General features: G+C 36.1%; 3 protein-coding genes across 6 annotated transcripts in view; all 3 read left to right on the forward strand.

Annotated features, from left to right (window-relative positions):
• The first annotated feature begins 7,362 nt into the window (after nt 1-7,362).
• Nucleotides 7,363-47,784, forward strand: LOC113229992 (transcription factor Ken). 2 transcript variants are annotated; one of them, XM_026463697.1, is made up of 5 exons: nt 7,363-7,634; nt 44,594-44,776; nt 44,950-45,070; nt 45,324-45,788; nt 46,033-47,784. In XM_026463697.1, the coding sequence occupies exons 2-5, from the start codon at nt 44,601-44,603 to the stop codon at nt 46,963-46,965; spliced, it is 1,695 nt and encodes a 564-aa protein (XP_026319482.1). In that variant the 5' UTR covers nt 7,363-7,634; nt 44,594-44,600; the 3' UTR covers nt 46,966-47,784. The 2 variants fall into 2 exon arrangements, with proteins under 2 accessions (XP_026319482.1, XP_026319481.1); XM_026463696.1 differs by lacking the exon at nt 7,363-7,634 and adding an exon at nt 10,613-11,545.
• A 17,045-nt stretch (nt 47,785-64,829) lies between these two features.
• On the forward strand, nt 64,830-69,222 carry LOC113230217 (apolipoprotein D-like). Of its 3 annotated transcripts, none has more exons than XM_026464036.1 (5): nt 64,830-64,990; nt 66,888-67,045; nt 67,724-67,908; nt 68,164-68,417; nt 68,699-69,222. In XM_026464036.1, the coding sequence occupies exons 1-5, from the start codon at nt 64,910-64,912 to the stop codon at nt 68,978-68,980; spliced, it is 960 nt and encodes a 319-aa protein (XP_026319821.1). In that variant the 5' UTR covers nt 64,830-64,909; the 3' UTR covers nt 68,981-69,222. The 3 variants fall into 3 exon arrangements, with proteins under 3 accessions (XP_026319821.1, XP_026319822.1, XP_026319823.1); XM_026464037.1 differs by having other exon boundaries at nt 68,714-69,222; XM_026464038.1 differs by having other exon boundaries at nt 68,717-69,222.
• A 1,925-nt stretch (nt 69,223-71,147) lies between these two features.
• LOC113230028 (apolipoprotein D-like) overlaps nt 71,148-72,089 on the forward strand; it is a 30,218-nt gene continuing 29,276 nt past the window's right edge. Inside the window, exon 1 of the mRNA XM_026463757.1 lies at nt 71,148-71,284. The gene's annotated coding sequence lies outside the window, so the exon portion shown is untranslated. The remainder of the gene's footprint in view (nt 71,285-72,089) is intronic.

Raw genomic sequence — 72,089 nt, forward strand, 5'->3', positions numbered from 1 at the left:
AATATTCAAAATAAACTAAAAATTCACCCTCTGGCAATTTTCTTTTTATCTATTAAGACGAGTCAACGGAGGAGGAGGAGGAAAAACTGTTTTGCTAGATCAAAAGGTTTAGGTGTTCACAATTAAAGTACGATCTTGCAAAAATATACGATACACATAAGGATATTGTCTAAAGAATGTGCTAATTCGTTACACGATAGGATGTACTTCACCCGATCGTATAAAATCCCAAAAACAGGCCAAAATAAATGTCTATTATTATAACTAATTATTTAAGAATAAAATCTAATGGGAAATGAAACTATTTTTCCGAATTTAAATCGCGTATATTTGTTTTTTCAAACAAACCGACGTTTCGGGCCGTTTGTAGGTCCGATGGTCGCGGTTGACTGAGGTGGTACAGTCTTCAACCAGTTATATCTAATATTAATGCAAACCATCCTATTTTTTGAAACGTCGGTTTATTTGAAAAAACAAACATTCGCGATTTAAATCCGAAAAATAGTTTCATTTCCTATGTGTAAACAATCGCGAAAACCTAAGAAGTCAATAAAATCTAACTTTGCATATAATGTTTATATATACTTATATATTTTTCTTTAAGTACTACAGAGAACCTGCAAAATTTTTCTTTTCAACTGAAGCCCTATACTTATTAAATCACATTTATCCCAAAATTTGAAAATTGCCCAGCGAATTAACGGCACGCCGTGTCGCCTGCTGCCGTCTGTCGCTTGTTGATGAACTGGCGCCTTACCATAAACTCTTATTGCTATTCAGTTTAGGATCTAAAATGAATCGTCGTGAGACAGCGCTACAGGAAGTGTATATCACTATACCGCTTTTTTGTCGTTACGAACCTATGCTTAACTACAATAAGATTACATAGTAAGGCCTCTGCATCAAATTTTCTCCACCTGTTCTTATTTTATGCATATTAATTATAAGCGCGCGGGTTGCGAGACGCGAGGGCGGTCCTCCACACCTCACCTCGTAAAATACCTCGCCTTAAGGCGAAGGCACTTTTATCATGTGTACTTTTTGTTCAGTGTCACTGGCACTGTTTAATTTAATCATACACTAGTTCAAATGGTTTTGTTCTCTTTAAGCGTGCTCTATTAGCAGTCGAAAGTTGCGACATTGTAGCAATGTAAATACTTAAGGTGCAGTAATGCCAACTGCACATTTATTTTGCAGTTATAATGCTGTCGTAGTGCAGGTCGTGCGACAGCTCCCGAAATATTGGTATGCAGAGGTACTCTATTATGTATATATTTACTATTAGTGTATTTTAGAGATTCTTTCCAATGTAGGAAGTTCTGAATTTGACTTCCACGGGACCTTGGACCAATGACGTGTTAAAAATAGTGCAGGAAAAGAGAATCTTGTTAAACGTAATAGAATACAGAAGAGGAAAGAAGTTTAGGCATCTAATACATCATAAAAGGAAAAATCGAAAGAAAGAGACGCAGAGAACATCGAGACTAATCGAGAAGAAGACTTATAGATCAGATAAGTAAAAAGTTAGAAAGAAAAGATTAAAAGCCACAGTAGCCTAACGGTTTTACCTACCGCCACTCAATAGAAAAGTATTGGTTCGAATTCTGGCTCACACCCGAGTTTCTCGGAATTTTTGTTGAAATTTACCAGGAGCTTTTCGGTGAAGAAAACCATGTGATGAAAACTGTACGTTGAAGAAGGTTTCTCAAACTTCGGAAATGTGTGAAGTCCTTTACCCGCATTGAGCCAGCGTGACGGACTCTGGCCTAAAACCCTCACCTGAGAGGAGACACGTGCCCAGCAGTGGGACATATAAATGGGTTGATGATGATGATGATGAAGAAAAAATAATATAGTATCAGGACCTCGAAGTTAGGGCCCTGAACAGAGATGATTACTCCACCGATAAAAGCCTAGATCTAAAACAAGGAGAAGAAAAAAGAGGCCATGGTTCCCAAATTGTCACAAGTCTTAATGACGGTGACGAGAAGTATTGTGATCAAAACCTGCCGGTCGCAGAAAGTTCACTGTTCTAAGACAATATGTGAAATCTTAAATACATTGAACACGGTGGACTAAACACTCTCCTTAGAAGAGACCCGTGCATAGCAAAGGAACAAAATTTGGGTAGATGATAATAATCAGCTATATAATACGCCATTTAAATATGAGCCGCCAACATAAATCCTTTTTGGATTTATCCGTGGCGAAAGTTAGCATCATGCAATAGTTTATTTTTAGATACTTACATAATATGCACGTTGAGAAACGCACGGAATAAGTCTCACGTATACATGAAAAATATGAAGTAAGATTTAGTATATGAACATTTGAAAATATAACTAGTATTACTTTTACTTCGAATCTTTTTATTGCTATTCAAATAATGTGATACAAAGGAAATTAAAAGAGTGTATAGTCGAATTGGGCTAGATTAAATATGGTTGAACAATTGTACAATCTTATCCCACCCTCTTCTTTCTACAGAAGCACGGACATTGTCTTCCGTAGTGTTAGTAGTAATAATGGCATTCCATCGCGTTGTAAAAGGTTTGGTGACTTTTCTCTCTCTTCAAGGAAACGTGATGAGACGTCTTGTAGGCATGTTATGGAGTAGGCTAGATCAGTAATTATATCAACACTGCGCTTCTGGGTTCCTTCGCGTACAGTTCCCATTAAACATCAGATGGAGTGAGTCACATTGTGCATAAAATATAATAAAACGGAATTGTTTTCCCTATCACGGAACACAAAATAATATGCTGTAGTAGTTCTTGTTTATTTTGGTAAACAAAAAATTTTTTTCATTCATTTTGTTCGTTAAAGTTTTCTAATGCTATCTTACCATAATACTGCCTTCTTCTTTTCTTGTCATAAACCATAGTTTCCCAATTGATCCCTGGGCGGTGGGCGCTGAAGAATCGTAAGTGGGCGGTAGGAGCCCCGGAAGCAATTGGGGGGCATTGATGCTGTCCAGGGTGTGTACGGCATTTGTAAAAAAACCTGAAACAATGATTTATATAAAGTACGCTACAAATATATATAATATTTTTTCCTTATGATTTTTTGTATTAAGTTAATATAAAAAATACTTGTTTTCAGTTATTTTTTGTAATGGTGGGCGTTGTAATTTTATTATCTTGACTAAGTGGGCGGTGAGCCAAAAAGTTTGGGAACCTATGGTATAAACAATGCATTAGCATTTTGGTAACTTTCGAAATTAACAGTGTTATTATCCAAACATTGCCAGACTAGCCGGTCGGACGAGACGTGCATCCATTGATTAACCGCCGCCCTTATCAGGTCGTCCGTCTGTCGATTACTAATAAGGACGGCAGAACAATTAGTGAATTTAGATAAAAATCTTTTATTAGGATAATTTTAGAGATAATTTAAGAGCAGAGTAGTGTTGTAGTATTATAGCAGCAGGTAAATATGTGGCCCCCAAGAACCCAGGGTTTCAATCGCAAAAGGCATAAAGCTGTAGCACTGAGCAAGGTTAGAGTACTTGAGCCTTTTGCGGTTCTTAAGAACATATGACGGACATACTTTATTACTTGTTAATATTACAATGTTCGTCGTTCAATAAGGCTTTGATTTTGTTGTTACAATGTTGACCGTTTTGTAAGAAAAATACTTTGTTGTAACAAATGTTCATCATTTGAAAAGTTAACGATATAGTTGTTCAAAACTACAGTTTACTATTATCTTACCAATTCAATTTTGTTTTCCTTATGTTTATACATATTTGATATTATTAAGAATTTTTCTATAACTTAAAAGATTGTAGATTTTATGTAATGATAAAAGTTCCATAAAACTGACTTAAACTCTAATTGTGACGTTAATTGTTAACGCCGATAAATAAGAGTCCATTATTTGTATAAATCAAAAGGTTTTTCTTTAGGATTTTGTACAATCAGAATCAGAAAATAAAATATGACATTTTTCTTCGAACAAAATAAAATCAATAAATAATTAAACGTCATGCCATCGTAGCCACTAGCCACAGCGTCCAAAGAGGCGCTAACATACTACCCCTCCTCGAGGAAGTAAAGCCTCTAGAATAAAAAGGTTGCTTCAGTTTTGGGTAAGGCACACAGCCTGCGGACGACTCGCCCACCGCCACTCGTCCTGTAAAGATGACCGCCTCTCTTGTAACATTATCCACTCCTGGATAGAGCTTCAGCATACGTCCCGGACGCCACTTCATTGGCGGAACATCCGTTTCCTTCATCACGACGGTGTCGCTGATGTTAAGACCCTCCTTATCCACTTGCCATTTACTTCTTTGCTGCAACTCGACAAAGAACATTTTGTGCCAACGTGCCCAGAATTGCTGCCGCATTTACTCTATGTACTGGTATCAGCTTAGTCGATTTGAATTGACATCTAGCACACCTACAGACTTCTTACAGGAAATTAAGAAAGTGCTCAAGTTTGTATAAAACTTTGGCTCTACATTATTTTAAAACATACTCTAATGGATGCTTATGCCTACTAACTCCAATAATATACTCTAACACATGTAGAGCTGCAATATACTTTTGTTTACTTCAGATACATTCCATTTCTTTAACTATTAGATATTTAAGATATTTCCTTTTCAGTAACTGCCTCCGTGGCCGAACGGTTACCATACCGGACTGCCACGCAGAGGTCCCAGGTTCGATTCCCGGGCCGGGAGAAATATTTGTATGGCCTACAATTATTTCTCTCGTGAGTTTGGGTGTAATTTGTGGTTGTCTATGTGTGTGTCCATGGCACCCGCGACACAGGGTTTCCCTAGTGCGGGGCTATGTTGAGTGTGTGCGTTATTATTATTATTATTATTATTTCCTACTTAATCACTCCAAGAATTCTATGCGGGAACCGTCGATTATTAACATCAGAAGAATGATCTAAATGTGAAAAACCGCAAACAACATACGAAACTACCTGCTTTACTACTCACGCGTATTAGGAATGTGTGAGAATAGAAACGATAATGCTTATACAATTTTTAAAATATGGACTTATCTATGGAAGATATGGACGACTTAAGAGTGGGTACTACGTCGAATTAAATTTTTTCCCGCACTGAATCGGTTCTATTGTGCGGGTCATTTTAGAATTGATTTTTTTACAAACGAAACCAATGCCTTTTTATAAAATGTATATCGTATACGTGTACTATTTAGTTCAGTTGATATAAAAAAAATATTAGTATGTACATGTAAAGTATCTATTGATACAGCGGTTTTCTTGTAAAATTTCGAGTAAATTTATGTTTTTTTTCTATCGTGAAACTTTTTCGGAATCGTGTTTCCAGTGTATATCCTCAATTTCACTATATATTTTTTCCAAAGTTATTATTCAACACTTTCACTGTTATGCGGAATCAACCAAAGCCACTTGAAGTTATATTTACTCTTAACTATGGAAGAAGAGGAAGAGCGTATATGAGTTGATTGTGCGGAAAGAAGAAGAAAGAAGACAAGATAAAGCCCCAAATCGCTAAACAAATCTGGCAGTCTTTTATTGGGAAAACAGAAACATTATCAAATCATGCAGACATAAAAAAAAGCCCAAAAGATATATACTACGACGGTGGAAACCCGTTGACTGTCTAACTAACTGCAATCCTGACAACATGTTGTGATTTGTGAACGTGTAGGTGTGACACAATAATAATAGCATGGACCCGGATCTGACGGGTGAATAATTTTCCCGAAACTGTCTCGGTGTGTGATGTCACACTTACATTTCGATCTGATTCACCTATTTCACTGTTTAAATAATGGCCGGGTGTCATAAATGAATCAACGTTTGAATATGTAAATGAATCAAATTAATCAAATTTTATTATTATTCTTAGACTAATTTAACTTGCTCTCCAGAGACAAATATAATTGATAAGTTGTACAGAACTACATATCAATTATTTAAAGTACATATGTCTGAGAGAAATTTCTTGATTTCCTGCCTTGCTTTTTACTGTTGAATTTCCATTACATATGAAATAGGTCATACTTATTTCTATATTTACGATTCCGTCTGTAAATATACGTCTTACTGAACAATGACTCCATGTCTAAAACTGAATTACTACTCTAAGTCCGTATTCATCAAAAGTGTATATTTCTTTTTCTACAGTTCAATTTCACCATTAACTATTTATATAATTGCTAAAAAAGCTTTCACCTTGATAGTACTTTGTTTTGTAACTGAATTATTTATTTAAATATTCATGACCCTAAAGTACGTAGCAGTAAAAGAGAATGTTTTGTATCCGGTGTTTTTCATCACGGCCGTCGTTATCTTTGCATTTTCATCAATGGGCTTAGGTCGTCGTTGTACTACTTTGCATACATTCGTTTGTAGAATTCTTTATCTGCCTTTACGGTTAGTTTCTTTCTTCGTTCCTTTTAGTGTAGCGTGACTGACTTTCTATAACTGTCAACTGTGTTAAATCATTGTTCCTTAATACTTTCAATTGGTGCTCCTTCTCTTTATGTACATACGATATACACATTTATGCATATGTATCTTTTATTTATTGCATATAGTCTTCATTTTCATTGTCTTTAATTAGACAATTATTTACTTTCCCTATAATTGCATTCTGTTTTTAATCACTCTCATCGTACATTGAATGTACGGTATCTTGTGATTACTTATGGAAACGAACCAATTAGTTTCACTTAAAACCAATTTCGATGCAATGACAAGACAACGCACCGTATCCAAGCCTTCCGCGGACAGAAAGTGAATGTTTACTTCATTTGTTTCACATTATGATTACTACATACTTTACCTACCTACTTTCTCCAGCTAGTGACGACAACGTCTTCGCTCAATGTCCCTAGTAACATGTTGTTAATAGTTTGCAGTTCTTGTTTTTGTTTAGTTCTCCGATGCATGTAAGTATTAAGATTCGTGTTCAATTTCCTAACTTTCTACTACATCTCCAGCCGTTATATCAATGAAGTATGGATGCGTTAATCTTGAGTATTATAAACACGATACCCAGTAAAGTAAGTAGATGCACTTTTGACATTGTAGTGACAGGGCCACGTCCAGTGACCGCATTATACAGCTGAGCGGTGCAACGTGACAAACGCTGACGGGAGCATCGGCTCGGATTCGCGCGGGAGTGGCGGGAAGCGACCTTGACGTATGCGTGTGCCGAGGAATGAATCACTGCAGCGAAAGTGGGAGAAATGCCGCGCCCCGCGCCCGCGCCGATTACTTTTACTTTTGTAAGAGTGGCGCAACCGACGGCGGCGCCGCAGCGCGCGCGCCACTCGCCCGGCGCACGCGGCCCGCAGCGCCGTCGCGCCGACGCACGCGTACCTACCTCCCGCGAACTTGTGACTGTGCCCGGATTACAGTGAACACATAGTGCTTACACCCTGGATTGAGTTACCAGTTACAAGCTGTTTCAGTGAAAGTCGAACCATTGAGCAATTCGCCGATAACAGTTGTGCAATTAGCGCGCGGAACTCGCGCGCGGCCTCGCACTCTCCCGGAGGAAGCGTGTCGCAAGCAGGGAAGTGGCGCAAGCGCCAGGAAGCCGCCGCGTGCGCTCCCGCGCACACCGACACCCTGGATTGCTCCGACGATATCGGAGTCGCACCTAGCGTAGTCCCTCGGTAAGATTTCTCCTCAAACTTTTCAGCAGTCCTAGTAAGTACGTACTTGCACGTGAACATCGAGACCATCCTGAAATCGTAGCTGCGTAGCTATAATCGTAAATAGAGCGGCATTAACCGGAATAAATACCACAGAGCTGAACGCGGGATGTATCCCGCGTGACAAATCTATCTAATCGCTAGAGATTGCAGTGAAGGGGACCTAATGGCATCAGCACACGCAAAGTGATCTATTACTAACGTCAGTGACTGAACTTCGTTCGGGTGTCGGAAACGCAACAAATAAAGAAGTGAAATATCCAAGGACAATACAACTTTCAAGTGATTTCGCGCGCGGCCAACAATAAAAACTTCGTAACGCGCCTGCGCAACCTCTCGGTCTCACTTTCGACTTCTGCGCGAGCCTCGCTTGACGAGCGCTTTCAATAACTATTACAAAACCTTCGGCATGTCGAATTTTCTTTCGAAAGTTGAACATTGGCGGTACCTTAATTTGTTATGATTGAAACCTTGCATCTTTTCGCTGTGGACTGCATTAATGACTTTGTCGAGCCGTGACAGAAAATCATGCTCGTAAGCTTTGCATTCCATTGCCGGCGAACCGTTCACAGGCATTAGTGGAAAAACCTTGCAGTCTCCGTGACCACAGTGTACGGTCATTGAGTTGGTCCCATTACAAACAGCACGTTTCAAGCAACTGTCATCATTAAGTAGAACTGAAAGGAACGCGGCCCAAGGCTAGTTGGATAACGAATTTTCGTTTAATATTAATAAATGGCAGCCAGGGCCGATCGTGACGGATGCAATGGTAGATGCGGATGCATTACATTCGATTGGTTCGATCGGAACACTTTCACGCAGGCTATAGCCCACCGACACGTAACAGAGATAACCGAAACCAATCGCAATGGTACGCAATGTGATACTCAATAATATATAATAGACGGTTGAGAACACCGCAATCGGTTGAAAATCAATTTGATTAATTTTAATGGATTTCTTAACACGAGACATGCGATTCGTAAAGAAACATGTTATTCATTTAGCTACATCTATTATCTGTATTGTTCAAGAATAAGTTTATAATTTGTTGACCTTGAACGGACTTCTGTCTTTCATACGTGTCTTAAATGAAGCCTTAATTTTTTAGAGATGACTGAATGTAGAAAAATGTTGTTGAATATAAAACATAGTACTTAACAGTCAAGTACTTTCATTTCAAAGGCGAATATGAGGGGGCGCGACAAATGTCAGGATTTGTGATAAAGATCGTGATTCGCTAGTAACAAAAGTACAATGCATTTTGGTTTAACTTTCGCCCGGTGAAATGTTGAGAAAGTTTTGGACAGATGTCTACAGACGTATCTCGGATGACTTCATCCTGATTTCACAAACTTTTTAAGGTAGAAAGATGTAGGTATGTTCGGTAACCATTGTTTTCGTAATGTCTTTTACTTATAAGAACCTATACGACTTACGCTTCACGGTTTTATTGGAAAGTAAAGATATATCATCTGAAAATTAAATTATTTTTTTCGTATTTAAACCGCAAATATTTGTTTTTTTCGAAAAAGCCAAGTTTTCGGGTGACCGTTGAAAACACAAACATACGCGATTTTATATCCAAAAAAATAATATCATTTCCCAATGTGCAGCAATCGCGAAAACCTAAAACTTTGATATATATACTTATCATTACTCATAATTGAAAGTTTAGTCCCGTTTCAAACTTTGTACAAACTGTTTACCTAAATGTTACCTAGTCTTGAAGGTTTCCAAAAATGGTTGCAGTGTTTTTTGAATTGAACAAAAGTACCAAAATACGTAGCCACAATATTTTACTTTCACTTTAACATCAAATTACCTAATAACATCAGCTACTATATATCAACCACAGCCCACCAGAAAATCTCTAATCAAGCGTATAATGAAAGTGAAAAACTGTTTACAACCGCGCACAAGGTTCAATTGTTCATATTTCACATTATTACTAGTATTTAGTTCATAGAGAGGGCATTTTGCAAAACCATGAATAGACCATTGTTCTGCAATACGTATGAAAAGGCCTGTTACTAATAGTGTGATAAATGGGATAGTTCTCCACAATGCCAGTTCAGTAATGGCTAATAGACAATATCGACTATAGATACCCTTCTAATGATATCGTGTTTCCGCATCAAAATTATCGAGAATAACATTAAACATGTCATAAAACTCGTCAATATTCACAGCAAAAACCCTCTCAAGCAAAGAAAAACAAAAGAACAACACATTATGATCACCATGGGAGCCTCTCACTATATTGCAAAATAAAGTTTCAATAACAACACTTTTAATTAAATTAAGAGTCAAAAACAAGAGACAATTAAGATAATTCTCACACAAGCCTTCAGTATTTATGTAAGTAGTATCTTTTTAAGAAATTCCCCGAGTTATCCAATCTGAGCATTCATTAGACAATGAGGCTGAGGAAATGAAAGTGGAAAGCTGTTACGAAAACGGATCGAGTTGCTTGCGCCCGCGCCGCGTCGCATTAACGCTACAATGTGTTATTAAGCAACAAGCTGGTTTTGCTTCTACTGTTTTTATACATACATTAATATTTTTATGATATGACTGAGTGTGCCACCTAATGCCGTATCAATTGCTTTGTACCACGTAATATTTTCCTTGTTGTATTCTATTATTACGAATTTAGATTGATTTTATGCTATCAAAACTAAAATTAATTGGATTTAAAAGTATTAAAGTAATTTAATAAGATACACAGGTAGTCAGTTTCGTATTATTCAATGCATGTGCTCACATTTCAATCACAAAGTGATTGGTTTAAATTACAAGTCAAACGCTATGAGTTTCTTTCTCTTGGAAAGCGATTTCATTTCTCATGTTAATGAAAGTTGTTCACTCATTACTTCGGCTGGTAATAACAAGCATATTAGCAAGTTCTCTAATGACCCAGTTTCTGACTTCTCCGGGTACAATTGCGCCACCAGGTTCCGACCACCCACGCCAAATACGTGTCAAATTGCTAATACCATTATCAGCTTCAATTGCATCATCGTCGTCATCGACAGTAATTATTGTTTGTCCACTCGGTCATGCTTGTGCTTGTTATAACAATAAAGCTATCTGCTTTACTCATTAACTATTAACTAGGTTAATATTTGATCTCAACCTGCTGACATTTGTTTTGTTTCGCTTCCCATATTAGAAAGATTTATAGTATCAACAAGATCATGTTTAAAATAAACACTTTATATGGAAGCATCGTTTATTCCGCTGACTCCATCAAGTAGGTAACAGCGGCGTAGGCGATGGTGGTATACATTGCAACGTGCCGATTTGAATCCAAGGTCTTTCCTAGTGGAAGAGAACGGAGTTTCCTGCGCCGCCTATCTCTGCGCACACCGACATTCGCACGTGCACGCACACGCGCCCACGTGTCGCTATTCTTTGTGTTAAATCTTTCCTAGCTACCGTACCGTTGCGAGGCATCTTCTTTTTGTGCCGTCCTGTGGCGTTTGATGTCGGAGCCTCCAAGCGCTTCATTATATAGGCGACGGGCGATGCGCGCGCTCGCAGTTAGTGTGTCACTGGAGCCGGCGCGAGAGGTGGCCTGCAAGGACTGTACACTGACTGAGCCGCCGCCAACCTTTTTTTCCGTGCGTGCGATGTTTTCACTTTCGTCATTTTGACTGGGCCAGTTTAATTTGACGTCGCTCGCGCACGGACGTGCCTAGAATCGGACGTTGTGTTATCCTGTGATCGTTGGTGCCGCGGATTGTTTGTTTTCTATATTTTTATGTGGAAAAGATGGCTGTGATATAGTGCTAAATAATGTTTGATAGCAACATTCTTTTGAATTTCTACAATGAGCTTGTGAATAGAAATGCTTTGCAGTTGGCGAGGTATGTTTTGGTTTGTTTACTATTATTTTGTGTGCGAGTGGGTGGGACAGTAGGTAGTGAGTGCAGGGGCAAGGGGCGCGGGCCGCGGAAGAGGAGAGGCCGGTGGATGGTGGCGCATGCGGTGGGATGGCCGATGGTCGGCACAACCTTGTGTCTAATGAACGCCGTGTGCGCTCCATCCGCCTCTCGCCTTCGCCTCGAGGCTCGCTCGTCGAAGAGGTTAATAGGTTCACATTAGATGGTGGTTTGCGAAATCCACTGAGCTCAGCGTATGAACTATGCGCCGCTTTTCCGCGGCTAGTTTCGCTCGTATTCGACAGGCTAATGCATTAGTGCTTAATTACCTAAAACATTAAACCAATTCTTCGAAATACCTTGATAAATTTCATTAAATATTATGAAATTACAAGTAGGCAACTTTGCGACTGTTAACACTGGTATGGTTTCAGTTCGAATTTCACTTTTGATTGCTCTTGCATAAAATTAGATTTCGATTCAACTTGCTAACTCAGAATAATTTCACAATAGTAAAAGTTAGCTGTTGCATATACCTTTTTGTGTAATAAATATTATTCGAATTTTGAACATAATGTTTTGGATTAGGTAAATACAATATCAATTACGGTTTATGAATAAACCACAAATTTAAACTAATAGTCCTTAATATATGTCAGAAACGCATCTTCAATTATACAATTTAATAATCGATTCGTGGTCAAACAACTCACATGTAACTATTTAAAAGATATACGCAACAGATACAAAACATTATAAAACTCATTTAATTTTTTTAATGAAGAACATTACGGGTTTATTTTAAAAATAAACAAATTAACGATTTTAAATGTTTAAATAAAGAAATATTCGAAAATATGCCGAAATCCAATCCGAAATTAGGAAATAAACATTTTGGACTTTTAAGGCGGAATACACATCATCTAGCAACATTCAAAAAAACTAATTTTATATAGTAAATAAGGCCATTTCAACTGTTACAATGTTTCGACGAAATACCGACCTTGATTTCGAGTTAATATGTATTGAAACAAGAATGATGCGTAGATAGTATCAAATTTAAAAAATTAAAGGTTCGCAGCCAATATCTACGTAGAATTACTAATATCACGCGATAACACTGTGTATGTTACTAACACGATTAGATTCTGATTTTCGCCTTTATTTATTTATTTAAAAAAATACCTTTAATGTATCGTATCTCTATCTCTTTATCGAATATCTGACTAGATTAAGTACTTCTATTCCAATAACGGGACTTTCGAATAATCTAGTAAGTATACTTAAATTTTTCCGTTATTTTTCTAATGTATATAGTTTTTGACGACCTCGGTGAAGTAACGATTTGCACTGAACCGATGAAAGAGCCAGGTTCGATTCCCGATAGAATCAGTTCTAACCCGTATAGACAATAAGAGAGCTTACCGTAAAATAAAATATTAGAATAATATGATGTACGGAGTACCCAGTTTCACTCAAAAAACCAACTACGGGCTTTACATTGCTATATAATTTCCCAATGCTTTCTGTGTAACTGCCGCCTACAGCCTCTCTGAAAAACTTAAATATAAGCCTGATATCATTATTAACACAAAGTAGTGGGAGTATTTTCACAAAAATAATTGAATATCGTGGTGGTCAAACATCTTGACATTCATTATACTTAAAAAATTTAGTCTAAGCTGCTAGCGGCGCGGCATTCATCACCTAGGCAAATACATTACAAGTTACAAAGAAACAAATAAAATAATAATAATAATAAAGAACATACAAACAAAAAATAATAATTACGCTAATGTAACTCATTAATATTAAGTAAATTCTCGCTATTTATAATATTAATAATCATAGTATCAATCTCATCTGCTGCTTCTAAATATCGACAACATACTGACAAAATCAAAATTCTAAACGTTTATTTATTAATATAAGCACTACAGCACAAAGAAATGCAGTGACAACTTTTATATGCGGTACAATTTAAATAATGTACTTGAAGGGGTTAACAAATGAATTTTTGTAAATTCGTTCTGGATAGTGCTCCGAAGTGAATTCTTATTATAGTTTTGTAAATAATTATTAAAGCCTTTCTGCATAAATAAAAAATCCACTTTTTCGTATGTTTTGCTTCTATTTGGCAATCATAAATAGATCTTAAATATTATAACAGTAATTACCACAAACGCGTGGTCGACTGTTCGACTCACGAAACTAAAAAAAAATTCGTTAAAATGTTAACTACAAACTATTAAAATACGAAGGTCGACCTCAGTGAAGATAATCTCGATCAGATTGAGGATATCCTTAAAAAAGGTCAGATCAAGAGAATAAACGATCGTGTGTGCTAAGACTAGGGAAGCAAAAGAGACATGTCACGACCACAGCCTAATATGGGCTGAGATGTATAAAAGTTTGATTGGACTAAGAATAATTGTAACTTTTTTTATAAAAAAAGCGATCTCAAAAGTTTCTGGAATTACCTACATCTATTTGCCAAGTTTAATTGAAATCGGTTACCGGAAAGTGCGCGAAACCGGATTCATCCCCTAGTTTACCACCCGTACAGGTGGAACATTTTCTTCAAATTTAAATACGACCAATACCGAGGTACCCTCTTTCCAGCAAACAAAGAGTTATCAAAATCGGTTCACAAATGATCCGGATTATCATCACACTAAATCCGGAGTTATCGCGTAACACATACAAAAAAATACGGTCGAAAACCACCTCCTGTTTTTGAAGTCGGTGAAAAAATGGCTAACTAAGCATTTTCGTATTTACAAAACGAACTGTGTCTAAGTTTAAGCAAGAAATCAAATTAAACTTTTAATTTACTTCGTAATATCTTACTGAAACTTGGGCAAAATTCGTTTGGTGAGTAGGAAAAACTTTCTTAGCGCGCCATTTTTGCGTAGTTCAGAACAAAGTTCGTGTCATAATTCTCAGGCATAGTCTCTGCCTTGCAACGCTGTCAAAAAGGCTAATAACTTATTGCCATAACTACTATATTTTGTGATTAATTAACAACATGATTAAATATATTGATTGTTGATAATTTGGCTATGACGTATGTCCACTCAATGCGCCTAAATAAATCAATTAACGTTTAATATTTTACATCAAAACTTAATGCGTCGAAACGAGATTATCAGTTTCGCATAAACAACAATACAATGAAATAAACAAATAATAAAAATATTACGACGATAACAACGTTACCAAGCTTCCGTGTGCGAGAATTCCACAATTTATCACTTACACGCGCAACTAAACTAGTTTTTCCATCTTTATTTAGTCTAATTAAAGGGCTGTTTGCTTTTATTCAAATTATCAAGCCATACAGGGACATATTTAGGTATGGACACTTAAAACCCCAACTCTAGGGCATCGGCACAAATAGCGCTTCCATAGATTCCGCTTAAATATACATTATGTCATCCCTTTAGCTATTATCTCATAAATATTAGAAACATTTATAATGTTTGCTCATTTTGATAACTCAGTAGCAACAGAGCTCCTTGTGAAAGAGATCGTCCAGAGAAGTACTGCCACTTCAGTCACTTTACCTATTTCTGCATTCAAGCAATAATGTATGCATTCCTGTTCGTTCCGGTTTTGAAGGGTAAGGGTACCGGTGAAATTACGGGCTCATAGGGCTTGTCAACTTGTATCAGGATGACGGGCGCAGTGGCAGTGCCCCTGAGATCTTTGCGGTTTAAAGCTCTGGGTGGCACTGCAACAGTTATGAACAGACGTGTTACTGAAGACCACTGTCACTTGATGTTATACAAAAAAACACAAAGTCTCACCTGATCTAAAATATATTTAATTTTAAAGGTTTGTTTCTAACAGTGTTATTGGGCGCTAAAGGCGGTTCTGCAGTTATGACAAAGACCATAATATTTATCCTATAACTAACTATAAAGACACGCATAAAAGGTATTTAACTAAAAATGTACCAATGGGAGCTTACTTATAACAATTTGTAGCGATGAGTAGACCTATCTGCGAACTGTATCCCTATTCACAACAGATGCTAAGTGTGAAAAAGTTTGTTCAAGGAAGTACTGCTGCCTATTTCTGCCGCCAAGCGATAATATGCTGGTGAAATTACAGGCACATGGGACTTGTCAACTTATATCTCAGGATGACGGGCGCAGTGGCAGTGTCTCTCAGATGTTTGCGATTTGAAGCTCTGAGTGGCACTGCAATTGTTATTAATAGGTGTGTCGCCTACCACCAGATTCACGACTTGTTCTTTCCATCACTTGATATCATTACATCGAAATTTTCTTCCGTATTTGGCGAACTCTATACGCTAATAGTTTTTTTTTATAATATCAAGTGATGGGACAAACAAATGGTGTGCCTCATGGTAAGCTACACGCCTGTCCATAACAAGTGCAGTGCCACTCAGAGCTTTACATCTCAAAGATCTGAGTGGCACTGCCACTGCGCCCATCACCCTGAGACATAAGTTGACATGTCCCATGTGCCTGTAATTTCACCGGTACCCTTACCCGTCAAAACCTGAACGCAGTAATGCTAACACTGCTTGGCGGCAGAAATAGGCAAGGTGGCAGTACTTACGTGGACGAACTCTTTCACAAGGAGCTCTCCTACTACTAAAATTAGTTCGCACTGTGAGCGCTAGATGAGGAGGTTCCATTTGCCCCGTTGCACTGGTACTCATAGCACAGGGAATTCCCAACTATAAGACCAAGTAATCGACGTGGTTGCCTAGCACATCATTAAATCCCTCAGAAGTAACAGACAGACACTTACAGTACTACTTTCCATGAGATTTAGTCGAACAATGAAAAAATAGCTAAACGCTTCTACGTGACTCAAGTCATATTCAAAATGATTCCCTTATTCCTAGGTCTATACTGACCGCAACTAAATGCAACTTATAAACAGGTCACGCTATGATTCAATTGTCTAGTAAACTCCAGTTTCCTGGTAAAACGTAGTAAATACTATGAACTTATTAATTCAATGTAATTAGAACAGTTTTTATAAAGTTGCAAGGGGGAAAAAAATGCAAATCTTCCGTCATTTTGTAACCTATTGCGAATGTTGTTCTCTTTATAAACTTGTCTGTTATTGATGATTAGTATTAGAGAAACTGGAATTACGACATTTAAGTGGGGAGTGAAACAATTGTAAATATAGCAAGATATAGTTACAAACTCGAAAGCAGTACTTGTTCAACATACCAATACATTGTCTATGATTTCAAAGTGTACGAATGTACATGCATATCATATCCAATAATTGCCTAACGGTTTGTTGCTCAAACAGTTTTAAGAGAAACACTGACGAATGAAACCCTCCAAGCAGAAATTTTCCCAGAATATTTCAACATACGTCATAACTTTGCTTTAAAACATAGCTGTGTTCTCAGAAACTAGGTTTACAGCGTACAGACGCAAATATTTCTAAAACCCGAAACACAAGTAATGTGCACCTACTCAATACGATTTCGAAATCGGCATTTATTCCTTCGTCTACATAAACAATTCCAAGAAGCACAAAATTAGCCAGCGGTACGGTCCTGACAACAGAGAACGTCTCCAATTTATCGTTCAATGAATTTCTACATCGCGTTACATTCGACATTGAACTGAATTAAAAAGTGTTATCAGAGGGCCGATAGGCGTCAATAGCGTTAAGTAATTGTGAAACTGCCGAACTATCTGGACAGCGACCGTAGAGAGGCCCGCTGACATCTTTTCTTTCAGGTTTAATTATTTTTAAATCGTATTTTAATGCACCTTTATCACCCCGAACGCAACTGCCGCTCTCTATTAACACACTTAACGAGCTCCAATTCAATTAGACAGTCTATCCGTAGAATATGCGATTGTTTCAATGACATCACAACCTTAAATTTTACCTGCAAAAAAGAGTGGACCAATTTGAATTCAATTTCTGAAGGTGCCACTATTAACATTGAATGACTCAAGGTCGAAAAAGCCTTGCTATTTTAGGTAGGGCCATAAAAAACTTTGAACGTGTAACAAGGACTGGCAGTTAGCTCATCGCCACAAAGAAATCATTGTGTACGTATAGGTACAATACAATTTTAATGGCTGCTGTCAAAATTAAATTCCAGCCCTTTCTTATTCCCGTTCACGGCACCAATTACCGAAGGACGTTGGAACTGGGTCACTTCGGAAATAGTTTATTGTTATCGGCTAGTCTGCGCACACGCAATGCTCACACGCACGCGCGACTCGCGTTTGGTTTTCAAACGGTTACGCACACGAACAAACCGCAGATCCGATTAGGGTTCTCGCATCCTCCTCACTGGTCCGCCTGTGGAGTTCTCGTCTTCGATCCTGTGTCCTTCACCGTCGAGTTCTTCTTCAATACGGGTGCGCCAGAGTCTAATCACTTCCGCTTTCGTATTTACCTAAAACCAAAAACATACTTTCGTAAGGCCGTCAGGTCAATAAAATTAAAAAGGCATCGAATATATGTTTTCATCATGATATAATTTAATGTTCTTAGAAGTCTCAAAGGCCACATGTTTTGGTCTATTAGTTTTATTACGCAGTTACCCTTGCGTTGAATATTTATCACTGTTAGTCGAATGCTTTCGATAGGGCCTTCCTATATCAATCTATACTAGTGTTAATTACAAGGATATTTCGTTTTCCTTTATTGCGCACTTCCTTTACTTTATATTTATATGCCTATAACACGTTAAGAACTTTATTACTAATTGCAAGTGCATCAGAGTCAACACCAGTCACATTTTCAATGTCAGCTCCTGAACCTTGACCAAGTCAATAAATTAATTATGTGCTGTTGTCGTGAGGAGCAATAAAGTTCCCATCTAGGCGTAAATTCTAATTGTTTTCATGTTTATAGGCAATTCCATGTCCGACAAGTTATAAAATAAGTTGAAGCGTCAAGGCTTTCAAACAATAAGTTGCACACCATCGTACTTTTGGCACACGGCCACACAATGAATAGTTCGCTAGTTCGTAGGTAACGCATAAAGCTATCAATTTGGTCTAGTACATTCAGTGGCTTACAAATCTGCGTTCACATCCGGAATACGGGAGCGAGTGTGAGATCCAATCACACACGCGCACAATTTCTCACAAGTCCCAAAGCGTAACCGAGAACACTCGCACGTGTGTGAGCATTACATTCACACTCACACGACCGTATAAATAAACCCTATAACACTAAAACGGAATGTTCGTGAACGAAAGCAAGCACACGTTTCACGTCAATGTATTTTTAGCGAAATACCGCCGTACGGGTAGGTCAGTTACTATTATGACTGAAAATTTGATAAGAGGCGTTGGCACTATTGCAAGAACGGCTGCGCACTTTTTAATATATTTTCTTTAATCACACTTGTCGCTTTAATTTTCCATAAATTATTTACAATTACAATTCAAAATTTACGGGTGCTGTTAGTTGTTTATCATTGATTCATAACACGCGGCAACTTTCAAACAAGCGTGTTCCATTCTCGACTTCATCGTCACTTACTATCAATTGAGATTGTGGTCCAATTATTGTCGACAGGCAGTAAATAAAATACACCTCAAAAATGTTTCCATTCTACGCCATGTTATCATAAAAGCTATAAATTTTAGTGTTAGAACCTCGTACGCGACCATAGAAAGCATCTATTCTAAATATTGCGCAAAACGGAACGCCATTGTGACTCACCCGTGGTTTCAGCAGGCAGTTACAGCATGATCCAATAGAATAGGCACTTTAGAGAAAGACGCGTTGTATCATCGTCCAATTTAAACTCGTACGCAGTTAAAATTGTTTTTATCCCTGTTCCTTCATGTATTTTATTGCGTTGAATATTTCCTCTTAAAACACACTCGCGTCTCATTGTGTTTGCTATCAACTTACGTAATTATTCGGTTGGATATTAATACAAACCTATGTTACTCATTATATTTTATGGTTAAATTATTTATTGTTGAAATCTGTGTTGCGTGCGACAAAAACAATTGAACATATTGTTTTTAAGGACTAGTTCTCGTAAAAAAGTCGTAAGACGTAATAATACGCAACCTCTTTCGTGTACAATAAAATTTCCAATAATTACTGCTTTTAACGTTGTCTTGTTATTAAACTTCAAATGTTTTTCAACAAATTTTGGCAACTTATGTCTCAGACAGATGGGCGCAGTGGCAGTGCCCGTAAGATCTTTGCGATTTGGCCTGTAACCGTTATGGACTGTGTGTGACTTATTTGTGCCGTCCAAGTGACGGTATCACATAAAAAAATCGGAAAATAAAATAACATTAGATAACTGTTGTACTATCATGCACATGATTGGAAAATTTGGGCTTATTCATGTTTACTAAAACTACGACTCATTATTATCATAGATTGTTCACACCTCTATCAGCTTTATCTATTTTACAATTTCCATTTAAAACAAGCAATTTATAATATAAGTTAAATCTAATTCCTACAAAGTAACTTCAATGATAATAAGTTCTCTGAGATCACCACATAACCTTCGAAAGACCATCGGTATCATTTATAACAAATTCCATCAGACACTTCCTACATGTACCTATATGATTTATTTCTTGGAAAATTTTCTATTACATAAATAAGATGTATTTATATGATATGCATATTATGTGATTTTTTTGTGAAATAACTGCACTATTTTTGTTATAATAAATAAATTCGTAAGATCGAGCACACAGTAAAATTTTCGTCGACCTTGAACCCACGGCTATGCTGCACCGTCGTTTTGCTCTAGCCAACTCAGCCACGGATCTGTTACCGAGTCGTGGAAATTCTCCTGTGTTTTTATTATAGATCTTTGTTTGTTGATCTTGTTTCGGCATTCGTCGCCGCTAGTGACATCTAGTGTGAGACTTTTGAATAACTTTTTCACCGCAGCCGATACCTTTACAGGTATTACAACTGACGCAGACGCCGCTTTTCGATCAAATGTATTTATAAAGATTTTTTTTATGAAGTAACTCCACCAGTTTTGTTATAAATACAAAGATCGAACACACAGAAAAAATTTCGAGAAAGAGAAAGAGGTATCGACTGCGGTTACATCTGATAATCAAAATAATATAGTAATATTGTCAGATTATATATATTTACGTCATTGGTAAGCAAATTATTAATTATATTACAAATTATGGATTATATTTAATATTTTTCTAAAAGACCCTCGAAATTTATCTTCCCTTAATCGGAGACACATGCTCAACAATGTGATGTTTATAGGTGATGCAATAAAAGGTGACGTAAAGGAGCAATAAATGGAAGCCGGAAGTCTTCTCCCTGTACAGGTACTGCCATCGGCAAACCTTATAACGATTGTCAAGCAGCGTGTCTTAAAGACTTGAAATATCTGTGAGCATTATTGCTTCAGGCCTCTGATCTATAATATCCATCTGTTTTGGCTGATACAAAGTACCGTAACATGGACTCCTATAGACGTCTCTCATGAAGGAAGTATTAGCTTTCTTCAATGGCAAATTTAGCCCTTGACGTGCAGTAAAATTGTCACTTCTAGACATAATGATATCTACAATTGGACTTTTGGACGTAGGTTTAGGCTGGAAAGCATCATTATAAGGCGATCTGATATGTCTTGTTGAAATTGAATTTTTGGACTAATGGACTGCTCCTTAACTTTACAGACCCGGACAGACCACTGTCTTCCTGGTCTGACGAGAAGTAATCTTCCGAAATATAGCCTTGCGCTTTGCGCGGCAATTTAGCGCTCATTGGAGGTTTCTGAACGGTTGTACTAGGTGTTGTTAGACTGACAGACATAGATTGTACCCTCAGGGGAGTGATTCACGTAATCAAACCGTTACGATATCGTAACGATTTGGTCGTTGAACTGCTTTTCGTATTAACGTGTGACAGTGTACGTCAACGAGTCCAATTTTAAAGTCGTACGATCCAAATGTCGATAAAGCGCATTCTGGTATATGAATCGAACTTAAATTGACTCTAAACGACAAGTCATAGTTATTCTGCAAAAAATTTGACAGTTCTGTCAATAGACTTTCGACGACTAAATGTCAAATTTCACAATCCAAGATGTCGTTCATTAGTCGTTACGTTTCGATTCTACTGATATCAACGTTCATTCAAGTGATACGTGAACCCATTTTGGATAGGACTTTGATCGAACGACTACGTAACTTGAACGATATTTTGATAGCTTGAACTTACGTGAATCGCACTACTGAGGGACACTGCTTAGCGCCCGTCACCCTGAGACGTAAGTTGACAAGTCCCATGTGCCTAAAATTTCACCAGCACCCTTAACCGTTCCAAAACTTGAACGCAGTAATGTGAGTGAAAGAGCTCTACTGCTACTAGATACATATGTTGGCGAGACATGTGTTGGAGATGTAGGGTATGAGCAAAAATGTAACCTTCATTATGATTTATTATAATAAAACTGCCTCTGTGGCTGAACGATTACCATGCCGTACTGCCACTCAGAGGTTCGAAACCCGGGCCGGGAGAAATATTTGTATGGCCTGCATTAATTTATCTCGTGAATTTGGGTGTAATTTGTGGTTGTCTATGTGTGTGTCCATGGCACCCGCGACACAGGGCTTTCCTAGTGCGGGGCTATGTAGAGTGTGTGCGTTATTATAATGAAATACCATTTTCTACATCCATTTTACATAATTACAACTGTTCTCAACCAATGATATTGTATGTACTTTTGTCCGCTCGCATAACACGATTTGATTGGCTCGTTACACAGAGCGTATACAAACAAGCGTAGGTAGTGTGACTTGAAAAAAGTTTCATATAATAGCTTTAAATTGAACTTATTAAGTTAGTAGGAAGTTATTAGGTTTTTGCGAGAAACTATTTTTTCGGGTCTGAATCGCGTATATTTGCTTTTTTTCTAAAATTTATATTAATATTAGACATATAACTAACTGTACTACCTCAGCCAGCTGTGACCGTGGAACCTCTAAAGAATCCGATACGTAGGTTTGTTTGAAAAACAAAACAAACATACACGATTTGAATCCGAAAAAATAGCTTGATTTCCAAAATTAAATATAGGATGTAAATTTCGGATATAAATCGCATATATTTGGTTTTTTTATTTCAACATTCATGTAATGTGTAGTAAATACTTACTTAAAAGGAATGCTAAACTCATATATTTGCATATAAACATTTTTTTATACAGGTTTCATCTAATTGAATCGATACATGTTTTATAGTCACCCGAGGTCATGTATAAAGAATCCTTAACGATTATACAAGATTTAAATTCGAAAATTTTCACTTCCAATTAGAACAGTACGTGTGAAATAGATTTAAAGGTAAATTTGTAAAGAACTAACAAACATAAGCATGTTTGTGAGTTTAATATTGAAATCCAATAGTCGCTATGTTTGTTTATTTACGCATCTTTCTAGTAAACGGAAAACTTGGTTTGTGTAACCTAATCCAGAGCCGGATAAAGCTTGTAAAATATGTGTAACGAGTAAAATTTTATATTTTTGATCTATTAAAATGATACCGTATTTATAAAAACCGGTTCTAGCGCGTTTACACTTGCAAAGTAGTACTAAGAATGTAGCTGTTACCGGATATAAGTACGTATACTATGTAAAATATATCGAGTTCAAGACGAGTTGTTCTGGTAAGAATGTACTCACACATCCACTTTTACAGTGAATGTTTGAGTATATACTCTTACCGTTATATTTTAACTGATAATAATAATTTATTAATAAAATATACTCCACTTTCCACCGACAAAGTTCTAATTGGAATAAAAAGTGAAAAATAATTAAATACACCATAAAGAAAGACAACGTAAAAACTTTTTTAAAAGTTGACGAAATATTTTTTGGACTCTGTAAAATGCTGACGAAACGAAGTACAAAGTTACAGGTCAAATTTTACTAGAAATGTGTTATAATCTTATCCATGCAGTTTTGTTTGCCACCGCTGTTGTGAAAGATTGCTATCTCGAAAATTATGTACAGTTTGTTGAGCAATCTGTGCTACACTTAATTGAGGGAAACGGTTTAAATGCATTTTTATAACTACCTTATTTATTTTTAAATTATTAAAATGACATTTGTTTATTTACGAGTTATTAGGAATACTTCGGCTAATCCAAGGCAGGAGTTTTTTAATTGCACACATTTTGCGTTTATTCTTGGGTAAAATCCTAATTAAGATATTGTGAATTTTATAACTAATTTGTAATATTAACATTTAATATTAAAGGCTTGCACATTGACAGGGTGCAATTTTAGAAATAAAGCTCAAGAACACAATCCACGATACAAGGTAGTCAAACACGCATAACTTTATATGTAAATATAGCTAGCTAGCTAACCATTCGTCCACAATCTTACCTAATGGAAAGTGAAAAGGCATAAGTAGCATCAATCAACCAAATTGTACCTTTTGGTTGTGTACGCTTTTAGACAGATCTTTTAAAATATTTGAGGCATAGCGCAGTTTCATTGTAAAGCCTACGGTAAAAAAATATTCAGGATAGAGCAACAATTTCGGTTTCTGTAAGATTATTAGTGTGCAATACTTTCCTATCGCGCATTAAAGCAACCGCTATGCTAGTTTCACCGATAAGAAAATACTACAATGTATTTTTGTAGTTTGGTAGGTCAGTTCTATTATTTTATATCACGCTTCGTGTTTTTTAGTATTGCTATAAAATACTAAACACTCAGTGTTTGTAACTATGCTATTTCTTTTCTTACTTACTTAACATTGAACGTTATTTATAAAGTAAAGAAATCAACACGTGGGATTTTGCGCAAGAGATTCTTGGGGTGTACACGCTACGTCGGTATCATTATTTCATGTCAATAGTGTCGTAATAATTCAAGATACCTAAATTTAGACATAAAATAACAACAAACAAAAAGAATCACAACAAATATAATACCGAAGAAATCATCAAAGCGAATGATGAGAAAGCAATAAAACAAAACTTTCAAATCAACGAATTACGAAACCAATGGACACGGAAAGTTAGCCGTTGATACGGAAGCGGTTAACAAGGAACAAATTCATCTGCACGGCTATCTTTCGTCGTTCAAGATATTTGTCTTGCCTGATAAGTGAAATTGGGACGGAGACTGTATTGTTACAACCCAACTTTGCTTAATCGCAAAGATACCACTTTTTCACATTGCCACAATGAAGGAGATATCAGATAAGCCACCGTGGGCATGAGACGTTGTTACCGTTCTCTTCGAAATATAGAAAGAAAGGATATTATAACACATATGGGCTATTGATATAACAAAAGACCGAGAACACACCACGTACCTACTAGTATATAGTTTATAGAGAAGTACTCACGCTGATATAAGCCGACTCAGACTTCCATTTACCACAGTTATGACACATCACTTTCGCTTCAACCGCTCTCATAAACATCTAAGAGGACGTTATAGAAACCAGTACAGTATCTCGTGTAGTTGTTTCTGTATTAAATTTAGTTGTGTCAATTTAAGTAACTTATACGCTTATACAATCTATTGTCGTTTTGTCTCTCAATTAGAACAGGTTTAATAGTACAGATTGCTGAGGTAGAACCGTCACTACACCACAGTGAGACTTTCTATGACTATAGTACATTGTATCCATAAAGTGAGGTATACCTTTTACGCAGTATTACTATACGCTTACTAAGTGCCAAGAAATTATCCTCAGAAAACTACGTATTATTCATGATAGCATGTTCTCTTCTTGCCAGTCACGTACGGTTGATAAATTGGAATTTCCTTTTTTAATTTTAACACTTGCGTCGACTGTAGTTAAATTTGAAAAGAGGAAAAATTCCGAGAAACTTCTATTTGTTGCTTTGTAGAAACTACGTGTTGAAACCATTGTTCGTTTGTCAACAAAGTACGTATTTTCGTAAATGGGTCAAATCGTAACAGTGACAATGACTGATTTACCCATATTCCTAATTACACTCTTATTGAATTTCTAATTATTATGCATTAATGCCATTCAACACCAGTAAGTAAACAAAGCGTTAGAAATGGACACAGTTGTCTTAAGCTAGTACAATCTGTCTTATTTAGTTGCAAAAGAACGTCTTAACTTAGATCGAAATTACCCCAAAAAATCACGTAACGGTGATGGGCGTAAAAGTAAGGAAATCAAAACTGAGTCGCTACAGCAGTTACGTCTGTGGATTACGTAAAAGCCTTTCGTATACTTTCTCTGTCAGCAAAATTTAGCGTGGCCAGTTATGCAACGGTACGAAATGGCAGCCGACTAAATTTCATCATTTCGGCAATGGAGAGAAGATCGCTACGTATATGGAAGTGAGCGTGATGAAATAAGAAATGTGTGTGGATGCAAGCATATTGTTTGAGAGTTATCAATGTAATTTCAAATGGAAAATGGTTTACTCACTTTGGTGACAGTGAATACAAAAACAATTACAAAACTAATTACAACATGTATACGAAAAAGTAGACAAAGAAAACAAAGCTATAATCACATTGCTCATCGCGGAAAATCCAACGACACCTAAACAAAATAGCCCACTTTCATATCAATAATACGTTCTGTCTCTTTATGAGTTTCTGCAAGAGTTGCTTGAATTGAATGATTGAAATTCCAAAAAAACCGCAGGAACATATTTCGCCAGGCACTTTCGCCTCACGAAATACAAATTACGACTAGTTTGCTAATCGACACCCCACCGTGTTCTCACTTTTCAACGTGTATCGGAGACGTTAATTGGTTTGAATATTCTTCCTCTTATTGAATTATTAAGTCAATAGAGATTTATTAGCGTTCCTTACTAGATACTAATAAATTATGCAAAACGTCTAGCAACCGTGCCCTCTTAGAAACCGGTTTTTGTAACACAACCTGCAGTTAATAAAAGTGCATGTAGGAAACGTACAATTAGCTATTCGTCATTAGAAAATAAAATACAATTTAATGTATTGTAAAATGTTACCCCGTTAAACACCTAATTGCGTACATTGTTTACTTGGGGAACGCAAAATGTTTGTTTTAAAAATTATTTACTTGAGTAGTTAGTGAAGGAACTTTCTAAAAACTGCTCGAGTGACCTTGAAATAAAACGCTGTTTTGTAACCGCGGTCCACTCGCCGGCGCTACCTCCCCCCTCTATGCAATGTGCCCGCGGATCTACGCACGCTCCACTACCACATGCGCATGCGCCTGTGCCAGTGTGCGCGCGGAGCACACATCCGCGTGCACGCACTCAACCAAACCAAGCATGTGTGAGTTAACCAGTCGAATGTGTAGAAAGGAGTGGTGAAAAATCTAGTCCGGTTCCACAGCCTTTCAACATTACAAATTTGATTGCTTACGCTTAATAGGTTTCTTGCGTGATCGAAAAAAGAAAGAATCATCGTTACAAAACTAAACCAGGAATGAAATGAGAATGATTGTCTAGACAATGACTCATAAAACGACATTTTATTGTATGGCGTGCCATTTACGTCAACAAAAGAACACGGGAAAAACACAGAGAAAAGTTTTACGTACATTTTTTTTCCGGTAAATCAGAGTCTCAACGATTCCATAATAAATTAACCTTGGCGTTCTCGCTAACCAAGAGTCAAAACACGACTTAAAATTCAGTGAGTTTTGAAATCTTCGGCTACCTAATATGTGAAATCCTTGAACATGAGTATGTGGGTCATGACCAGGTTCCAATATGTGTCTCATCGTTTATTAGCATAGAGCTGCGGCTCGCGGCAATTTGTTGCGCAACAATGTTGACTTTCATCCTGAAGGTCAAGTGCCATCCTATTTCAAAACGGACCTTGGTCGGCACTCGTTTACCTCTAACCGTTTGTAGACAAGCCAATAAACGGAAGCGATTTATTCTGCTCATCGATTCTACTTGCCGCGCGTTTGTTTGGTCATTCCAACAGCCATAAACTTGTTTATGTAGCGAACTAGGCATGAAAACGAATGCCTACATCTATACCAACTTAGTTAGATTTAAAACACCAACCTGCTCCAAGGTCAACTAATATCGCAGCGTGAGAACCGCCTCTATATAGGCGATTTAATTCATCGTAATTTGTTGTAATAACACAATAGATATTCAAATGACTGCCGACAATCAAATCCGACCTTTTCTTATACACGTTCTTTATAAATAGTCATCTAACTGGCGTTGTGATCGCAAAATGTCGAACACGAACTCGATTTGTTTCCGAACTTAAACCATTGCGAAAATGCAGAAATGCGCCCGAGGCGGTTCTCTAGACTTCGTATCTCGTCGCTGTAGAATTTCCTTGCCGAGGAAATCTGCTAGCGCGATGTCAGTTTCGAAACACATTATTTAGCGTCACAAATTCTATATTGTATGAGCGAGTAGTCTACTAACTCTGTTTACAGCGCAGTTGTTTGCATTGTCAGTTAGCAAGTATCTGGCACAAGGGATCGATCGTCAATCAAACGCAAGGTGAGAGTGTAACTGTGAGCTATTTTAGCATCATCGAAGGTAAAACACATTCGCGCTTTCGACCCAAGACTCTCCCAACGATGTCACTTATAAATAAATACAACTGACAGTGCCAGCCGGCGAACCAAACACGGCGAAATGCCTACTTAATGTTGAAGCCGATGATGCAATAATAAATTTCACACAGGCAATCGCCAAAGGTCAACTTAATTTAAGACATCCCGAACGATGCGACGATACTCGGATCGAATCATAACTCTATCTGCTAACAAACAACAAAATAGATATTTCAGCAAACAATGTTACTGATTTTTTTTGTAATATCGGTCAAAAAAGTTACCACTAACAATAATCTTGTTGACTCACGCCAACATTGATTTTTCAAATTTAGGCATTTTCTTATTTGTCATATAATAAATAACAAGTCGCAAAAGAAAATTATCACCGATAAGCTTATCGACTCAGATTCCCATTAACCATATAATAGTAAACAGCTTTGAGACATGTACGCACTAAGCGATGCGGAAATCTGCAAAATATTTGGTTCCCGTCAGACAAGGACGTTTTAGGATGAGCCACAGGCAGTCGAAACGAGTGTCGCCATTCTGAATGAACTGGTATCTGCTGTGGTTCTGACATTACATAATGGTGTAGCATGTGTCGGTGTGCGCAGTCTGTACGGGCACTAAGCATTTCTACCGAAGGCCGCAGCACAAAGCGTGTGGCGTATCGCTGCCACGCGCGCCCCGCGGTTTCCTGTTTGACAACTATCGACTGACATCACTATCGCTTTCTGCCATACTTTGCGCGGCTGTTAGAAGCTTGTAAAGGGGTCTGCCCTGTTGCTAAGTACCTTTGTGAGTATTTGTCATTGAAGTCATGTACTGCCGGCATTATTATTACCACTTCTCAGTCTCATAATTCAGTCTTCTTCCTCATTATTAAATTATTCAAAACGCTCGTTTCTGTATGTGTATTATATCATCCTAAAGTCATCCAGCGTGGTTAATTACCGGCATTAACATTTCGTAATTGATAGGCGCGAAGTGCTGGGTTGTTTCTGTCGCGAATTTCAGCATGCATAGAAGGAGCTTTGAGATGGAATGAGACAATTTAATTTAGACAATCATATCAGTATTTTAAATGGAGCATAAAGCTGTTCGTGAGCGTGTGAATGTAGATTATAATATCGAATGCGATTGTAGCGGTTGCGCGGGCGCAGGGGAAGGGCCGAATGTTACTGAAGCATGCTGCGATGTGGCCTGGATACCTCACAATCTAATCATTTACTACAACTCTTGCCTTTGTGATTTATTGCTTTGTCCACATATTACATTATGCCACACATTTGCATAATGCACAATTAGCTTCCAGCGCTTCCATTTAATGACTTTTCGTATGTTTTTTAATTCGAATTTCGGTAAGTGATTTAAACATCAGTGAACACAGGAATTTTTGATAATTATACACATATTTTATGTTAAAGTATAGTTTTTTATATTAATTATAAAACAAAGATCTAACAACCGGCTGGATTCGAACCCGCACCAGCAGTATACCGTGCCTGACTACCGTAACTGAGCTACGGAGCAAACCAGCAGATCTTAGGAATATTTCTTTGCTTGTTGCAGATCTTTGTTTTTGATTTTTAATCTTTTTGCCTTTATATTAATAATTACAACAAACTAGTGGAGTAATTTCTCAATAAAAAATCATGATAGTAAAAGTCGTGATATTTAATAAATTTAATATTTATTCTACTTTTTTTGTAACTATTTTTGGTTACTCAATTATTTCGGACAAGACAAAATGACATCTAGGAGCACGAACTTAGCTCCCAAATTTAAGAAGATGAACTATTAAAATACATATTTAAAATAAAGATAATTGCTACAATTTTCCTGATAAGCACTAGATACCTTACATTGCCTTTGAGTACACATTGTACTCGAAGGCAACAATTAAAATCAACCCATAGTAATAGCCATAAAAGTATACTGACTGACATTATTAGCGGCCAATCTCGGAAAGTAATTATCAACCTAATGTTATGTTACGCTTATATTTAATTAACTTGTCATTGCTCCACTGGTAACTGGTGACAGCGAAGGTGGTACAGATCATGAAAACGTGATCAATCTTAGACACGATATATTCTGCATTACAAATTGGCACCTAAAGAATTTTCCATTACGGGCGGGTAGATTTTGACAGTTCATAGCGGCCATGCTGTTGAGGCTGCTTTTGTCAAAATTTGTTTATTTTTCAGTCACTAAAGATAAATCATCATGGCAAGTTACAGCGTCGAGCAAATAATACAAATTTATTGTCGAAATGGGTATTCTATTGTGGCGACGATGCGCGCGTTGCGCCCATTTCACGGATTACGTGGTCGTCCTTCCCAGTCGACCATTTAATGTTTGGTGGTCAATTTCGAGTCGATCAGTTGAATGAACCACCAGCCAAAAGACCGTACGTCAACAAAACGCAAGATCTGCCCCTGTCCGCGAGAGTGTTCAGGAGAACTCGAGGCAGTCTATTACGGGCGAATCGTTACCACAATAGAACACCCATTTTGATAATATTTTTTTTATCATTAGCGCTTGTTGCTCGACGCTGTAACTGCCATGACGATTTGTTTTTAGTGATTGATAAATAAACAACATATTTGACAAAAGCAGCCTCGACTACATGGCCGCTATGAACAATCAAAATCTACCCGTCTTTGCTGAAAACCCCTTAAATATTTGCTGCTGTAAAATCCATGGCGGTCTAACTGTTTGATCTACCTGCTCTCTGTTGCTTACCCTCTGAATTTTCCAGAATTTACTTTGAAATTTACCATGAACTTTTTGGTGAAGAAAACTATCGCACACATCTACAAAGCAATTTAACGTTATGTTCCCAATCCGCATTGTGCCCACAAGGTTACTACAGCCCAAGCCATAAGAGGCCTATGTCCAGAAGTGGCACTATATAGACTAACTAATATTATATTTGGTGCAGTCGTATTTGGTGCAGTTTGCTTAAATTAGAAGGTAAATGGTCACGTTCACCTGTATTATATGGTTATTCATTTTCTTAAAAAACATTCATTTAATCTAAATAATTATTCTATATAATATTATTATGTATTTTATTTCAAATCTTTCAATTATTTTCCCCAAACCTTTTCCATCTACTTACATTAATTGATTAAATAATAGTTAGGTAAAAATAAAAAGAGAAGTGGCAATTTCACTCACACTCCCTGGCGGAACGGTTACTATAATGACCTGACACGCAGAGGGCCCGGGTTCGATTCCTGGGTCAGGGGAATTATTTGACCTACATTTAGTTCTCTCGTGAGTTTCGATGAAATTTGTGATTGTCAATGTATGTGATCATGGCACCCGCGATACAAAATTTCCCAAATGCGAGACTATGAGTGTATGTGCTATTTATTTATTATTTATGTTTAAATATGAAATGAAACTATTTTTCAGGATTTAAATCTCTGTTTTTTCAAACAAACCAACGTTTCGGGTCCTTTACATGTTTTAATTGGTCTGTGGCCTGTGGAATAGTTAGTCAACCATGACCATAGGACCTATAAAGGGCCCGAAACGTTGGTTTGTTTGAAAAAAAAACAAATATACGCGATTTAAATCCGGAAAAACAGCTTCATTTCCTAAATGTAATAATCGCGAAAACCTAAGAACTCGATATTTATATTTAAGTTATTTTTCAAAGATTGGTTTTTACAAATTTGCTGTATAATCACTCCTCTTGTTCCAAATACCTAACACGACCGTCTAGTCGCGAACAACCTACAATATCGTTGAAAAAAACTATTTTCCTTATATCGTCTGGTTAAAGGTAAAACGTAACATTCCACAAATCCACAAAAAATCTCCAAATTATGTACCTGTTCTAAGAAAATCACCATCTTTCTTTTTGTCCGTTTGGTATTCTGCTAAAAGTTAAGATTAGTGGCTTATCAGTGGCTAGCCTTCGAGCTACTATTCAACAGCCATTAGTGTTGTAAAAAACTCGAGTCCGGGAGTCTACATTTTAGGACTCAACACCAAATCACAAGACTCGACTCCTAAAGACAGACTCATTGCTGTATAACGAACCTATCGAGTTTCCAAATAGACTCGAGTTCGGCATTAGTGCTCGAGTCTATTTATATAGAGACTCGTGCTCGAGTTCGACTCAGTTTATGTAACGAGTCGAGTCGGGTAAGTACCTACTGAACGGTGTTGTGGCGTGGTGTGTTATACTGTGCTATAATTACTGTCATATAATTAAGTGTTATATCTTCTTTCTTTTATAAATCACCATGTTGAGTTTTGTCTTTTATTTAATTCGTGGGAATTAATAAATTTTCAATAAAATTGAACCCTGCTTGGCGTCCTCGCGACTTTGTAGTGTGGAAGTCGCTTTGAGTTTAGTTTTCGAACTCGAGTTTTGTTCAAACTCGAGTTAACGACTCGAGTTCTTTTAAGACTCGAGTTCGTGCTCCAATGACTAGCACTCGACTCGTGAATATTTTAGGCCAGCTGTGCAAAATTGAGTCGAGTTAATAAATGTAGACTTTTGGACTCGTGTTTTTTACAACACTAACTCCTATTACAATTTTTTTATATTCTGCTCGTCAATGGCAGTCGATAGCGTAGTCTACTAATTATTTGACATAAAAAAATTACTCATAAATCTAAATACAAATTAATACATGCATAGTAATTTCCATAGTAGCATCGATCGTTAGGGATTGAATGAACGAATGCCCTGATTGTCATTACAATGGCACTCTATAGATACTCAGCTGCCATTGCAACTAGATTTTAGCAGAAAAGCGAACATTGCCATAATTGCGAATATTGTCGTAATCTGAGTGGAATCTCAATATGGAATTATAATGAACAGTGGTTTTTAAAAAAATTGCAGACTTTGGGTCTTTGCGGCCTGTAGCGAATCGCAGCAGTCACTACAAATCTTTTTTGTATATATTTTATAGTCAAAAGTTTTATATTTAAATTCTAAATTTAAATGTGATTGTTTTTAACGCCTTTTCTTCTTTTGCTAAAGGTACGTTTTTTCCGATAAATTATTAAACTGTAAATACGTTTCCTTTGGTCTTGCTCACTCGTTGTTAGCACCCACCCTTTAACCAATTGATACAGTCCACTATAGGGTCCTTTGGGAGTAGTGTGCTGTAAGACAGGTGGATACTACTATCCATCTTTTAGATTACTGTATGGTGACTTCTACGACACTAACAGAAGGATTATCAGGAGTTCCGCCTCCTTACCTGGAGCACAGCAAGCAAAACGCAAAATAGATTCATGAATAACAATGCAACACGTTCAGTATTTATAAAAATTGTATCAAACTTTCTCACATACTATGCAAACACGACTTACAAGTTATTCGTGTACAATATGCAAACAAAAATGACGATTGTTAATTTGCCGCATTCAAAGAGAATGCTGTCCTTGAGGACCACATGTAGACGGCAAATAAGTTTATGTACAAAACCGTTTTAGTAAAAGAAATGAAAAATGTCGTTTTCATTTCTTTTACTAAAACGGTACAAAACCGAAACGCAATAAAGATCACATTGCTACTTGGCGGCAGAAATAGGTAAGCTTGTAGTACTTCCCTAGATAAACTCTTTCGCAAGGAGCTCTACTGCTACAAGGACTCGATTTTTAAAAAACTTTCTTCGAAATGATTGCAATATCTTATCACACATTTACCTGATGTTAGCGAATGATTGTGATATTTTATATCTTAAACCAATACATTGGAGCTACTTAGTTTAAATAACGAATAATTGAATAGTTCGTCCAATTCAGAGCTATAAAAATTTATATAAGTTCCCATCAATAACAAAGACTACTAATAATCAGCTATCAATCAAGAGTCAAACATTATGAAACTCAATTTTTTCAATTTTGCAACCTATCATGCCTACGTTATACCGCATGAATTAATGTGATTTGTATTTTCGCAACATCAATTCGGCAATGGCCAGGGAAAGTGCGACTTTTTTCCCAATTCTACGCTCCACTAGACCAACGGTTACAATTTCTACACTTGCAACATTAACATCGCGAAATATTTCGCAATTGATTCGATCGACGTTAAACACTCTAGGTTTATAGTTTCTGGTGATACATTTTAGCATTTCGTCTTCTACAGTTCCGATTAGAAAGTTGTCAAGGTTTGGAAGCCATTTACAAACCTGTTGTATATGATTTGGCACTGTTCTTACTTTAGACATTTGCCCGCTGATTTCATAGAGGAATGATGGAAACGTCTTTCTAAATTTTTTACGTTCTAGTAAACCCGATTATATATTCCACATAATATATATTCTATAGCTACAATTACACGGTTGATTGTAAATCTGTCTGTCTATATCATCCACCGTCTATTCTGTGTTTTAGAATTGTTTTGAAGTATGGTTTTTGTGAAATACTATTGCCAAAATAACATCTATTTTTTTGTTATTACTCGTAATCGGTTGGAGTTTAGTTACTTCTAAGTATTATTTTTTCTTTAACTACTTTAATTGTCCGTTTAAAATTGCCAACTTTATCGGGTTCAATTACTTAAGAATTCCTTTTAAATCTTTAAACGTTTGTTTCCTTTTTACAAAAATTATGTTAATATGAAATTTAATACAATGAGTTTCATAACATCAATTCAAATAAAATCTAATCTAAATTTACAGTCACGGCCACAGTGAGAACTGGGAAGTACAGCAAGATTTAACTTCGTTGACGTCTGTAAAATAATCCTCTTACAGGCTTATATGTAGATATAAAAATATCTTATCATTTATTTGTGTTTAGGTACTAAGTTTTTTTTATCTTTCATTTCACATTCTACCTAAATATCTATACAATAAATTCCTAACCTTACACAATCAGGTTTACTTTGTTAACGTCTGCACGCTTTTTTTAGTCCTGCTTTTTTTGCGATTTTACCAACTTCACCTTTGTCTTACAAAATCTTGAAATAATTAGCTTGTTTTTATATTGACTTACTATTAGTGGCATATGTGTCGGTATTCGATATCACATGATATAAGGTGATCATTTTCATGGGATACCATGATATACCAGCATGGTAATCTGGATACCTACATTATGTAAGTATTTGTTTTCTTCGATACCTTACTGTGGTTCTTATAATGAAAGTAATGTTGTTAGATTATTAATCAGGTTTAAAACATAAAGTTTGCATAAAGTTCTGAAGACTTACACTACTTTTCTAATAGCGATAAAAATGGCAGTTCCAAAGCAAATTTTATATACAACCAAAATATATGGAGCAGATGTTTCTTTCGCTTTAAATACTTCGGACCTTATATACCTTGTTTCAAGCATAAACATAATAATCGTGCACATGAACGTAATGCCAACTCTAGTCTGAACTTAATTAATGTGAACAGAATTATGTAATTGCCGAGTTACTATAAACTTGGCAACTACAATTATTGATACTAAGATTGAAGAATTATTTTTATCTATTTACTAATCAGTTTTCCACGTTAGTTTTAACATTGGATTATATCTTAATTTCTGGAAGTTAGGATAGTTCTAGATTACCAAATGTGCTTATCGTGTATAATAATATGCTTCTAGAAGTATATCAATGCTTTGTCAAACTGTAAGATTAATTCAGTCGAGCATGTTCTCAACAACAATACATAGTTTAAATAGTCAACACGTTAGATATATTACATAAGTAGGTGTTGCACAATTACTATGTTAGAGTACTCCTGGCAATTAGGAAGCCACCATACTTATCGACAAAGATTCGCATTAAGCCGGTCAGAAAAATCTTTGTGTAAATGTAATAAGAACGAAAATGACGTTGTGCTCTTCGCGTCGGCGATCCAAGATTCCGTGACCGTGTGAATAAATGTGGTGAGTCCCTAAACGACTAATTAAGAATGAAATTGTAAATGAATCAAATTGGCTTGTATTCATTTCTACAAATAATCTTTTGGATTTTAAAGAACCAAAACAGTGTAAAGTTGGCCTTATTCAGACTCGTAATGCAAAATGGAGCACAGAAACTGTCATAAAATTAAATTTATCACGGAAAAAAACACGTTAATTAATGATTCGACAACATTTTTATTTTTAACACGCCTCGGTTGAGTTAGTTGAGTCGATTTCGAAGTAAAAATTTTTTGGTTTTCTTATTAATGTTAATAATTGGTCCACAAACAATTCGTGATCTCATTTACCTTTACCAAATCGGCTGGAAAGAGAATGTGTTTTTGAGAGTTTCCGGAATATGGTTTACTGAAACGAAAATGTATAAGGTCGCGCTGATTACGAAAGCAAGAAAGGACAAATGAATATTTTATCAATGCTAAACTTTTCATTTATATCAGCTGAGTTTATATTTATACCGCCAAGTTGAAACTAGATAGTAGAACAAATATCTTACTGCCCTCTATGAAGAAAGTCGAGATATATTTGATGCAATGCCATCTAGCGAAGAAATATAGTATCAGATGGCCATAATGTTTACGAACGCAACGTCTCTAGAGAAAGTGATAACGTAATAGTTCTCCAGAAAGTTACTAGATGGCAGTATCGTTTATAGTTTGTAATTTTTTTCATTTTTATCTTTACACAATATTTTATCAGTTGTATTTTATTTCCATGGATATATTTTATATATATAAATTATCATAGATATTTCGACCTTAACCTGCTGGACATTTCATTAGATAGTCACGTTAAAGTTTACAAAATAAATATATAAAATCAATATAAATCTAAATACTTGAATCAATAATGAGAGGCCAATTAAACTGCCTTTTGTAAGAAAACAACACATTTGCAAGTTCACTGCAAACATAAAGGAAGCAGTATAATCGCAAAAGCATACCCGTTTTCGCCCTTTACCTTGAGTTGACTTTTAGATCCTCGGTGATAATCCAGATTCATCATTTCCTCAATTAAAGAACAAAACAGATCCTTAACATCATACGAATGTAAAATACTCGACGCTGTAGTTTATGTATTTCAAGAGATTACAGAATGCTGTGATTTACTAAAAATATGATACTTACCTATATAGGAAATGTAGATTCATGGGAACCATGTATAAATAAATATACCTATACTACTAAAGAGTATCACGGCAATATTTCGGCTGGTTAATTAAGCATTGTAATAATCCTAATGAATAAGATAATATGGCAACTGTAATAAATATATTTATTATAGGAGGAAATATTGGTTCCCATTAGAAAATTTTCGCTTTATCTTATTTTTGCGTGTATGTCAGGGCAGAATGATCCATTTGCGATTTTTTTATATGAGAAGTTACTTTTTGTGCTCAATGCATTGACCTTTTTTGAAGTCACTCCAAAAGTACCATCAATTTGTTGCAAAGCATGTGAAGTGCAGCGTTTCGAGTGGATTCACACGGACAATGGCGGGCGAGCCGCCTCGGCCCACTGCGCCGGCACAGCCCTGAAAATGTGCCACTGAATCTCCGTTAACTGATTCAAAGTGTATTTACATAATTACAGAGTTTTTTTGGACACTTAAATTTAAAGTTTTGGACGTTGTATGAAACTTAGCACATATGATTACACAGTATAGGTGTTTCTTACCTTCAATCCGGAATATACATCATTTAATGAACTTAATTTACAACTTTTAGTAACAAGGAGCTCTACTCCTTGTGAAAGAGTTCATCCAGGGAAGTACTGCCACCTTACCTATTTCTGCCGCCAAGCAGTAATGTGGGTATTAGCGCGGTCCGGTTTTGAAGGGTCCTTACCCTTGCACTGCATCCTTGTGCTGGTGAAATTACAGGCACATGGGACTTCTTTTCAAGTTATGTCTGGGTGATGGGCGCAGAGGCAGTACACCTCAGATGTTTATCGACAGGCGTGTCGTTTACCACCGGCGCATAACTTGTTCGTCCCATCACTTATTATCATAAAAAAAAAACTTTTTATACATAAAACCGGCCTCAAAAAATGGCTCCGCTTTCGCTGTATTCATTACCGTAGTCTCCTCAATGATAACTGAAATATGGAAGTCCTTGTCAAAACGAATAATATGAACCGAAACACAATATAGGTGCTATATATTGTTGAGGAGTTCCACTCATCTGTCAGCCATTTCCATCATCAGATCGGCTCACCATAACATTTTACTTTTATTGGAATTACGTCTACGTGTCAAGGGAAGTGAGTGAAATTCAATAAACTGAATTCATCCCCTAATTTGCTAACCTTAAAGGTGAAATATCTTCTTCAAATTTCAAAGAGGCCACTACTGAGGTATCCCCTTCTAAATAAAAAAAGAATCAACGAGATCAGTTCACAAATGTGGGATTAATCACGAAACATACACACAAAAAAGCAGTAAAATTAAGAACCTCCTTTTTTAAGTCGGTTAATAATAGCTTCCAAAAGGTACTTTAAAATTAAAAGCAACATTTACGACAAAAAGCATAACAATAAAATGAACCACAAAACTTTTCGACGGGGTCAGAAGAAGGTCAAGCGTGGCACATGAGATTTAAATTCAGAACTAAAACAGAACAGTCCAAAATTCAAAGTATCAAACTTGACGTGCTCTTGAATGTACAAGCATGAATAACATATAAAGTTGCAAATACACACCCAACACCAAACAATTCTCAAAGCGAATGAAGCAAAGAATTTATTGTTCTCTGTAAAAGGCGAACATTTGCTTTGCCCACATCTCGCGACCTTCAATTAGTATTAATTCGAACCGACCCACATTCATCGTCCAAGGAAAATTCAACATCACGCTTAAGATTATCTCACCATTTTTTTTTTGCTATGATCATAAAACTATTCATTTTTGGAGTTCCGCAGCAAATATACATTTTAAAATGTTTTAACTAGCCAAATAGCAGAATGAATAGCAATAAATTGCGAGATATTTTCATTCAACTATATTAATATTATTATCTTGTCGTCGCTTATTTCTCCTTCTTTTATTTGCATATTTTTTATATAAATATTATTGATACAAAGATTGAACAAGTTCAAAGAAAAGTTCGATTCGACTGGACGTGAAGTAGGGATATTATAGATGTCGCTCTCCCAACAGGGCTAAGGAACGAGTCAGCAGACCTTACAAATTTCTCTATGTGCTGCAGATCTTTGTTTTTTTTTTGTTTTAACTGCTTTTTTCCGTAGCGCCATTTGTGCAAAAAATTTTTTTATTTTTCTTTCCATTTTTTTTTCATAATCATTCGATAGGAATAAAACAAACAAGTTAAAAGCAATGAGACATTATAGTGCCATCTTAAAACTATGTACGTTTTGTATGAATGGGACATTGTAACTTTGAAATTTTATTGGAAACTAAAATTATATTTCATTGAATGTAGTAGGGTTTCTGTCCTTGTAGAACCCGCGTAAGTATGTAAATACCATGGACCTATTTGTACCACAAAGCGGTACTGCTGTACCTGTTTTTCCGAAATCAAGGGTAAAGAGACACTTAGTCAAAAGCCAAAGTCAATAATCATCAAAAATAATTTATTTCATAGGTAAGCAAATTATACTTGAAATCGTCTTACTAGTATTTATGTAGTCTGTGGTCATACCGATTAAACTCTACTGCTCATCCGTGACGCGGATTCCCCTGAGAAAAATGAGCAAGAAACTCTAGGGGTTGCTTACTTCTTGTGCCCCGCAGCTGGCAATGTTATAGCGATTTTAATAATGTTACTTCTTAACTTTCCATCAAAAAAACCTTCGACTGTTTGCCGATTTTAATAACATTGATAATCAAATTTTTATAGTATGCAGAACCTTTGCATATCTTTGTATTTGCATTTTACCGGATCATAAACGGCTTCACGATTATCGCGCACAAGGAAATGCTTAATCCATGTTTTTAATAAAGTTTTTTTTTGAATTTTTTTATTCCAACACATTAATATAACGTGAATAAAATCTCATTACTCAAGCTGCTTAGGTTTTTGTGATCCAAGATCACCCCTTGACCTAGTGGTAGAGAGGTATCACCCGAAAGGTAACAAATTCAATTCTATAACGTTTTGTAATTGTTACGGTCTAGTAAATGAGAAAGTTTATTTCAATGGCACAACCGTTCTTGGGTAAATATTTAGGTACTTACACTTACTAAATTATATGATTTAACATTTAGTTTTCATCAACAAATGTTGTTTATGTTTTTTTTTTTTGTTTTTTTTTACCTCTGAGTTATGGCGGTTCCAGAACGTACATGGTTGACATGGTTGAGAGAAAATAAAACTTTTGATTGATATTATTAAATAATTAGCGGTATAAAAAGTATCACTAGACTACACCAATGGAACCTTCAGGGGTAAACTCGAGGGGTGAAAATGTTTAATAGACTTATTTTGGTGTTGTTTCGAGTAAGGTACAATAAATATTTTCAATCAAACCAGCCATTGTCGAATTCTTATTTTATAATCCCAGCAAATCCGTTACATGTAATTCCATGCGTCCATTTTTATAGCTTGCCACTGATTCTATAAAATTATTTTTCATGTTTGTTTTAAATTTATGTTACTCAATCATTTTGATAGGTAGGTTACCTAAATCCCAAAATGGGATGCAAAAGTTAGTACGAACATAAAAGTGAATCAATAATTTATAGCTCGGGTATAAAGATCACATATGAAGCTATCGCAAAGTGCAAATCTTCAACCTAAATGCACCATACGAAATTCGAAATGTGTTATTACAAAATCGTGACGGAACCCTCGATTGTGATCGTTATGAGCATTCCGCACGAAATTCGGGTTATAACAGCTCCATTGCACTTCAACCTCTGCAATTAAATATGACTTTAGGTGCAATAGTGACAACTATACACCAGTGCCGTTCTTAGGTGTAGATATGTTGTAGATCGTTAAAAAAGTACAATGGTGCGAATTGCCACCAGCAAAACTTTTTATTTTATTTAAAGTGATGGGGCGAACAAATGGTGCGCCTAGTGGTAAGCGACACGCCTGTCCATAACAGTTGCAGTGCCATTCAGTGCTTTGAACTACAAAGTTCTGAAGAGCACCGGAACGCAGCACCTAATGCTCTCATTACTGCTTGGCGTCAGAAATAATATGGTGGCAGTACTCCCCTAGACGAACTCTTTCACAAGTAGCTCTACTGCTACTCGATACTGTTATTTCTAACAGAATTTATTGTAGTTTTCAGAGCGTTTCAGTTTTTACTCAAACACAAGTACACAATTTTTGTCTAAGCGCCATCTAACGGACACATCGAGTATTATTTGAATTTGCTGCATTGTTTTAATTCTGACTCGTGCCACTGGCGCTGAACTTACGCCATTTAAGTGCTAACGTTTCTAATAAATAAAACATACTCTGTTATACATGTACATTATTTACACCGTGGTCTAATCAAGGCCCGATATACCCAAAGCTCCGGTACTAACCACATATTATGTAATTAGATCTCAAGATGCCTATCAAGCTGTCTTACATTAATAGATTCATAAGCAGGGGCATCATCGATGACACCACCTCAACTGACCAAGACTCTATACTTGATTGAATAAGACTTAATAATGATCTTGAGCAGTAGCTCAAGTGCTGAGTGATGCTTAGTAATAAGCGAAAATTTTGACGACTCTTAAATGATGCGAAATCAGTCAGTACTCTGATTGATTATTTCGAAGTAGCTATTATTGTCTAGTTGGAAGATTATACGTGAAAAATTATATGAATTTTAGATGCGTTATAAATTCCTCCAATCGCGTATACTATCAAACGAAATAAAAGTAAGGTAAATAACTAGTGGCTAAAAGATTACATAAAACCGTCATGCTCAGCCTTAAAGTACAATGAACTTGACTGAAATGGTAAATACATCAATCAGTTATGTCTAATATTATTGCAAACCACCCCTTATTTCACTATAGTTTTCAAAGTTATTAATTAAACGCCTTAATTTAATTTTCCAAAGAACATTCCAGTATACGCTATCACATACGTTTTACAAAATATGTAATTTAATTTTTAAACTTTTTTTTACTTAAAACTAAAATTACAGTTTAATTTTTAATTAATAATACATTTAATTTAACAAAAATTCATATTGTTAAAATTAAATTAATACTTTGTTTGCTGTAGCGTAAATTGGAATGTTCGTTGAAAAATTAAAATAAAGTATCACTCTTTATTACCAATTTTTGTAACTAAAGTCAATAATAGGGTGGTTTGCATTAATATTAGACAATTACATAGTTGACTTACTTAAGATTTAAGATAGATAGACATATTTATTAACATGAGCCCTAAGTAATTTAGTTGCGTATTACGTATTATAATCTCGAGTAGTTTTAGTACTAAAATCTGATAAAATACTTCATAATCGTTCAGGTTAGTCCTCGCCTAAAGACGGCGCTGCTGTTATGAACCCACTGTTGCGAAACTCGGCCACGGTACAATAGAAGCAGCTACTGATAGTCACATAAACGATCTCGAGCTTCTATCGCACTTTAATGCGGTAAGGTCTTATTGCATCAAGTTTTCTATCACCTGCGACTAGGACCTCATTCCCGTCTGTTTAACGTTAATTTAAATTCTTGATTTTTAACCTTTTAAATTTTGTTGAGAAACTTTTGAATTGTTTGGTAAATGCCTATTGTATTCCATCTCACAATTTACACACGATCTTAATTCTAATGTTGATTTCGATAAGCTATTGAAATTGTTTCTTTTGATGTAACCTTGTGTTCTTTTAGTTGGTTGCTTAGTTGTTTAGGTACAAGAGCAGCGTGTCAAAACGTGACAGCGGTTTCTTTTTAGATGATTTCACTTATTTGTGATGATGGACGTCTTTGTTGCCTAACGGTATGAATTATGAATATATTTTTTATAGCCACTCTAAGATGAACAGCAGCGTTGGTAAGGGAACCTTCCAATTAGACGCTTATAGAAACGCCACTGTGGCGCAGCAGCCGCTCTACTGCTAATTTTCATACAATATCTAGAAGCGCCATCGCCACACGTGACACGCGTGCGCCACTTTTGCAAGCAGTTACAATAATTAGTGACGCAAAACGTTCGCGTGTCCCGCTACTGCAGCGCTTCTAAAAAGCGTTGAGACATACAGAGAGCGGGTGCGTGTCGGGTCGGGACTGCGACGGGTTTCATTCCGTGTATAATATGGACGACACCAATTATGCGGGACGGTCGTCCATATAATGCGTGAAACACACAGAGAGCGGGTGCGGGTAGGGCGCGTGTCGGTTCGGGACCGCGGCGTGTCCACTTATATACACGGAATTAACCTGCCGCGGTTCCGACCCGACCCGCACCCACTCTCTTTGTGTTTCACACTTTAGCGTCTAATTTGAAGGCACTTTAAAGCCGATTTAGTAAATGCAAAACGGGAATTAAAATTAAATTAAATAACTTAAACTGCTGTTCAAATATTGGTTGGTATTTTTATTTTGTTTTTTTTTCTATTGGTTTTTTTTATACAATGTCCACTTTGGTTCTGTGTCATTGAATATTTATAATGGTAGAAAAAGAGCGTAATTCGTTTACGAATTATCTAATGTGTAAAAAACACTCCAGCAACGTAATTATTAAATTACACATATAGCAGCACAACCAAGCAAGTAATTGACGGCTCTTGTTTCGTTGCACAAAAGTGTTGTAGCTTAAATTCGTCACCAAATAAGAGGCCAAATTTGACACTTGTCATCGTGACGCGAAGAGTTTGTGATTGTTTAGATTATTTTTCAGATCATTGTTGTTCAGGGGGCCTAAAAGGTTCATCGATAAAACAACTACTTACATAAAAAGATTGAATTACCAATAAACCAAGGATTTCATAAATTTACAATTATTCGGCTGGCAATAAGTTAGAAGTTGTCAATGTCACCAACAAAGTGTTTTTGCCGAGAAATCGAAATGACTTCGTGAAATTCGGCGATTAATTGCTCACAACACTATTATTAAAAAAAAAATAGCTTGAAGATGTAACTGTTTTCAGGAGGTTTCTGGGTAACTGAAAATTGCATTTTATTTTGGAATTCGTGCGAAAACAGTACTTCAAATATGTTTTGTCACATTATATAATGTTTCAATAAAATTTATGTATTTTTTAAAAACTCAATTATGCTAATAATTGTTTGTTTATTGTTTCGTTGATTGCATTCAAAGTTACATACTATCGCCTTCTTTGGCTGTCAAATTTGGCCTCTTATTTGGTGATGACTATAATGTACAGTGTACTATGACTGCCATAATCTACTCCCCTGTTAGAATAATCTTTCACAAAGTTTTTATATATTCAGTGTATTCTGATATAAAAATGTAAGCTTCATTTTATTCAAACTTTTAATCAAAGATCTCTGATCAGAAACCTTTGAATATATTATAGCAACAAAAAAGCAAGATCATAACTTTCTTGGTAACTTTCGTAATGTTACGTAGAATTCAACGAAAAGGATTTAAATAGATTCAAAAATGTTTTCAATACGAATGGATTACTCTTATTCACCATCTGTCTCTATTTCTTACAGTGCTGGAATGATGGGCGAAGGCTTGCTGACGCTGACGTACGGCAAGCACCACGCCTGCATCCTGAATGAAGTGGGGGCGGCGTGGCGCGGCGCAAGATATTCCGACCTTGTGCTCGTGTGCGATGACGCCGTGCCCCTTGCCGCGCACAGGATCGTCATGGCTGCTGCTAGCCCACTCATAAGGTATGTTGTATTAGCTAGCTGAAGAGAAATATAAAGTCGTGTGAGAGCGCACAAGAAGGCGTGTAGTCTTAACATATTGGGTGTTCATGTTTCTCTACTTATTTTTAACAAATAATAATATAATAATTATGCAAAGCATTAAAATCTAATTACGAAACTTATTCGTTTTGCAGAAAAATTCTCGATGATACACCATCAGTCGAGTGCCCTGTCACTATCCACATGTCTGGCATCAGCAGCACTCTCATGAGGCATCTCCTTGTCTTCTTGTACAGTGGTCAAGCTTACATTGAGGTGGGTATTATAACGTAACAACTTAAACAAAGCATTCAAAAATATTTCGTTATCTCACAACAAAATTTCGTATCATGCCCTTACTATATTGATTCAGTAACACCTGGGACATCTCACAGGGCGTTGTATCTTTAATCATCCCAGATAAATTCCTTTTGTTGCACGATTCTTTCCAAATCTCTCTAAGTACTCGAAATAAGGAAGTCACGCGGGCTTGGTTAATTGCCTAATTGGTTCAAATTTTTCATTTCAGTCTGGGGAAATCGATGACATGCAAGAATTATTTGAGCTACTGGAAATTAAATCGGATGTATGGAAGTCAACAAAAGAAAGGCAACAGGCAGAAGAAAGGAATCGATCTTGCGAACGACGACCTAAAAACCTCAAAACAGATATAAACAGTAATGAAAGCAGTAAACACGATGCACCGTCTGGATCTTCACATTCTGAAAGCGATAGGGTCACTCCTGGAACAGGCACACATAAAGACAGAGGTGACGAAGGATTAAGTATAAAGAAAGAAAGCATGTCGACCAGTAGTAATGACGAAAGAGAAGATGAAGATCATGATGGTGAGAATAAGGAATGTGGACGGCTTACGAATCGGCGGAGAAGTTCTTCAAATCCGGTTAATCTGTCACTTGCGCGCAACTCGGAAAATTCTGGTGGGGAACACGATGATTCACAAGATGTCGATGTGGAAACTGTCGCTGCAAAGGTGAATATCATTAGTTTTTGTTCCCAAATTATTACATTCTTCTATTCTACACTTTTTGTAGTAGTTTGTTATAAAAACTAAGTTGTAATGGATTTATTCAGTCAACATTTAAACGTAAATAACGAGTGCGACAACACTGATTGTACTTTGATGATACTATAGAACATAATACACATTCTTATGATTGTATTCGTAATAAGTATAAATACCATTTTTAATCAATATTTCGTTTATTCATTTTCAGAATATCAACAGAAGAAGATCTACCACATCAAGTCAAGATGAACAACCACAAGAACAGGTATACCGACGACAACTGCTCAGTGACCGACTAGGACGAGGTATCGAGCGGGCTAAACGGAAATCACATTATCTGGAACCCCCTGAACTGGACTTACGAACAGTGAAATTAGAAGATTATGCACACCTCAAACCACCTGATCAAGATCTTATGTCTCTTGTGCAGACATCGCCAGAAAACTACGTCGTCACGCCTCACAGAAAACGAAGGCCAGGTTTCCATAATTCACCGTCACAGAATCCACCGTTTGTATCATTCGCTCCAAGTTACTTAGAGGAGATGGCGCATTTGCGATATGCCCAAGGTCCTGGAGGGGGAGCTGGTGTCGCAGCAAGCGCTCGGCTTAGCGCTTTACATCCACTTAGTGCATCTGCACCGCCTTATCTACCAGAAAGAAGCGCGACTCCACCCGCAGCCGCGCATGATGACGTTCTGAAATACCGACCTCCCAGCGCAGGTTCATGGGGTACGTGGCTTTGCCAACCGCAAATAGGGGGAGACGATGCGCCCTCAACAGAACACGAGCAAGGTTCCAGTAAACAAGCTCCCGTTCGAGAGTACCGATGCGAATATTGCGGCAAGCAGTTCGGTATGTCGTGGAATCTCAAGACACATCTTCGAGTTCATACTGGTGAAAAACCATTCGCTTGTCGACTCTGCGTTGCTATGTTCAAACAGAAAGCGCATTTGTTAAAACATCTGTGTTCTGTACATCGGAACGTGATATCGTCGAGCGAAAACGACGGAAGAACCAACACGCCAGGCCGTTTTAACTGTTGTTTTTGCCAACTAACCTTCGAAGCATTACCGGAACTTATACGACATCTATCAGGGCCACACAATAGCCTGCTTCTCAGCAAGAACCTGCATGAATGACAGCCGCTTATTTGACGCAGGCGCTCGCGTAACTTTGGACATTGAAATTTTTTTCTCTCGATTCGAGAGCTCAATTGTGATATGTGATTAAGAAGGATAATGATAAGTGTTTAGTTGTAAGACATGTGATATCGCAGAGCGATACTCATAGTAAGGCATTCACTGGTCTCTGTGGATATGATGCTAAACGACTATATAAAATCACATGTTTGCCGAATGGGTCCAAATTGTTATAATTTGTTTAAAAATTATAATCCGGGACCAAAACCTTCCGAGATAGTATTTATTTGAAAGATGTATCCTTAGGGTAAATATTATTTAAAAGCCACCGACACATTAATAATTCCTTAAGAATAGAAAATAGACATAGTCAAAGAAAAGTTGCGAAGTTTGTACCGTGAATCACGATTGTCACTTGAACTACCTCCTAATTTAAACAGTATCTTGAACCACAGAGTGACGCTAAATATGGTTTTGCATAGTCTTTCTACTTGTACCAAGTATAGAGATAAAGGTTCTAGTCAGAATTGGAACTTAGCATTAGGTGAATCATGTCAATTCGTTGAATTAAGGAAAATTTTTGGTGCTTCCACTAAAACGTAAACTACCCCGCACAAAATTCTGTTTACGATCTCAACGCGATCACGCCCTTGATAAAAATTCTATCAAAAATCAAACTGTATCTTTGTGTCTGTTCCAATGCAGCATCTGACTCCGCATTTCGCAGCTTTTCAATGACATTTTTCAATCTCAATATTAGATTTTATCGCTCTATGTAATTTCTTAAATAAAGAAGCAATGTGTTCGTTATATTGTACGTATATTTAATAGATACCTTCTTCTATTCGTTCGTGCCGATTGCAATGTGGATAAGCACCAAAGATTTGTGAAGCATTAAAGTTGTTTGGTGTACAATTAAGAGAAATTAAAGGGACCTGAATTGATTTTGAATTGTTAAACTTAAAGTATGTAGGTACCAATTTAATAATCTCATGACTGTAGTTGCTAACTTCGACTTTCCTTAACAGTTTCAGTAATTCCTCTTTATACTATTGTAATAATGCTTGAATATCTTTATTTTTGGATTAATTTTACTACTTTAGTATTAATACGAAGCTTCTGGCGTTATTGTCAAAGGATATTTTTATTGTCTTAACAGTACTTTTAGCTTGTTAAATCCTTTCGAATCCGCTTTTATTATCGAACACATTACTGAGGCCAGTTATTTTTATACTATTATTAATAGTTATTGCTGGATGTTGGATACCTTCTAAGTTTTATTTTACCATTAAATAAAGAGATGTTTGCCGTTCGATACCAAACCATTAGCCTATTTAAAATGAAAAATGTATTTGTCAATAATTGTTCAAATTATATCAAACTTTCCGGCAACCCCATATTGTAATACTCATTTGTTTAATTTTATGCCGCGAAATCGTCTCGTGCGTTACCTGTTGTTTGTTTGTTTGGATCAGCTGGTTCTTTTCCATTTTATTTAACTATTTCCAATGCAAGTTTTATTTTTTAAAACGTATCAACAAAAGTTACCATCGTGTTGTTCAAAACATAGGTTAAAAATCGAATCGCTTTAATTTCTTTCGAACGTTACCTATCGTTATACCTGATTTAGTTTGTTTTTTTTGTGTGTTGTCGTCAAGTATTGACGTACTTTTTTAAATAATTGGGGAACAATATTACTTTTAAGATTTGTGATTTCGATCGTTAGATTATGTGATAAATGTTCTATGCTTATTTTAGGCATTGAAAACGTCTTCCATTGGGTTTTCCATTTTTCGACACATGTAAATAATTTAGGTAGTAAGTCGACAATGCATGACAAAACGCCCAACAAAAACTCCTCAATGCGATACGTAAAAAGGCCTACACCTTCAATTTAATCAAAAGTTAATTGAACACTCTGACTCAAAATAGGTAGCCAAAATGATATTGAAAGATTCTACCATTTCTGTTTCGAGTATTTTGAAGTATACCTAACTAAACGTTCAGACAAAATTTCTTTTAAGGCTGTATTTACATTACGAAATTGAATTCGATAGAAGCGAATTTTTGTAACTATGACTAGAAGTCAATTATTTAAGGCACAGACTAGATACGGACCAAATAATAAGGTCGCGCGTCTTCCGCAGAATTCTCGCGTAGTCTTGGGACGCATTACCGCAGCTACCGTATCGTATTAGTTTGTACGTTACTCAATGGCCAGTTCATTGTACTATGCACAATTCAGTTAACAAGAAATTTTCTTCCGTCCCGTACCGCGGTAAATGTAAAGTGCTACCTTTTACGTGCGTTCTAAACAATGTTCTTTACGACGTACTTTGCTAAAGTATATTAAAAATAAAGACAAATCCCAATCACAAAATATTTATAAAAGAACCAGAACAAAGGAAAAATTCATTAATTTTTTACGACAACGTGCAAAGGTACTTCATTAGACTGCATTTGCTAGAGATGAGGTATATCGATAAAAAGTTTTCGATAATTTAATGAAAAAATGTATAGAGCGTCTATTCATTGTTAAAGTATGAATTTTAATCATGGGCAATGAATGGACATGTCAGTGTTATTACTTTTTTGAAACACATAAATTGATAATATGATAAATGTTTTTAGAAATTTAAAGTTGAATTAAAGTTGTGATGTTTTATGTCTTCAATATAACACAAAATACTTTACACATCTATATATCGCTCAGAATACATCAGAAAAATAAAATTATAAGAGAGAACATTTGCTTTAAAATCCATACTCTAAAAATCTATCGACTTTACCTCACCTCTATGACAAACGTCAAATGAAGTGTCACAGGGATCATCCTAGGTTATGTTTACTATAATATGAAAAACAAAACTTCTTATAGATAGATACCTGTAGGCATCGAGTATATAACCAGAAATAGAGACGAAACAGAGACGAAATACGGGCCGCCCGTACCTGGCAACTTATCACGTAAATGGGCCTTATATCACTTTTAAACATCAACTCTCGTTTGCGCTGAAATCAGAAATTAGAAAGCTGAAATAGTACAGCGCCAACAACTGACCTGTGTGTGCGTCTCCGTATACTCCAAGAATATTTCTTATTTATTGTAATAAAGATAATATCTCTAGCAGTGCTATTCCATTCGGTGGTGTGGGAAAAACAGCAAAACATTTAATTATAAAACAAACGGAATCACATTTCATCGGTAATTAAATGTAATTTTTCAATTTTCTTTCAATTTTTCAAATTATAGCAAAGCTCAAGTTAAACTGGTCAATTGAAGTGAAACTATTGACGATACCTGTCAATTGTTTCGAATTTGGGCAGGCCAATCGAAGCGCAGTTGTCACGTAATGATTAGGCAGAATAGTTTTCGCACTAATTAAATGACACTTCGTCTCTATTTCTGGTTATATACTCGATGCCTGCAGGTAAGTATATTTTCTCCTGAGATAACTTAAAATTCAGTTTTCTTGTCTGTTATAGACAGAAATGAAATAAATTAATAATATGACAGTAATAAATTAATCAAAACTTTTGATTAAATTGAACTTGTATGACCCGTAACGACTACGTTTAAACTCGAGCAAAATCTTTTAACATGGATAATAATTCCGTAGTATAAGTTATGTATTGTTGGGATACGACTTTGTTGGTATTCCTTCAATGCCAAGGTAGCCGTGTTACTGAATTTTCAGTGTTTAAAAAAACTCCATTCAGATTAGAGAAAAAAGATGTGGTAAATTGGAAATGTTACAAAGGCATACCTACAAAATTATTTTCCTCAATAGTTAAAGTAATGCACTTTTAGAAGAAATTCTATGCGTTCACAAAACGGGTCTATATAAATATATAATGTCCCAAAACTATGCGAATATCAATTATGTCCCAAATTCTGATGCCACATAAAGCATATTCAACATATGCCACGCAGTGCTCGTGTCATATGTAGAATCTACAGAAATTGCGAAATATCGACTGAAATTTGAACTATAAAAGACCAACTACAATGTGTAATTTAAATATACATATATAACGTTTTCCATCTCATAATCCGCCATAAATTTTGCAAAAATCAGCAAAAATTTTACACACAGATTCGAAATATTATTATGTAAAAATAAACATGACGTTATTAACATTTAAATTGTAAATAATTAAAAGTAGACGTAAGTTTTTTAATTGTAATGAAAAAAAAGCTTAACTTAATATTGTTGAACTTGATATTGATATTTCTCTGTTAATTGTAAATTAAAGAGTATTTTGTAAGTTTTCACTTAGTGTACAATTTTTGTAGATATCTTTTAGAACATTAACATTCTGTAAAATTGTGTTCTTACCGTAGTAAATTAAATAACGAGAATATTTTAGTTACACACGCCAATATTGTTAATTTTATTCACAATCCCTTCTAAACTAAGCATTCTTATTTCAAACCACTTGGACTTTGTTAGATCCAGCAGTAAACAAATCTGCAAAACACACACACACACACACACACACACATTCTACAGTCTACAGCACCAAGATAAAAATTATAAAAGCCTTTTATTCTATGAATAAACAAATTACATATGAAATTGGAAATGACATTAATTTTTCGGGTCTAAATCTTCTGTAAGTATATTATTGCCGGACGCGAGAGTTACAAAGCCGAGCGCAGCGAAGTCCTGTATTATATCCGAGTCAGGTAATCCCTGTCAAACAACGCGCGGTAAAATATTAAAAGGCTAGTGAATGAAATGAGAATCTATAATAGAACTAGTAATCATAATTTTTCTTGTATTTTTGCTTGCTCTTAGCTCAAAACATAATTTCAGCGAGAAATTTTGCTTCTTGTTTTAAATTAGGCGGAATCTATCCGTTATTGTACTTTTGTCTTTGTCACTAGACACCATTTTTGCGAATAAAATATAAAAAAATACTAATTTCCGCATATCGGAAGAGTCGTGGGCGAAGGCTACCACAGAATGGATCCCCAAATACAGAAACGACATGCGGCAGGCCAAAGCGTCGATGGAGAGACGAGCTAGATGTGCACCTAAAAGATCCAGTCTTTTAGGCGTGCAGCGGACTCAGCGTGCAGCGGCGTAAAACAGAGAAATGGGAAGAAAGCTAGGTTTCAAAAAAAAACTTTTCTAAGTTGGTTCTGATCTGTTCCGGGTGTGTTCTGGGTTGTGTGCCCCAGAGTGAATTCCTTTCCTCTGGTACACTCATAGTACAGGAATTTCTAGTTTGATACCAACTAATTGGTGTGGCGTACAGTGGGACGGCCCCCTACTAGATGGACGGATGACCTGGTAAGGGCGGCGGGTAACCGATGGATCGCGTCGCGTCCGGCTGATGTGGTGATGATGAGGATGATAATGAATTGGTGTGGTTGTCTAGCACACTATAAAAATCGTCCTTTTACCAGGATTCAAAGTGATAATGTCAATCACAAAAAAGTAACAAACCAAATCGTTTTCCCAAAGATTTTTCTTCGTGTTTATTTAGTTTCTCACTGTGTGTCATCTTCAGTTAAAAATTAACTAGACTATGAATTGGCTTGAATAACTGTCAGATTACATCGAATAATTATCATGATAATTGTCAAAGAAAATAAATACCTATCTTGGTAATAAAAATATAGTCAGAAGACATTGACCTACCGTAGGTCAATGCCAGAAGATAACATGATTTCATAACCTGTAAAACACCCAAAACCCTGCTTTACGACAAATGTAAGAGGTACGTTTACATTTACATTAATAAGGGACAGTACGTAGAGTAGGTACACCACAGGAAACGTTATTATGACTTAATTTATTTATTCTACATTCTTCGCAAAACATTTACACAGAACTGTATTGCTTCTCCGTATATTGGATTACCAGTGACGTGGCGATCACCTAAGAAGCCTTATTTCTTCAGTCAGTTGGAAGCCAGGTTTCAGTAAGACATTTGTTCAGGTAAGTACTAGCTTCATTTTAATAATATTATAAATCACACTAAAGCATAGATTCCCAAACTTTTTCCACTTAGACAATATAAAAGAAAAAAATTCAACGCCCACCACCACAAAAAAAAAATAATTCAAAAACGTATTTTTTGTACTAACTTAACACAAAAAATCAGAAGGAAAAAAAATTGCACATAGTGTAGTTTATATAGATAATTCAGGTTTTTTAAAATGCGGTTGCATCCTCTGGACAGCATCAAAGCCCTCCAATTGCTTCAGCGCTCAGTGGGGCCGTAGAAAAGTACTTTGAGAAAGTATGCACTAGAATGTTAATAGTATAAATAATATTTTTTTTTTCAAAATTACCATGTGCTTTTCGGTGAAGGAAACATCGTGAGAAATGTAAAGGAATTTGAAGTACTCAATCGACGTTGGTCCCGCATGGGAACTACAGTCCAAGCCCTCTTATTGCGAAAGCGTGTTCCCAGCAGTGGGACTACTATGTAGGCTAACTAATATTATTATTTATTACAATAAAGTATTACAAAGGCTTTTACAAAAACAAAGTAACTTACAGACACGTCATGTTTTAATGACCGTTATATTCAACATTTATGTATACATATATGACATAGGTATATATAGAGAATGCAAGGGAAACAAATACGTATAAGATAAAAAATTTGTTTGTAGTTTAAGCGCAGGCCACGCCGCGAACGAAGCTAGGCTAACTTAGCTTAGCTCACGTAGCCAGGGCATCTATTCTTATTTCGGTTCACACCTTTTTTTTCTTAACCCGGGTTAAAAATTTAGATTTTATTAATTAGAAATGCGTTACGCATACCCCGCGCCCGGGGGAGGCGCAGGGTTATGTGGAAACTCCTCTCTAAAAAGAGAGGCCTACCCACTAAAACTCCGGGGGTTTTCCTCCAAGCACCTTGTGGCGGGTTGTGTCCGAGCGGCAGAATGAAGCAGAAGGCGGAAGAGGTGGGCACAGGGCCACCTTTTTCGCCCCGTTCTCCTCCTGCGGCTCGGAGCCGAGAGTGGATCGTCCCCTCGACTACACTCCGCGGTCTCCTTCTGCGCCATCACTTCCTCGCAGAATGAGGCCATGGCCTCATGGTCCAGGGTCCATGGTCGCACCGCCAACTAAGCTAACCTAGTTAACTAAACTAAGTCACGATCCCAAAAGCCACGCTAAGTTAGCTTAGCTGGCATAGTCGGTTGCTTCGTTAAAGTAAATAAGTTAGCTAGCTTCGTTCGCTTTATGGTATGTGCTTTAGTTGTACTTGAGGTAAAAAATAATAATAATTTTGTAATTCCAACATTACATTATATATTTAAACGCTCGATTTCAATGAGAGAAAAAGCCTATAACAAAGAGAAATCGAAGATGAAAAAAACAAATATTAATTAAAGTCAAATGAAATCGCGTATTCGATACTTTTAGTAAAAACAAGTCTAAAAACGATCTTCACATTTAATCTCGCGCTCGTATTTTTCGTACCATATCACAGACGTTGAAAGTTGTATTCTGTGTATAAATGAGAAGGACAGCATAAATAAATCATAGTAGAAAAATAACTGTAATAACAATTGTAAAAACCCCCCACCAATTAATAATTCCTACAAATTTTCCCTAGTCAGAAACTTAGTAAAACTGGAAAACGTTACGGAAACAGTCATTTCATAATCAGATTCTGTCAGGATTGATATTTGGGACCTCTTTATAAAGCATCAACAGTGTTAACTGCTGGGTCACCGAAGTCATCGAATGCCTAACTGTACCTGTAACGGTATCTACCCATTTCTTCCTCGTCTTATGGTTCTACTCAATTAACCTGTGAAAACACACCGGCACTTACGTTTGAAAGGGTTGTAACCCTAACTAGCCGTGCCCAGCACGTCACGGTAGTAAAAGAGGAAACTTCCGGTCCACAAATTTATTTTACGATGTCATAATATAGAAGTAAAAGGGTAAAATAAAACTGTAACAAATAAAAGGTAAATGTAGAATACAGCATATTAATTAAAAAAAAACACCCCTAACTTAAACCTAAAATTGGTAGATGTTGAATTTAGGCACTTACCCCTTATCGGGTTGTATTATGTTGAATTACAGATATTGGATAGACTGTTATTCGTTTATTATGGTCGATACATGATTTACATTGATTGTATTATGATTAAACTTGAAAATAACAAAAAATTAGACAATTTGGTTTAGTAGTTCTGTCCACTATCGCGGTCAAGCAGGGAGTGATCGTCGAAAGAAATAAAATCAGAATGCGAAGGAAAATGGAACAATTCAAATTTTTAAATTTAAATATGAGTAGAAGAAGAAAAACGATACAATACGAATGGAGAGAGGCGATACAAAAAGGTGGGATGACGGTGTAAGGAGGTCACACCGTCACACGGTAAGTGCTGCCACGGCGCGCTGCGGTGATAACAAAAAGTCCGATAGTTGGGTACTGAAATTATATTTATTTGCAACTATTATAATAGTCGTTACGTTATTATATGATAATTTAATATAATCAGTATCTGACAACTCTTTAAGTTTAATACTGAGACTATTTTTCCGGATTTAAATCGCGTATATTTGTTTTTTCAAACAAACCGACGCGACGTTTCGGGCCCTTTGCAGGTCCCATGGCCACGGTTGACTGTCAAATCCGGGAAAAATAGTTTCATTTCCTATTTAATACTGAGATATATAAAACAAACTTAGGATAATGACGTTCCGTTGTGCAACATTTACAAAAAAATATATATACGTCACTAAGATTTGTCATAACCTTGTCGTAACTTAGGTAAAAATTAAAAATAGTATCTGTCTTAAAATTGGTAATTTTGACTATTTATTTATTTATTTCGTATTTACATTACAGGTTGTAATCATAATTTATAGAAATCAAAGTGTTCATCACAGTATTCTAGTGCTTTTTTGATATAAAGGTGAACATCTCATGCGTAAATTTTGCGTGTCCAGGCTGATAATCTTGGTGTAAAGTGAAGAAATATTAATGATTTATTATTTTTATTTTAATTAGACGTAAAATAAGTTTAGGGCAAGAATTTCAGAATATTTATTACACAATCCACAAAACTGAGTCCCTTTGAGCTGACTCCTGCTTTTCGTATGTCCATACCGATAGCCGACTGTCTCCAGCTACTTGGAATGGACCTGTTGTCCAATTTAAACTTCGGCAGATACGTTGAATCCATGGCCAAAAATGCAGCAAAGAAAGTTGGCACCCTTCCAGGGTGAGGCGTTACTTTACACCGGGACAGTTGCTTCAGTTGTACCAAGCATAAGTCCGGTCGTGCATGGAATAGGTACTGCTGCCGCCTTTAGGATGGTTCTGTTACATATCAACTGGCTACTTTGGATTCAATTGACAATCGTTCCAAGAGGCTTATAGGTGACTCGGAATTAGTAGAGGCGAAGCTGCAAAGCTTTGAACACCGCCGTAAAGTTGCCTACTTATCGGTATTTTACAGGATGTATCACGGGGAGTGTGCGATGGAATTACACAATTTAATTCCGCCTTCCCCTTTCCATCATCGGGGGACTAGGCGTAGGCCTGGGTTCCACCCCTATGTTGTGGATATTCCAAAGATTCGCACGAAGCGTTACGCTTCCACGTTTATATGGCGAACGGCTATGGAGTGGAATTTCTCTGCCTGCAGACTTGTTCCCTAAACGTTATAACTTGGACCTTTTCAAGGCGAGAGTGAATAGGCATTATTTAGGTGTGCATGCTCCATCATCGACTTCATCGGCACTTTCCATCAGGTGAGATGGAGGTCAAATTTGCACTTATATTTAAAAAAAAACAAGAATAATTAATAAAAAATATCAATGACCCAATTTTAAATTTTGCTGGTGTGTCCATATTATGTTTCATTATATAACCTTTGTTAAATGCAGTAGTTACCTTATAAATTGTTTTTTTTTATACCAGTGTCGCGGATTGGCTTGATTATGGTGTATGATTATGAATTAGAAATTAAATGCTGAACAATTTTGAATTTGCGCCACTCTTGTTCAAACTACCACAAACACAACAATAAACACGTTTACTATTTGAAGTCATTTTTTAAAACACCGAGCGATCGCTTCAAACCTATAATTAATAGCGGATGTGACGACCCACTATTCAATGCGAGTGCACCGCGAGATTAGGCCAATGTGTGCCTCCATACACGGCGCGCGGTAGGTGTACACACATGCAAGCCACGCTGCTACGTTTGTATGAAGTTACCACAATTGTCTTATTATGCTATGCTGATATGCGATATCTACAGCACTACCTGGAATTATGTACTCTTAGGACAGAAACATTCTAACCGTGCAGCGTGCAGCGTTTGGAATTATTTACACACGTAACATTTTACTTCCACGCTTAATACGCAAATGGCTCTGCCGAGTCGTGACAATACATTGTGCATTGAATATTTAATGATGTTATCTGAACCTAAATATATTTTCAGTATTTAAAACTAATATTCTGTATCCTGTAAGGAAATGCGAAGAACTCTATACTCTGTGTTAACACAAAGTACTCCATTTATACTGAACTGTGTCGCCACAACACAGTAGGGTTGAGAAGTGGAATTCTTTTGCTGGATTATATTTTCCCGATATTTAAGGTCAGAATCGACTGGCGTCATCTAGATAAATAGGTCCTAACCTCGTGAACTATCCAGCATGTCATATCGTAGATAAAAGTGAGCTTATTACTAATGAAAAAAATTATTGCGTGACCTTGTGACGATATCAAAGTACAAATGAAAAATATTAAAAAAACTAATCAAATATGTATGAGCCATACTGTCGTACAATAAGACCATTGTCTACAATCTTTTGCCATCTTTCGGATAATTTTAGAACTCTCTTTTTAACCGACTTCAAAAAAGAAGGAGGTTCTCAATTCGGCTGTATGTTCTTTTTTGTTGTTTTTATTTTTTTTGTATGTATCTTACGCGATAACTCCGGTATTTGTGAACCGGTTTTCATGATTCTTTTTTTGTTGGAAAGGGGGTATTTCCATAGTGGTCCCATTTCATTTTGTTTTGAAGAAAATCATCCACCTCAAAGGGTGGCTGTTCACGCATGAAGATTCATTTTTATAAATAGCGCCTAACTTTAATTTAGGAGCAATTACTTTTAGCAATTATTTAGTTGATTTTGCTATTTCTCCAATTCAAGGCGTTTTTCTCTCGATATACTTTGAGTAGTATACTTTGTCGTAGTGAGCACCTATTTTTATTATCTCCAGTATCAAGCCCTGTATAGTGGCGAACTAGGGGATATTTCAATGAAACTTAGCAAATAGACTTCCACGTGCTTTTGAAGTCGGTTTTTTTAGTACTCTGTACTGAGATTATCATAAAAATTGTTTTGTTCAAATTCGCACAACTTTGATAATTTGAATTAAGAATTGGCATCCATTAAAATAATTTTAACCACCTTAAAAAAAGGAGGAGGTTCTCAATTCGACTGTATTTTTTTATGTCTATTACCGATTTGGATGATTCTTTTTTTGTTGGAAAGAGGGTACCTCAATATTGGTCCCTTTCCAATTTGAAGAAAATATTTCACCTCTAAGAGTAGCAAACGGTTTCGCGCACTTTCCGGTAATCGATTTCAATAAAACTTGGCAAATATATGTAATTCCACGAACTTTTGATGTCGGTTTTTTTTAAATAAAATTATTACAATTATGTAAAGACCGAAACAAGTAAACATTAATAAAGAAAACAAAAATATGTGGAGTTTTACATTATCATGATACAATGCGCCACCTTTTTTTCGGACGTTTTACTTGAACTGTAAACTTTCCTGCTTTTCTTAAGGTGCGCATTGAAATATTATTTTTAAAATGACCATAGACAATACAACGTTTTAAAAGAAAAAAGTATCTTTTTTGCTTAAAGTTAGCTAGTGGCAAAAATTGCAAGGACTTTTTGCCAACCCGTCACTTATGATATTAATGATCATAAAATGCTTTTCAAAAGTATAACTCAGGCATAATAGATCTATTATTGGATTTACCACTAGGCTCCCTAGGATGCGAGCTAGGGGCGCACAATATCAGGAGGCGCAATATAAAAGCGCAAAATATTTCAAAACACTCTTGGGCCTAAGAGCGTTCAATCTTATAATTTATTAATTTACATTACGAAATTAGTGTCATAAAATTAATTTTCTGACATTAATTTCATGTTTCACGTGTAAACATCTAATTTAATAATGCATGCATTAAGTTTATAAAACTGAATAGCTTCGCGAGTCGCGCGATTTTTTGATAAAACTAGAGACAACTAATATTATTATGTACATTATATATTATGCAACGGGAAACTAGCGTATTATATCTATGTGGGTGTTCAGTTTCTATTCAGAGAATAATTTTTGATGCATCAATAGGCTTTCTTTTCGGGAATCTATCAACGTCTTCGTTTTGGAGACATTTTTTTTTTTGTGTATTAACATTTGTGTAACAACATTATGCATTGCAAAAAATTACCCAGATGCCACCGGTACCATAGTTCCTAAAGATGTGACGACAAAATTTTTTTCCTAATTACATATTGAAAATAGCTTCGTGATATCAATTCCAACAAGCATGAAATAAGTTTCGTAATGAAAATTCGACCCTGATCACAAAACCAAGAACAAAATATTAACTACTGGGTACTGTAATTCAAGTAAAATTACTTGTTTCTATTTCGTTTGCTTAACCTTAGAAACAACACAGAAATGAACTTCACTTACAAAAAACAACTCTACAATGCCGTTACAGACTGCAAAAGAAAGAAAAGTAAAAGTTGATAGAACATCCCTATAACAAGTACATCACCATATGGAGATTGCCATAAACAGCACACATAAAAACACATGACCATAATTAGGTGGTACCTACCTATGTGCTCATGCAAAGCAAATTTGCAAAAACAAGCTGGCCTAGTTAGGATTGACTTACACTGTCTCTAGTCGCCAGGCGAGTAACTCGACGATTTAAGCACTCTGTATTTTGTATAGTAAATATATATTTTTTAAATGCTCCATTATTTTGTTATTATTGATAAAAAAACTTTCATCTGTAACTACGATAAGGCAACAGATACTGGTTCAAGTCCAATCAGATCGAAGGAATTTTTCTTTGTGTTTGTTCGATCTTTTATCAATAAAAATAAAGTTATAATATTCTGAATGAGCTTGAGTCACAATCTTCAGTCAAGTAGTAACTTACATTATTCAGGTAGATTTCGTATTAAACTGGACCATGCCTTTACCAATTAACTTAATAGTCCAAGTTAATTTAAATATGGCTGTTGATTTTCTGACCAACAATTAAAGAAATAAAAAATAATCTTTTTTATGAAAAATGCTATCAATTACCTGGTCTCAAAATGGTTTTTACTTACTTTACTTTACACTGACTTAGCTCAAAGGATTAGCATGTTGAGGTGGCAGTGGGTAGGGCACATAGCTCGAAGAACTGACGGCCGTTGGGGCGAAAAGGTCCTCGAACGGAGACCACGAACCGGAAGGCGTTCTGTGGGACGGCCTCCTACTAGATGGACGGTTGACCTGGTAAGGGTGACGGGTAATCGATGAATGCACTCCGCGTCCGATCGACTAGTCTGGAAATCTTTGGGGGAGGGCTATGTTCAGCAGTGGACGTCTTCCGGTTGATATGATAATTAACTAGTCTCAAGTTAGGGTGCCAGAATACTAAAAACATAAGCACTGAAAACACATATACATGGTATACACAATATGGAGCCAGACGTTTCTTAAATTTCTAAGAGCAACAGAGTTCTTCATGTTAAATGAATTGTCCATCAAACCTACAGCTACTAAACAAATAAATAAATATTAGATAACATCACATAGGTACGTTGCTCTGATCCCAAAGCGAGTAATTGAAGCACTTGCGTTATGGAAATCGGAAACAAAGACGGTACCACAAACACCCAGATCCGGTACAATATAGGAAAGTTAGTTTAAAAAGATGGCGTCACCATGAAAACCGACGTGCAAGCAACTCGACCACAGAGGCCATCAAAATGTAGTGTGTTGTGACTAGCATAGTTTGCACCAAGCCTTAATCCTTACAGGTAAATATAAAAATAGAAAAGAGAGATAGAGAACAAAAAGGCAGGCGTAAGACAGGACTGCAAAACCGGTAGGTAGGCAGATGGACTTTAAGTTTTGTTGCTCGCCGCTGGGAACATTCCTATGTGCTTTTGTGATAATCGTTAGAGTTAAAATTAATTACAGTTTTGCCTATGAGTTCTGGTGGCTTGGCCGAAGAAACTTATTAAAAAATGCACCCTATTTACACAACTGCATCAAACAATTTGTTTAAGAGAACTGATGTTTGTTACATATAACTTTTTTATTAAAAAAATAAAACCGAACTCAAAAGTTTGTGGAATTATTTAGGCAAGCTTTATTGGTTAACGGAAACTGGGTGAAATTCAATAAATCGGATTCATGCCCTAACTTGCTACCCTTCGAGATGGAATATTTTCTTAAAATTTGAATCAGACCACTGCTGAGGTACAAAAAAATACAGAAACAAGGAACCATTGAAATCGGTTCACAAATAGTAGGAGGATTCGCTTGAATTTGAATGTCACGAGGTTTGATCACCATGATACTCCATTATTTTTGTGAAATTACTTCACTAGTTTGTTATAATTATGAATATTAAGATCAAACACCAAGAAAATATCCCCGGCTGGTTCGAACCAACGTCTTCGAGCAAACCGTGGCAAACAATATGCCAACTAAGCCACGGAACGAACTAGCGGAACTTAGGAATTTTTCTATGCGCTTGTTGCAGATCTTTGTTTTTGTCGAATTATGATAACAACGTTCATATGAACCACACTGGCCACATATTATACCAGAACGTTTAATCGAAAACAAAATACGATTGATGTCATTATTTTTTCATTCAAATTCAAATTAAATGTCCTGGTATAGGTATGTGGCCAGTAGTTCGTTTGAACACTGTTATCACATTTCAACGCTTTTTTAGAGTTGTGATAACTGTACTTCTGTTGAAAATAATTTGATATGTAAGTATGTAAGCTTGATTACACATATTCTGTAGAATCTCCTAAAATCGCAAATCTGACAATAACTACAATATCCAATTAAAATAAACACAACTAAAGAATAACTTAACCGTCGAAAAATCGCACCTTTGGTGTAGGTAAAAAGCCATGTCTGCAAATTTTTCAGGACACCGGTTTATAGTTTCTACGAATGAAATTAGTCTATATCTGTTAAATGTTAAAGAAAAATTACACAATTTGACATAATACCTGTTACATCATTTATTTCTTGTAAGTCGTGTTATTTTTATCACTTTCATGTGATAAATACATTTTTAACATATGATCACTTATTTAATACAAAGATCGAACACAAATGAAAATTCCTTCGATCCGACTGGACTCGAACCAGCGACCATCGCTATAACGTGGTTAGAATGAAGGTAAAATACCTTTGTATCCGATCATTGTATTAATTTTTTTTTATAATACTAAGTGACGGGACGAACAAGTCTCCTAGTTTTAAGCGACACGCCTGTCCAAAGATCTGAAGGGTACTGCCACTGCCTGCATCACCCTGAAACATAAGTTGACAAGTCTGACGTTTTTGTAATTTCACCAGCACCCTCACCCTTCAAAAGCGAAACGCAGTAATAGAGTAAAGTAAAGTAATTAAGACGAACTCTGTCACAAGGAGCTCTACTGCTACTCAATATATATAACAAACTAGTTTCTTTTTAATACCAAGAGTACAAAATATATACGCAATATCTAAAAAAAAAACAAGCCAAAGAAAACTAAAACATATATGAAACAATTTATAAGTAACCAGGCAATATGAAAACAAGGTCAAGTAGATGCTACCTAAGTAAATATAAACAAGTCAATCAAGATCTAAATATAGCCACAATTTGCATTCAAACTTGTGCTTAGAAAGGAAAAGTAAATTTACATATAGCCGCAGAGCAAGTACTCGAGAACGACTTGATTTATAGACACAATAAAACTATCCTGTAAGAAATATTGCATCTCTCTAAAGGTAAAATAGAGATCGTTGCAAGAGATTATTTATGTATATAAAAGAATAGTGACAGGGATCTAAACAAAATGGAAATAAAAGACATTTAAAAAGGGCAACATCAGAACAATCAAAGGATGGCTAATGCTAGCTAGATAGGGATGGAAATCGTAAATAAACAAGTAGGTCTACTATATTGCATGTTGTGATATAATTTATCAATATTATAATTATCAGTTAAGGAGCAATAAACATAAATAATAATTATTGTAACGTCATTAAAAAGTTACAATTTCGTTCAGTGGCGGTATTAATTTCAATGTGCGAAAATCTTATTATAATATCTGAACTGTCTTAGGTAACCAATCATTGTTAATTATTGGTTACTTAAGACTTAAAATGAATGACAAAATTTCTAACAAAATCCAACGCGACATGCGCATGAATAGATACTGTTGCATGAAAGTCATAAATATAGTTATTTAAGCATAAAAAAGTTGTCGACTAATTTAATTTGTGGGATCTTTAAACTTCTTTATTGAAAAGATGTCATTTTGCAGTTGTGGCCGTGCTGTAATCAGCAAGGTTGCGAATGGAGTCTATTTTTTACTAACTAATAAAAACCGAAATATATTTTTTAACCGATTTCAAAATCATCAAGTATATTATTAGATGTTAATATCGCCGAATGTTCTTAAAGATGTCAGCTTATTATTGCTAAATGAATTAATCCATGTCAGAGTGTAAAATAACAATGGCGACAACAATGGCGTGAACTTTCCACATATTATTTTCCCATCGTCCGCAAAAAACCGTGACCATCGTGGAGACATCCAGACATGCATTCGTTGAACCTCTTGGGAATATAAAAAGCAAACAAAGAATCGCCATTAACACACACATGTAGCCTCCTAACAAGGATACCTGCAAAATTCATTACAGGTACTGAGGCTAATAATAAATCAGCTAAAGGTACTGCCATGGTATACGTTAGCTTTGTCTAGTTATATTACTTTCTTCTGAACTTGGTACTTGGTACTTTGTGCAACGGTACTTTCTTCTGAAACATTATTTTCTTCTTGTTTTCATAATAATATTGCAAAATTAAAATTTCATAAAATTTTTGGGACTTGCTTCATCTTTAGGAACTATGCACATATCACATTCACAAGCACCTATACTGCTACTGAGTAGAGGTCCTTGTGAAAGAGTTCGTCCAGGGAAGTACTGCCACCTTACCTCAGCATTCAGTCAGCATTACTGTGTTCCAGTTTTGAAGTGTAAGGGTGTTGGTGAAATTACAGGCACATGGGACTTGTCAACTTATGTCTCAGGGTGACGGGCGCAGTTGTAGCGCCCCTCAGATCTTTGCAACTTAAAGCTCTGAGTGGCACTGTAACTGTTATGGACAGGCGTGTAGCTTACCATCAAGCGCACGACTTGGTCGTCCCGTCACTTGATGTTATAAAAAACTCTGGCTTTTAATAAAAAATAACATAAATTAAAACATTTTTTAACAAAACCTTTGTTAGCAAGTACGATGACAAAATAATTGTAATTTGACTTTATTAATTAAAAAAAAAACTTGTACCCCTTACACACTATTGTACTGTGTAAAATACTCACGACATTTATTTTGCTGTATAAATTCATCATAATTTGGAATTCCTCAACTATACAAATCCTTATTACACAGTCATAAAACAAATGTTTCAATATAGGTAAGATTCCTGAGTATGAAACCACACTACATATGACTCCCTTCATAGATAAGGCGCTCCATTAGAAGCTCCAGACCGGTTTGTAGAAGGGTTGCGAGGGTTTAAAAGCGGCTCCCGACGGCCCGGACTCCATTCCCGAGTCGTCTTCTGCCCTCTCCTGGTCTTCTAGTCACTCTCAACATGTGGAGGCTGTTTGTGTTCGCTTTTCTCGTAACGGCGCAGGCCCAAATTCCTTCACTGGGCTGGTGCCCTGATTATCAGGTAAGTGTAGGCTTAAAAATTAAAAAAAATCTTTTTTTTAAATTTGGTAGCGTTCTTGGTATTCTCTTTTTACGTTGTAATCGACTTTTCGAAATCGTTTTAAAAGAAACCCATTTACTAAATTAATTACATATTGATAGTGAAATCTCATTAGCGTTTATGTCGATAATAATGTAGAGCTTTCTGTCATTCACAATTTGGTTTACATTATATTCTTTTCGCATAATCATATAGATAATACCACAGGAGCTTCTACCCGTTGGTCATTAACGTCAATCAACACCCTGTGTGCTAATTATAGCTGGTATGATACATAATTTCTAAATTTGTTAAGCCGTTTAAGTTTGATTATATAACAAACGGTTAAACATGTTTGAGTCACCCGTCTGGATTAGAAGTATTAATTTAGGATGGTCACAAATCTTTCTTAAAAACGATATCTGAGTAAACGAACTCAGAAACAGTTATTAATAACTACAAGCATGTCTGTAGAGGACCCATCTTCACAAGACGATCATCCTTGACCCCGGTTCATTACGCAGCGTTGTTCAACTTATATAATGCGCAGGATCACTGACCACAGACAACAGACCGGTTGGGTCAGTGCCATGCCATGGCATCCAAGCCACTTTCGTTTTCTGCACGTTGCTAAATTATTGGATCGTTTCTTTAGATGCCATCTTGGATTTTTAATTTAATAAAACATATCTTGAGGTTAGGTAATAAAGTTTTAATTTAGGAAGTCTATTTTATTCCCGTCATGGATAGTACTAAATAGTCGATACTAGCTCAGCCGGAATTCAAATTTTTCCCGTATTAATACGGTTCATTTTGCTTGGGCCGAGCGGCAGGGACGCTCGCCTTATTTCAGAGTTCATTTTTTTACAAAGGAAATGAAAGCATTTTTATTTTTATTAATTAGTTAGTTGGTTTTTTGAGATCCATATTATAGCAAAACGGGGTTCCTGGGAGTCAACGTGCTATCATATTCTGATGTTTAATTTTATGAACGGGTTGACGTATCGAAGCCTTAGAGAGAAAACCCCGCAAACGCGTTGTCACAAAGTTCGTTTTTACTGATTTTTGTTGACGAAAAACTTATAAACTCCTTGTCCAAATATACACTCACGGACACATAATTCGAGCCACCTTGCATTTTTATCCTTAAAGGGCTAAAGTATAAAAATATAGTTATCATCGAAGAAAAAGTTTTCTAGGTTAGGTTTTTTTAAGTTCAAATTTTCAATAAGGACTTAAGGAAATAGTTCTTGATCAATCAAGCATTGTTTAAGCTAAGGGCATTTAATATTGAAAACGCTACGTGGTTCGAATTACGTGTCCGGGAATATATTACTAAAGTAATATAGTATCTGAAAGAGGTATAATTTAACTAATTAAAATGCTAACTTCAAACATTATTGCGTTTACACATTTTACAACACATTTATTTTATATGCGTCTTGAAAAATTACATAGAAATCACAGACGTGGTATTCACTCTGACGACGTTATACTATCGTAAGAGTGATACCTGCTTTAAACTACATTCTTTCTTCATTTTGTACTGTTAATGAACAAGATATCCAGCTAATTTAAGTACCTCTGTGGCGGAACGGTTACCATACTGGTCTGCCACACAAGGTCCCGGATTCAATTCCCGGGCCGGAGTAATATTTATATGGCCTACATTTATTTCTGTCGTAAGCTTGTATGTAATTTGTGGTTGTCCATGTGTGTATTCATAACACCCGCGACACAGGGTTTCCCTAGTGCGGGGCTATGAGTGTGTGCGTTATTATAATTAACGTAAATCATTTAGGTTAAGAACGCTACCTAACCATATAAATAGCTAATACCACTATAACTGAAGGTTCTAACCAGGTAAAAATCCCTACAGCCCATGGCATCGTTCAACATGAAAGGTTTCCTGGGCACATGGTATGAAGCTGAGCGCTACTTCACGGTCAGCGAACTTGTCAGCCGGTGTGTCACCACCAAATACGAAGCTACACCCGAGGGTAGAATCCTAGTATCCAACGAGATAACCAATTCATTGTAAGTATAAGAAGTACGCATTATGTATGAAAACGACATAAAAACTCAAGAAATCTTATGATTTTTAAAACGATTTGTTTTCATAGCATAAGTAATTTGTTAAATCGCTGTATTGCCGCTAAATAATATCCAATTCCGATTTAAATTCGCTTTTATTGAGGTCAAGTTTACTATTATTCTCAAAAAGTTATAAACATATAATAATTATAACTTTTTTGTAAAAAAAAGCCGACTATAACTAAAACAGTTAGGTAAGTCCATGTCAAAGCGAATAATTTGAACCGATACACGAGGTAGCACATGGTCGAATTGAGAAGATCCTCCTTTCTTTGAAGTCGGTTAAAAATGGGGGAACTGGTTTATAAAGACTTTGTCACACGTTATATAACACTCTCATAATCAATAAACTACAACAATAAAATACTCATAGTTTAATACATATCGATGGCTTCAGTTAAAGTATTTATTCTAACCAAGAAAAAAATTCAGTAAAATATAGCATTTTCTGAATAAATCTCAGTAATAAGTCAAAATAGAATCAATTTTTCATGGAACTACTATTGAAAAGCAGCGATAGATATATCACACTGGTACATTATTTTAACTAAATATTAAATAGGTTTCAATTCAAGTTATTTCCAGACCAATTCAGCCCTATCCTAATCATATTTTTTCCAGGACGGGCTTAAAACGAGTGATGGACGGTGCTCTCTCCATGATCGGACCCGAAGGAGAAGGTCGCATGATCGTCAAGTATTCAGCTCTGCCAATCCCGTACGATACCGAATACGTAGTATTGGGCACTGATTACGACAACTACGCCGTCCTATGGTCTTGCAGTGGCATTGGACCTGTTCATACTCGTAAGTTAATGGTTTATAGTATTACTATTTATGATATCTGTACTCGAAATTTCCCAAAAACACTAAATTGTGTGTGACACTGACCCCACTCTGAGTTGTTGACTACCACAGACCATGCGAATTTTTACTTCCATTTTGACTATATATTCATAATAATATATACTCACAATTTTATCCGCTGTTCTTATTCTTGAAAATACAGTCGAAAATACACAAATTAAATGGCTAATTACATTCTTTATTTTCCCCTCACAGAAAACGCCTGGGTGCTAACACGTGAAAGACTAGCCCCAATTGCAGTCATGCAAGCCGCGTACGGAGTTCTAGACAGATTCAAGATCTCTAGGACATTCTTTGTAAAGACCAATCAGGCTGACTGCACGATCCTGCCAGATCCAGCTGCTAAGGAAGAGATTGAGTACAAGCGGGCCAATGTGGACGTGCAGGAGAAGAGTGTTGGTGTCGTACCTAATGTTGTCGTTGACAAAGTCGTTGATCCACCTATTGAGGTACGGAAAATAAACAATTATAACGTTAACTACCAACTTACCTAAGTTATACCGGTACCTAATAGTAAGATGTTGGGACTAAATTTATTAAAAACTGTTGAACAGAATTGGAGTCATTTCAGATAACCATTTTATTGTGCCTTTGCGACTATATAATTGGTATATTTTTGTGTTGTCGTAGAAATAAAATAATATTACCTAATATTATTTCGAATTTTAAGTTTTTATCACAACTCTTCAAAGGTTATATAAAGCAAAACAATTTTTTGGCTTAATTTTAGCAAATTTGCCCACAGAAGAGAGTAGACCCTGAAGTCAAACCTGAAGTTCCAGAAGAACGATCAGCTGTACCCGTCCCAGAAGAATCTAGCAAGCCTCTGCAAGTCCCCGAACTTATCATGTCGGAATCTTTTGAAAAGAAAGAAGAGAAAATCGATAAGCCATTGGAGAAGCCAGCTTATGAGGAACCACTGAAAGATGAGAAAAAAGAGGAGTTGATAATGCCTCAATTAATGGAATCGGGAGAATCAAAAGAGAAGGCAGAATTAGAGAAACCTCAATAAGGGAAAATGCATATTAACTACACATAACACGACCTTGAAGTAAAACATCTCTTGACTTACTTCAAAATACTTTATTGTCAATATTTCTTGTAAGTCAGGAAATATAATATACTAAAGTCGTGTAAAGAATGTTTTGTGCATTAATAATTCCTCAAACGAATTTAGTTCAGAATGAACTTAGTGTGTAGATGAGTGAATGACTGTGAGGCTTTCTTGGGGCTATTGTACCAAATAAGTAACTCGAATCGAAACCTGATGCCTCTAACGCAATCAGCTCGTTTTACTCGATAGTCATTAAAATTGTATTAAGAAGTTTTTAATGTGAACGCTGAAATAAATGGAATATAACAACATTTTTATTTGTTACATCATTGCATGTTTACCTTACCTCCTTCAAAATATGTACATTTTTTTATGATTATATTATAGTAAGTACTGGTGCTTTTTTATTATTATTAAGTGAAGGGTAAGCACGCCTACCCATGGCAGTTGCAGAACCACTTGTCGCAAAATTCGGAGGGGCACTGCACCCTAAAACATAAAAACTTGATAAGTCCCAAACACTGTTACCCTGTAAAAGGGAAACGGAGTAATGCTCACATTACTGCTTTGAGGCAGAAATAGTACAATGGCAGTATTTCCCTGAAGGAACTCTTTCTATTATGTATAATTTTTGTATTATATATCCTAGAAATTACTGCAATAAAAGAAAACTACTATAGAAAACCGCATTACTAATAGTTTCATTCGCCACCGAAATATTTGATAGGCGTGCACGCTGATAAATTTTAATTCTGCGTACAACAAAATAACGGCAAAAGGAACGGGTCTGATTGTATTGGTCGGGCTGTTACTGAGCACCCACTCCCGGCCGCTATCCCACTACTGCCCGATACGGGGACTTTTGGCTGCTGGGTTTCCCCCCTGGCCCGGTTCGCCCCTCCTTAGTGAACCTGCACTCCCCAGACTCCTCCGGGGAGTCCATATTAATACCGGGCTTAGTGTGGACGTCCAGTCAACATGGGCCACTCAGCACCAGAACTCCCAACCTCAAACCATCCTCCGGTCCCGACCTCCGAGAAGCCGGATTACAGGAGACGCCACGCTCCCAGTCGAAAGTAGTGATAAAATATAAGAACACTAACAACACAATAGTCGTGGTTTCAAATCCTATTGTAATTAGGTCACAATAATCTACACAATTTTTTATTTCATACGCTTTAATAACTATTTTGTGAATTTTTTGTTACCTTTTTTAACATTATAAATCCATTAATACTTAAATACATGAAAATATATATAGCTCTACGAGCGCCCTCTATTGATTTTTAATAGAACCGAAGACTGCCGTCGCATCGTGGTGCTGCTGTGCTGACAAAACAACACATGCGAAATGGCAGGCGAATAAGTTCAATAACGTACGTAAGGATGGCGCGCTAGTGAATAATAATAAAGTAAATAATAAAATGATACTACAATTTCCAAAATAACATAGATTAATTAGAAATTGTCGATAAAAGGTCATATACAATATATTAAGAAATTTAAAATACAATATCTAATTATTGTCAACATAAAAAGAAAATAGAATTTGTTACCTACCTAAAAAATATGTACCTAATACTTAAAATATTACTAGGTACGTATACCAAATGCAAAATTAAATTTATTTATAACATAAATAACAAATAATGAATACTCCAACACAACAGGGACTCTGACGTGCCATTTCTTTAAAACAAAAACCATAAATTCCTTGAAATAACACTTTAAAAGCAAAAATTAAAGTCACCACTAGGTACGACTAACTTTAGGAAAAACACCAATGTAATCATAGCTTTGATATAAACTTGCTATGCTTCTGCTAATATTTCTTTACAGATCATGCAAGCGCTGCCGTCAGACGATCAAGTTTGCTTAATAAAAATCGTTACAAGAATCCTGGCGTAACTACGAAAACTATTAAAAATAATGTAAACAAAATGTTTAAAAATAAAGAAATAGTTTAAATTAATATTCATGTTAAATAATTCTTATTCGTTTACTACCCATTGAAGGTATCAAGGTATAAATAATTCTACAAAGGATCTGCTTACACTGGTTCAGTAAGATTCCGTACATATCCACCGGCAATATAAAGTTTGTGGCACTAAAACAGTCCCACACGCAAGTTACCGTACTAAAGCAGTCGATGTTAGTCCAGTAAACGAAACGGTCCAGTGTTGTTCGCCATCAGAAAAGTTGAAGGTTGATTATTGTTTACACAAACTTTAAGAAGATACATAGGACATTGAATTAGTAAAGGTAAGGTTATTATTTTATTCACTTTTGTTCGATTGAGTTTAGCACGATTTTGTCATTTTTTGTTGTTATATTTAACTATATAAAAAAGTAACTTCAGTTAAGGGTTTAACATTTTTTTTAACACAACAACAACAACAACAACCGGACAACAACAACAATTGCCTGATCTCGAATTAGAAAATTCCCTATATGAGTATCAGAGCAATGGAGTTCACTCTGGGGCACTTCTCAGAACACTCAGATCAGAACCAATTTAGAAAAGATAATTTTAAAATTTGGTCCTATCGGGTATCAAACTTGGGACCCCCTCGTCCAGCGCCCACAGTATAGTAAAATATATATTATAATTATAAACTTTTATCTTATATGTTTTTAATTGTCAAATTGTGTATCCCTGTAAATTATTCTGAACTCGAGCTCTTCAGTTGACTAGTAGAGAATGCCTAATGGCATTAAGTTCGCCACTTGTACTGTTTAGTGGGTAAAGCGGTTTAAGTTGAAATAAATAAATAAATAAACCGTTTGACTAACCGTTAAATTTCAATTTTTAAATGGAATCTAGACTATATTCCCCGATAGTGGCTGCAATGTAGTATAATACCACAAATTTCGTTGTGGTCGTTATAATTTTCGGCTACTTGATATTATTCTATTCACAATTTTATAAGAAATATAGGTACGCTTTTTTTCCAAGACATTTTAAAATGCATGGACGTATTAGTAAAATAACGCTTGCTGTGTTGCCATTTTTTGTATAATTTTAAACAGTCATGTAGTTATTGTCAATAGACAGTGAAAGGCGATA

This window comes from Hyposmocoma kahamanoa, unplaced genomic scaffold (genome assembly GCF_003589595.1).
Source record: "Hyposmocoma kahamanoa isolate Upper Pololo Valley unplaced genomic scaffold, ASM358959v1 63, whole genome shotgun sequence".
NCBI lineage: Eukaryota > Metazoa > Arthropoda > Insecta > Lepidoptera > Cosmopterigidae > Hyposmocoma > Hyposmocoma kahamanoa.

Coding starts and splice junctions, on each gene's coding strand:
- LOC113229992 (XM_026463696.1), top strand. CDS start 11,475: ATGTTTGATAGCAACATTCTTTTGAATTTCTACAATGAGCTTGTGAAT. Junction 45,071..45,323: donor GTGGTCAAGCTTACATTGAG/GTGGGTATTATA, acceptor TTTTCATTTCAG/TCTGGGGAAATCGATGACAT. Junction 45,789..46,032: donor TGGAAACTGTCGCTGCAAAG/GTGAATATCATT, acceptor ATTCATTTTCAG/AATATCAACAGAAGAAGATC.
- LOC113230217 (XM_026464036.1), top strand. CDS start 64,910: ATGTGGAGGCTGTTTGTGTTCGCTTTTCTCGTAACGGCGCAGGCCCAA. Junction 64,991..66,887: donor GCTGGTGCCCTGATTATCAG/GTAAGTGTAGGC, acceptor AAATCCCTACAG/CCCATGGCATCGTTCAACAT. Junction 68,418..68,698: donor TCGTTGATCCACCTATTGAG/GTACGGAAAATA, acceptor GCTTAATTTTAG/CAAATTTGCCCACAGAAGAG.